Genomic DNA, 58235 nt, shown 5'->3' on the forward strand with positions numbered 1-58235 from the left:
GCACACAGCATAGCTCACTGCAGTTAATAGCTCAGAGTGATTCCTGAATGAAGAATAAGTGTGTTTTATAGTTGGTATGAACACATACTCAACCTAACTTATTCTCGCTTAACAAAATAGCCCGTCATTAAAGGATCCATTGATCTTGTTATGCATCATCAAGTAACCCATCAGGACCACCGCGTGCATATTGTGACACATATCATATCATGACATTAGGATATCATTACTCCCTGACATCCACACCTACCAAACACTCAATTGCCTCAAAATGTTTGACTAGAAACTGACAAAAACAAAACAAATTAGCAGGCAAGGGGTGATAGAGCTCCTTTAAGGGTGGTTGAAAAGGCAGTTTATGAGAAATGATTACTGTTACTTAATCTTATCTTGCAGTGCTCTCTAATCGCTAATCCCCCCCCCCCCCCCCCCCCCCCCCCCCCATCCTCCACCCAAACCAGAAACAAGGCTCACCATCTTATTTACCTCCAGTCTGGTGTTTAATTGTGCCTTCTACTGAGATCTGTGCCAAGAGGGAGCTGAGAGAGCAGTCAACAGACAATGGATTTTCTTTCTCCTTTCAATCAATGGTACTTAGTGGAGTGTGAGCTCGGTGAGAAGAGCTTAGCACAGGTGCAAGAGTGGGGAAGTGGGAAGAGGCGCTGGTGAATAGAGACAGTGACACACAGCAAGCAGAAGCCAGACTGGTTAAAAAAAAATGCATGCAAAAAAGAAAAACACAGAAAGAACACAATACACAAACATTTGCTTTTTGGGAAAATCTCAATTCATGCAATAAACAGAACGCACATGAAGCAATATTGTCGTGTACATCCTCTTCAGTCACTGTGTGCATAATTGCACCATGTTAAGTTTCCTATGCAAAGTGTTGGCAAGGAAAGGCAAATTGTAGGAGGCTGTACAGTTCTTTATTCTTTATTCTTCTTTATTTTTCAGTTTTGAAACACTAGCTAGTTTGACTTCTGTGGAGCTGTTCTGGTGATATGAAGTAATGTTACTGCTATAGTATGAAACAGCTTAGGGGGTGGTCTGCACAATTCTAGCATTCTATTACTCTGTGGTACACAAAAAAGGGTTGAAAAGAAGGATACATTTTTATTTTTCCTATCAGAAAGAAATGGTGCAGTTGGCCTAGTAGCAACAGTTTAGTAAACAGGGTCCTGTATGTTTTTTGATTTGCTTTCATTGTGTTTCAGGAATAGTTAGCCTGCCTGTTGCGTCTTTTGATAAAAGAATGAATCACATTTCCTACAATGTGTACAACATAATCAGGTTAGGTTCAAAGACATGATGTACGAAGTGAAAAACTCCAGAAACACTGAGTTTGCAATGAGCTCCAACAACAGCAAGTCTGCCAACTAAGGGTCTGCTTTCTATTTTAATAATCTTCCAGTACCGTAAATACAAGTTCATTCGTTGTTTAAAAATAAGACCGGTATACATTAATGAAAGCACATGTTCCTCACAGCCGCAGTTTAAAAGCATTCTGATGTGCAATGTCACATTATTTTGTAACTCAATAGAAAAAGGTTCCCTTGTTGGAAAACAAATACAGGGCCCCAGGACAATCATTTACAGAACACAGCAGTTCAGGGAAACCATGTGACTGCTCGAGCGGGTATTGTGAATAGGAGGATAAGAGGGAGAGAGAGGGGGAGAGGGAGAGATACAGATACTCTGCGCTTTCAAGGCACCAACTGGAGGCTGAAGCACCAGTTACTGTACATCTTTATCTATCATCCATCCATTCTCTGGCTTTGCTTTCATGAAATCATTTTGTTGATATAGTTGGGATCTTAGAATCTGCTGCCTGCCCACTCAGTCCACAATGCTCCCATCAAAGCTCTGTCATCGGCAGTGACAGCTCAGTGGTTGGAAAGTGCTGGAGAAGGAAGGTAGCAGGTTTGAGTGGCATAGCGGTTAGAGAGGGTGTATCTGGCTCAGTAGTTAGAAAGCACAGCCAAGGGTGTGTTTACTCAATGTACACCGCTTTCTTACTGAAGCTGCTATGCAACAGCAGTTTGAGATCCCAGTAATGACTGCAGACAGTGAACTGCACTGCTGCCATGCTGCTCCACTGCAGTGGAAGTTGTTGCTTCCCTGATCAAGCAGCCCTGCAGTGTGAGTGGGAGCGCGTGAAACCAGTTTAAGAGCCAGTGACGGATCCCCAGAGTCTCTCAATGCCTAATTAAATCTCCTTATAAAAGCCCTGAATTATTCATACAGGACTGAGAAAAGCAAATTAAACAGCTGCAGAAGAATCAAGTAAATCCTCCGCTTCTGCAGAATATGCCTTTCCTGGCTTTTCATTGCAAGGTAGCGCAGCAATTCCCCACACAGCTGGCCCACTGAAGGACAAAGGCCAGCACTGCGGGTGACCGTCTGAGCTCTCTAGGCACCTGGCTGGTGGGGTCCACTGTGGCGTGATGAGGAGAAACAGTCCCTATACCGGTTTTGCCTCCCTAACCTGGGGGAGTGCCAGAACCAATGCAACACCCCCTCCGGAATCCGCAGTGATGAAAGAAGAAAAGCATGTTTTCAAGTGAACGCTGAGAATTCTGTAACATTTTGAAATTGTACACTCTTTGGAGTAAACAGTTTTGAAAACAACATCTGTTGTAACCTGTCATATATGACATGTGTGTAATCATTAAACTTCCTCTTTACATTTACCAGTATGGTGCTGCAGATTACTGGAAGCAGCCTCTGTGATGAAACTGATAACTTCTCTATGCTGAGGATTGTGTCCGTTCTTTAATAAACTAACTGGAACAATTATAGAAATGAGATATGCTGTTCAAAAAAAACAACCCAGAGTGATGGGAATGAGGTCAACCATTGTGCCCTTTACAACGCACATAATAGGAGTTTGCCCTCAGGAAATATGGATTAATTATTGGTTTTACTGGAATATATGTTATGCAACCATTGTGCCCTTTACAACGCACATAATAGGAGTTTGCCCCAACAACCAGATGCACTGTCACATGGGTCTTATCCTCTCATTATTTGCAGAGCAATAAAAAACAAGAACCAGTTTTTTAGTAAGTGTGTTTATGTTCTGATTACATTTTAAACTGTATAAAACAGACTGGCAAGGCTGCCAAAAAACAACTACAACCCCTCCTAAGAACATAGAAGCATCAATTAGCTTAAAACAAAGAGGGTGAGATAACCAAGGTGTGTATATATATATATACGGTGCGTGAAAAGGTTAATACCGAAAGCAGCTGGCATGTCTTGAGGAACATTTAACATGCACAAAATCTTCTAAATGTACAGCAGTAACAAAGGGTTAGTTAAACTGAGAGAGAGAGTGTGAGTGTGTGTGAGTGTATGTATGTGTGTTTGTGTGAGTGTGATAAAGATCCTTTCTTTTTTGTCCTTAGAAAGCTGATCTACTTTTTTCTTTTTCTTTTCTTGGCTGCAGAAAAGCCGTCCTGTTGTGCATCCAGTTCCCTCATTCAGTTCCCTGAAACCCAATCATTCACTCTGTGAAGCGTGTCTGCATCCCCAGGCCACAGCTGAATGCGAGGGAGCCTCTTCGCTGAATTGAAATCAGATGAATAGAGCAGCGGTTCCCTGTAGTCAGGTGACTTCTCACTCACACTGCATGCAAGTGCACTCATTCACAAGGGCCTGACAGTAACAGCCTCTCTGTCTGTCCCTGTAAGGGCAGATGTGCCTGCAGCACACCTCAGCTCCAAGGCACAGATTATTTAGTATTGATTCATCGGCTATTTCACAGATTTAAACGTGCACATGAGTAATAATAAAAAACTAAACATCTATGATGTAAGTGCATGGCCACAAATGGGTACGCAGGGGTTAATATATATAGTTACCAGATCTTTTAACTTAGGAAGAAGGATGGCATTTTTGTTTATAGAACTAATGTGCTGACCTTGATTTATAGCTTCCTTACCGTATATGCTTCAATTTTCATTTCCTTGTGGTTTTCGTGCCTTATTGTTGGTGTGGGTAGCTGCATGCTGACCTTTGCCTCATTGTGTTTTAACATAATCTTCAGGTTTGAACAATACCAGCGGCAGGCTGACTAATCTGCCGGACAGGTGCAATGACTCTGTTGTTGTTAAGAGTGAATTTTTGCCATTTGAGGTATAAAAATAAACAACAAGTGGCTTAATATTGTGACTCCTACATGTCGCATCCTAAAATATGTATTTCCTGTTCATCCAATTCATGCAACAGGAAAGCGTTTTGTTTACTGTGTATGATATATGAAAAAAAATTAAAATAAAGGTTTTTCTGTTGCATAACTAAGTAACTAAACTTAACATACCAAGATTCTGAGATTAGCACAAAATCGAACGTGCCAACAGTATGACCTCAAAGTAATGCAAAACTGTAGATTACAAATTTAATTTAGAATTTTTAGTTTTATACAGTTAAAATTGTTCTCTTAAAAAAAAAAAAAAAAAAAAAAAATAATTCTGCCTTTGCTTTAATTTATTGAATAATTCTGTTGGCCTCTTCTTTCTCTTCACAGCTTGCCAGGTTTTTTAGAAGAAGCATGGCTTCTTAGTCTGAATACTAATAACTATTATTATTATTATTATTATTATTATTATTACTTTTTGCTTGCAAACCTAATGCAAATCTAGAGCTATATGGTATTGCAGGTACTGTACAGAATGGCTGTGTGCTCTTTGCTAGTTTAATACAGGGTCCTCTGAGTGGCTGTGTGTGCTATACAGTACAGCTGCACCTCTGGGATCAATTAAACAGGCTGAGAATAAGCTTCAGAAGACACAAGGTCACAGCGGCCCCTCCGCCACTCCTCACAGCCTACCACCACTTCACCGGCCTGTTTTAAAGGTTCACCTGCCTTATTGATCGGATTACAACAATATTGAAAAAAGAAATGTCAGGACAAATCATCTCCGGAAAGCCAAACATCCCTTGCATCGGATTTCCAAGTCCAGTATACAAATATTTTTATACCTACAGTATTTATATATGTGTGTGTGTGCGTGTGTGTGCGTGTGTTTGTGTGCGTGAGTGTGTGTGTGTGTGTCAGTGTGTGTGTGTGTGTGTCAGTGTGAGTGTGTGTGTGTGTCAGTGTGTGTGTCAGTGTGAGTGTGTGTGTCAGTGTGTGTGTGTGTGTGTGCGTGTGTGTGTGTGTGTGTGTGTGTGTGTGTGAGTGTGTGTGTGTGTGCATGTGCGTGTGCGTGTGCGTGCGTGTGCGTGTGTGTGTGTGTATATGGACTCTAATGGAAAATTGGTGGATTTCAGTAGAAATAGTTTCAATAATGAACTCTGTGTTAAGATTATGCATGACAGCCAATAACGAGACTTCTCGGAAAGCTCTCCTGGCCTCTCAGCCACCCCAATCTGCGTCTGTTAGGAGAACAATCCAATCCGTCTCGCCTTCTTTGAGAAATGCAAGACCCTTGCTGCTATCTCCCGGCACTGCTGAGGTAATGCTGGGAGTCCTTTAGCTAAAAGCGGAACAGTATATAGAGTTACAGACCGACTATAAGAGAACCACTTCACTGTCGACCCTCCCCCCAACCTTAAACACATATAGACACACATATTCACGCATACATACATACACCAGCATATAAACATACATAGGAACATATACACACACAAATGAACATAGACACACAGGCAAACACAACACTAGCTCACACACATTCAGTACATTCACTAAAACACACACACACACCAAATGGGACACATACACAAATGCAACGGACGCATATATGCACAAACAAATGCACAAACTGGTCCACATACACACAAAACTCACACACTTACACACACAAGCATGCCCACGCACACACACAATAAAGTCTATGATCTATTAACTGATACTGCAGCTGTTTGCTGCTGCTGCTTTACCAACAAGGGAACGCTGCAGGTGTCACTATAATGTGCCCGTACGTGGCTGCCTGTGTTCCTGGAATACAGGCTGCTCTTTATAACCCTGAGGAAGCCGGGTTTTATTTCTTTATTGCCGTTTCCGATCTCCTTACATTACACGGCGTCCACTTATTGCTCAGTAAGCTGCAAAACTAATATTTATTTTACTGTCCAACTCTTATTGCTTCTCTTACTGGAAGCGAAATGCTGAATTTAATAGAGCTTGATCAGTGCAAACAGCACCTCCAATTTGTCAGAACTGGAGCTGCGGAAAACCTAATATTACCAGCCATGATCTCATCTCCATAACTGGGAGAGAAGAACACAGACAGAGCTGCAAGGTCAGACAGTCCTCATCGACGTTCTGTTTAGAGAGAGTGTGGCGCTAGAAAAGGAGCATCATTTTATGTGTGAACAGTTACTGTATGAACTGGCCCCCAATCTATAAATTAAATTACAGGCAATTGAAGGCAACAAGACAGAGCTTTTTAACGAGTACAGGACGCCAATAAGCCAATTGGACGCTTATTGAAGGTGCTGCTGTGGACAGTACAGTATTCCACAGATCTGAGGGACAGTTCTCTCACCCGCAGGGTTCAATGTGGAGCTGTTGACTTCTGCCAGGAAGCCTGTTGTGAAGAAACAAGGGTATAGCTGCAAACTTAGCTTCATTCTTAATGACTCTAGAATACACTGCTCCTTACATTGAACCATGATGTGAATGGAATAAGGAAGGCTGGTCAGTCCTGGCACTTTGGGTTCTCCAGACAAGTTAAAAGACAATTAAAGAGAGATTTAGAGAAAAGTGATAACTAGAGCAGGAACAGAACCCAGAACCGCTCACAGAGACTGCAAACGCCTTAAAATAATAAATGAAACGGAAATTAAAAAGCAATTATTTCATGTATTACTCCTGTACAGGAGTCATTACCAGAATGTACTGCACAACTATAAAGTTCGATCAATATGCACAGCCTTTAAGATAAGCGTCACACCCTCATGGTGTATTCAACCACTTCCTTATACTGGTCTGGACAAGTGCCCACAGTTTTTAATAATTTTTTAATATGGGCTAATAGTCCCTGGTTTGCATCAATTAGATAGCTCATAGGTTAGTGAATGAATGCATTAATTGCATGCACAGCTGTTCTGAAATGGCAGTGGTAGTTTGTTTGAAGAAGAAGCATGTCAATTAAACAAACAAAGCAATGTTGGGGTGCGGGAGATTCACCAGGACACGACAGGAAGAGGGCTATATATTCCCAATACCTATCTATAGTTCTCTGGTTTGTAGAGACACACCCTGCTTGTGAAGATTCCCAGCGTGGAAAACCCAACTGGAGAGCTGATAAGAAAACATTTCCAAAGATGCATCTCTTACAAAAGTGCACCTCTTATAAAGCCCTGCTGTTTGAATGTATTGTTTGTTTATTTTTAGAACAGGGTCTCCCCGTGTTATTTTGTATTTGTGTATTATGATTTATTTATTGTATTTATGTATTTAAATATGACGGCGAAGCCGTGCATTTTGTTTTGTTTTTATTTAGATGTGTTCTGGCAGAGATGAGCATAGAAGCCCGTCCTCTGCTAGTTGCCAATTTGAAAACTCGTGCAGACTGTGGCCGAGGGGTAATGAGAGAATTGATAGTTAACCCCTCGGCCATAGTAAATAAAAGTCTGCAGCTCTCTGCACTCGGGGTGGATGTTCAGAGGAGGAACAAGAGCGAGCGAGGAGCGAGAGAGAAATTAAAAAAATATAAAGGAACCGTGAAGGCTACTGCCCAGCCCGACCTTTAGTGTTTTGTGTTCATGATTTGTTTTTGTTAATCTCTTTTATTTGTGCTCTGGGAGCGTTTATTTTTGTTGTATTTAAATAAATGGCGCACAACGTGTCTTTTCACTGCAGTTACCTGTGTGTTGTTCTTCCTGCAATCTGGCCTGACATCACCTCAACGCAAGCCTGTCACACGTGGTGTCAGTGGTGGGATCGCCCCCGCCTCCTGGACTCAGGCCAGATAAGGGTACTGCAGTTTTTTCTTTTTTTTTCTTTGTATTATTATGTGTGACAGGCTAGTGTTGCGGTGACGTCAGGCCAGAATGAAGGAAGAACAACACACCGTTTTCAGCACTGGAGGTAAAATAATAGAAATGGACGACAAAAAAAGCAAAGTATATTTTGGCTGATGATCGTTTCAAGATATTTCCCAAACAAACTGTACATGCAGACTGAGGTAACTGTTTTGCATATCTTAATGTGTCTTTGGAGAAAATACGATTGACAGCTATTTAGCTTCAGAATCACACATTAAACAAGGCTACTACAGAGGCTGCTGAACACAGCATAAAATAAACAGCTTTCAGAAACCAAACTGGAAAGCCAGCCCAGACAAAAAGTATTCCTGTCTGCAAGTTAAATCAGTACTAAAACGATCTAGTACAGCCACCTCGCTTCAACCTGCTGCTTACTTTTACGCAGTTGGGATTTTAGACCAAAATAGCCACGTTCTCTTAGTTTGACTCGGTACTAATAAAATGAATTATTGGATAGGACAAATAACACGACAACGAACGTGCTGCATACATTGCCTTTATTAAAGTATGCTAGATGCCCTTGGGCAGATGAGTTCTGGGGCTGTTTCTTATCGATTTCCACATCTGTATAACTTGGCAAAGCTTTGCCTTACACTTCCAACCAATTTAGTGGATGCAGAACATGCAGTCTCAATGTATGGGCAAGTCAACTACAGCGGGATGCTGCATGCTTGTCTTTAACATGCCTCTAACAAATGACAGCACTCTGTTTTAGTAAGGAAGCAAGCACCACTGTTTTAAGGCTTTATAGTGTTCTGAAATATTGTCTACTTAGGTTTATTTCATGTTTAAACAGGTCCACAAAATCCTAATTTTATTCCGCAACCTAACCGTGAAAAATCATAAATTTACTGCGATTTAAGTAGACCCCTACTCCTACTCTGTCACGGTAACCCTGTGTAATTACATATAAATGGTTCTGGCTATTTAGTAGTAAGTTGTGTTATTACCATGTAATTACATGGTTATGTGATCTAAGGCGCTACCGTGGTTTATGTTGCCGCGAAATGTTTTTTTTTTTTTTTGCTTTGAATAGCAGCAAACGATGCAGTTGATAGAAAGTGTAAAAGTCCAAGATCACTGGAACTGGGGCGGAGTCAGGTATTTGGCTGACTTACCACAACGCATGCAAAAAAACCCAAATAAATAAATAATTACCATAACAAAAAAAATAGTCATTGTTATAAGCGAGGAGTTGGCAATTTCTTAATCTTTTATTGCATACTGATAACGACATTGCAAAATGCTGAAAAAGCAGCAAGCTGGCTGGAACTGGCATGACATCATGTCTTCTGGCATATTATACCTTGGCCTTATTACAGCTCCATTGTGGCAGACTGGCTGTTGTGTGTAAGCCAAACAGAACGACCTGGACCAGGGAGGCGCTTCTGGAGCTAAGACATCATATCCTGTGCAGTTGCCAGCTGGACCAAACCAGGCACGGCTCTGCACTCAGGTGGGTTTATTTATTTGCAAACATTATAAATCCATTCCCTCTAGAGTGCAACCCCTGTACCTTCGCACCAGCAAGCTGCACGGATGAGATAACAGCTTTAGAGAGAGGGCTAACCAGTCGAGCTGTCTGTGGGGTATTAGGAATAGATAACAGTTAACAGACGAGCAAGTTTGGGCACCAGCAAATGAGATGCTGTTGTGTGCAAGAGCAGCTTTTACCACATGCCGGAACTGGAAAGCTATTAGGGGTCATTTTACTCTCCGTGGTATTCAGATTAAAGGGCATTTTGTCCCTAAAGACTTCCCAGAATGTCTGCCTTATTGAATGACTTCCATTGTGGTATATTCAAAACAGTGAAGGCTTCCCATAAATATTTAATATACACTGTAATGGGGCAGATGGGGGGGGTGGGGGTTAACATAGCAGTGTAATATGAATAAGACATAAACTAAGAATAAATTCCTACCGTTTTCTACCATCAAATTGCGTTCTCTAAAATATTAATACATAGGCATTTTATCTTACTGCAATCTAACACATGATACAATCGATCATGTATGTAGCCCATTTTAAAGGAAACGCAACAATCTTTGGAGATGAAAAACATTATGTGCACGTTGAAGAGCTTTTATAAAATTAAATACAGATAAGAAAACATTTGCAGCCAATTCAACTTTTCCCATCAACTTCCAGATTTTATTACTGAATACAATATTACCAATGTACATAAATCCAGAAGTAATCCCTAACCAATACATTTCTGCAGTATTGTGGATTATCACAATAATTGCTGATTATCAACATTTATACAATAATGCAAAATTACTGTAAATGCAGTCAGTACAGCCTATAGTGCCAGCAATATTGCAGTAGACTTCTGTATACGGTTCCTTGAAGCAAAAAAAAGGGTGAACCAAATACAGAGAGAGAGAGAGAGATTTATTATTAAGATTTTACACATTCATCTGCTCACCCAAATATTTTTTTGCAACTTTTAAAAGCCACAGCCTGTTTCTTTGAATACTTGGGGAGAGGAGCTTTACTGTGGAGGCCTTTATAAAATTAAGAACAATTAATTAACTATACTGGCGTAAGCGCCAGCATTTACCGGAAAGTCCAACAGCTGTGCTATCGAATGTCACTGCTTATAATAACCCTGCTGCTCTTTAAATAATACACGCCTTGAACGGAACAGTCAGGCTGCAGCCACATGATTCATTGAGCCTCTCACCTATGAAAATATCACAGCTCTCTTACCTGACGCATTGTTCTTATTCTACATTCCAATCACTTTGTATGTCATTTACTGTTTCAATTACCCCCATCCGATTGACAGGTGTAAGTTTAAAAGGAGCCCTGTCACTTAAAACAGCTCTCCGATACTCTCAACGTACAGCTCCTACACCAGAATGAAAATGTGTTCTTTGTGGTATTTCTTACCAAGGTCGGGATCAATTCAAATTCCCTTTTAATCGATTCCAACACATCTCTGATCACAACTGCAATCAGCAGTATTCTGTTAAAATGAATTGGAAATGAAAAACAGCTGGTAACCCTCACAATATTTCTTACTAATGTATGTGTTACATACACTAGGTGCAGAGTGTTGCATGGGAGGGCCCAGTTCAAGGTTTTTAAAATTATTTTATGTATTTATTTAACCTGGTATTTAAGCTGGAAAAACCTGTTGAGATTAAAATCTTTTTTCGCAACTACCTTTTATTCCTACAAAAAGACTTTACAATAGAGCCCATTATTTTGTTGGATTCCAGTGAAACACAATGCCCAATTCATGATCAGCTGTAGACAGTTTTCTTCATAGAAACTGACACTTGATCAACAACCATTAGAGCGTGGCACAGTCTATTTCAAAAGGAGATGTCACCTTCACTTTCTGCACAAAGCAACACAGTAGTAAAATCTGAACCTGTGAATAGGATTCGAATACAGTCACAGCTTTAAAATAAGACAGTGGCTTCAATACTGGTTTATTTATGGTTGCTGTTTGGCCTAGTCAGAACATTCTAGTTTCTGAGCCAACTACAGTAGCAGAACATGAAAGTCTGAACACAAGTCTATCCCTGGCAGCAGCAGCCACTATAAACAGCAGCTCTGCCAGGCTGGTTTTGGCAGTACAAAACAGAAAGAAAACATGTTCTACATCAAGTTCTTTTTAGAAGAGTGCTCTACATCAAGTTATTTTTTATATACAAAGGTATATTAGCACTAAGCTATACTAAAACATAACGCATACAATGAAAATGAAGTAAATAAAGCCGGCATTTAGGATTTAGGATTACGTTCGAAACTCTCCTGCTCGCCTACAATGCCCTTCATCACACAGGTCCCGAGTACCTCCTCACCCTGCTGACTCGCTAGGTCCCTGCCTGCAAGCTGAGGTCCTCCGACTCTGGCCTGCTTGTTATCCCCAAGCAAAAGTTCACCACACTTGGAGAACGTTTGTTTAGCTTCATGATTCCAACTCTTTGGAACTCTCTCCCAGCTTTGGTGCGTGATGCTCCACCTTTGCTCGCTTTAAATCAACTCTCAAGACCCACCTGTTCTCTCTTGCTCTCCATACTCTTTAAGCCTGATGTCTGCTATTAGCTGCTGTGTTGCTGCTACTATTTCTGCACTTTCCACTGTATTTAAGGTACTATTCATGTATTACGCTATTATGTAGTATGCACTTTCCACTGTATTTAATGAACTATTTCATGTATTATGCACTTTCCACTGTATTTAATGTATTAAGCTTTTAGTTTTTAAACTGTATCGTGTATTATGCATTTCTCTATATTTGAAGTATTATGGATTTTCTTCTTGTTACTGCATCTTGCAAAGCGCTTTGTGATGGTGGTCCACTTCGAAAGGCGCTATATAAAGTAAAGACGATTGATTGATTGATTGACTGATTGGTAGTAAATGGATATCATTTCCTGCACCCTCTTGCTTATCCGAATGTTTTAACATTGTTTGAAGTGGAGGCAGTTTTCCATTCAGGTATATGACAAGACACTGATACCTATTAGGAACCGTTCTGAGTGGGGTAAAACATGAAGCACTCCAAGCACCAGTGAATGTTACATTGAATGTCACGATTAGGACTAATATTAGCCAAGATTTAGCTTGAGTTAGGAAGACCTCTAGTGGATTGGAATTGCAGGTTCTCGCTTTTGCGCTTTCAACATTACAATACTCCGACTCTGCAGTTTTGTACGTAGTATAAACATTCCTTCCTCATGTCTTACCGCATGCTCTTTGACTTGAGCTGGAGCGACACTTGGTGGCCTGGATATGAACTGCAGGATCCTAGTAAACCCTGCATTAATCTGTCAAAAGAAAACATCTTCCATCATCAAAGCGAGTGTAATGTTTTTTTTTTTTTTTTTTTGTTACATGATATTCCAATTGTCTATTTTTATATCGTGTTTTAAATAAACGGAAACGTTATTTCAATTAACATCCTTCACGTTGGAGAATTGTCTCCGCTTAGTTTTTCAGCACCCTTAACTCATTCCTGGACGCAATGTACGCTTCAATGTATGACGTTGTAGATTTTGAAAAATAGTTTGTTTTTATAGCAAATTTTGACAAATTGGAAAATCCATAAATAAGCATTCAACATATACATTGTGGAATTTTGGAGCCATTAAAAAGTGGTATTTTAAAACGAAATAATGTATTTTATCAGGTGCACTTTCAAATTGAAAACAGTGCCTGAATTAAATTAACAAAAAGAATACCTTTCCAACCGAACTCCGTCTCTCTCGTCACATGCACAAGCCTTTCAGGCGCAATAACTGGTCGGCAGTGCCAGCTCGATTGAGTGTCCTTTCCAGCTGCTGCACAGTATCAATGATTACCGAGTGCAGTGATCCAAAGTTCATTGCACACCGTTAGCGAAATAGGAACATTATTTATTTTTTCTGCTGCTGAAATTCTGTGCATGAACAGCAAAAATGACCTTAAAACGACTGACATGTTCATTACGTGCATTACTGCAGCGCAGGTGTCAAATTACCAATATTAGTAGTACCGGACTGGAACAGCCACATTGCATCAGTTCTGTATATAAAGCGGGAGTTTTAATAGCCCGCTCTTATTATGGGGCTGCAAGGTCCACAGATCAAGCTGACGACGGCTCGGTTCCGGTGCGCACGGTCGACCTCCGCAGTGACACTGTCACCAAACCCGGACCAGCAATGCGACGTGCCATGGCCAAGGCTGAGGTCGGGGACGATGTGTACGGAGAGGATCCAACTGTCAACGGTAAGAAATCATCCACACTTAACTAATGCAGACAACAAGAAGACGGCAGTCATTGCATACATACATACATACTGTTGTGTTACTGTGCTTTCTTGTGTCCGCACAACCACGTACAAAATGTAGAATAAGTTACGTAAAACGACACGTCATTGTTATTTAAAATCACAATGATTAAAAGATAGTATGATCCTACAGTAAGTAACAGTAGCCTGTATGCATTGTGTATAATAATAATCTTTATTTTTATATAGGGCCTTTCATAGTGGACCACCATCACAAAGCGCTTTACAAGATACGAGACTAGGGTGTGTGAACTGGCCAAGGGTTAGGGTTAAGGTTATTCAGGATTTTTAGCTTAGTTTGAATCACTCAGTCAAAGGTGTTTGCTTTCTGCTCTCTAATGGAAGCAAGTGTGTTGCACGATGGCACAAGCACGGACCCTGAGAGTCTTCTATCTGAGACCATTCCTTCTTAAACATCACTCCCACATTAAGAAGAACATGTGCAGCTGTACATACAGGTGTTGCTATTGTTTGTCCTGCTCCTGTTTGCAAAGTACTTTGTGTATTGGCCTTCATAGTTCAGAAGGGAGCCAGCTCTTTGTCACCCACCCCTTCATTCATGTAATATTCTCTCCAGAGCTGCAGAGACAGGCGGCGCAGTTGTTTGGGATGGAGGATGCCCTCTTTGTGCCCTCTGGAACTATGAGCAACCTCATTGCTGGTAAGATCTCTGCAGGCTGAGAGTGGCCAGGGACACCAGTCAGGGCTTTTGCAAACAACGGCATCCCAGTCTGTGCTTGTGTCTCGTTGCAGTAATGAGTCACTGCCGAGAGAGAGGCGAGGAGATCATACTGGGGGAGAAGTCGCACCTGCACATTTACGAGCAAGGGGGCAGTGCACAGGTCCATGCTGGGGGCAGGGGGGGGGGGGGGGGGGGGGGGGGGACAGTCGGACCCTGACTTTATGCGATTATGCATTTGTGCATTCATTTAGTAATAAGGGAGGAGGGGGGGCGGAAGTTTGTCTAAATTGCATAGTCAAAGTGTTTATATTTATTTATTTATTTATACAGGAAATTAACCCATTCAGGCCAAGGGGTCAAGGGGTGCTGTCATACACAGACACAATCATACATAAAACAACACAGTTAATATCTGTGTGGTCCAGCCTTAGACAATAACAACAAATAAACAAGGGAGCAGTAATACAGCTTTTTTTTGCTTTTCAATGTGGACTAAAAGAAAAGCAATGGCAAGAAGTTTTAAGCAGATCCCAAATCTGCTCTTTATAACCAAAAAAACAAAGGTTATCAAATTCCATGCTTAAACCATGTGAAAAAGTGTGCCACGCTTTTGGGAGTCGATACGAAAAAGCCAGTTCTCCTGATTGTGTCTGTATCCTTGGGACTACCAAACTATCAGAATCATGAGCCAGTGTTGACCTTTCTGCCTAAAGTACCAGAATGATGACTCAGAATTGCATGCTGTTAACAGTTACCAGGCCCTTGCAATAATGAGGCTTGTGTATGTGAGTGGAATGCACTGACACGCACAGCACTGATTTTCTGTGTCGGCATGAACTCACCATTCACCAGGTAGAAGTGTTTTCACACTGCGCTCTCCTGCCTTCCCCTCGCAGTGTGCTGGGGTTCACTCCTGCACCGTGCGCAATAACCCTGATGGAACCTTTAACCTGGAGGAGGTGGAGTCAAAGATCCGCCACGGCTACCCAGACTCACACTATCCTCGAACCCGGCTCATCGGGGTGGAGAACACACACAACATCCAGGGGGGCCGCGTGCTGCCCCTCGCCTTTCTCAAGGAGGTGAGGAAGCACACTGTAACAGTGGCTTGTTACATCGCTGGCCTGGTGGAGAATGCACCACCCCTGTCAGCTATAGAAATCTGTTGCATGCATATAGTTTGAGATAACGCTGCGGGACAAAATCTTGCATGTGTTTCAGTCGCCCAGGTCCTTCTGCATTGGGAGTAAATGGATGCACTGGAGATGGCTTGCTGATTAAAATCTGTAGGATGTATAAGGAGGGAGTTGATTATGAGGGGCATAGATTGGGCAACAAATGCCCCAGTATTGAGACACATGCCACCTCTTACCTTTTTGCAGCAGCAAACTCTTTTTAGGTCCATTTAAAGTGTTATGATCAAATCTGAACCTGTTGTCATTTGATTTAGTACATGTTCTAAATATATTCCAGACACTTTTGACGTGCATGACTTTCCATGCCTTCAACTATTACACTGTTGATGATGCAATAACAAGGAAGCTCTGTATAAGAAACACAGGGATGTAACGCAGTTCACTTGTTCACAGTCCCTCTCCCAGCTCTCTGTTTTCTCGCCCTGCCCCCCCCGCAGCTCCGCGGCCTGGCTGACCGCTACGACCTGGCTGTGCACATGGACGGAGCACGGCTGATGAATGCTGCTGTGGCGCTGAGCGTCCATCCGTCTGAAATCCTGCAACACTGTGACTCGGTCAGCGTCTGTCTGTCCAAGGTAACAGGCTGAGGGGCTGCTGCTTCAACATCATAGCTGTTCACGTTTAACAAGGAGAGACCATCTTTTCAACATTACTGTCACCACCTTTCCTGTCATTTAAGTCTAATCCTGATCCAGCTACTGTTTCTGCTGACTTGAAGTTCTTACAGTTTATGTGAATAGGGAAAAACAGTAAATTTTTATTTTGAGTACCTACTTCTGTATTCCCATTGCATTTCAGCATAGAGTACATTTGTCTTTTTTTCTTATCTTAAATCAGATTAATGTAATTATGCTCATATACTTCATCCTTTTTAGTAGCAGAACTTTATTCAAAGAGATTTGCTCAGTCAACAAACTTTAAGGGAGACTTCTTGGTGTCAGTGTTAGTGACATAAAGCAGCAAGAGACTTGAATCTTGAAATTTACTTTAACTTGCTTTACTTTGAAGAAGCCTAATCGATCCAAACCAAACTGTAACCTAAAATCACATAAAAAAAAAAAAAAAATAAGACAAATCTTCATGCACAAAAACATGTGTTCAATTTTTAATAGAATTACAGTCAGCACTCACATATCTGACCCTATACGTTTTTTACTTCAGTGACGGTTAAATGAGTCCAATGCATAACTAATTATTTCATTTTGGCCGTTCCAACCCTTGTCCGTTTTTTCAGGGAACACAAAAAGATACAATTTCAAAAATACATAACTGAAAGGACTGTGTTTTAAAATAAGTAGGCTTTCATTTCGATGTACTGTAGTTGGTTGTTACAGTACTATATTTTCAATAGAAATATTTTAATTCAGAACGATATGAGTCTGAAGATATCGCTTGCCAAAAAAGACGACTGCAAACACATTAACTGTAATACAGTACTCACTTTTAGATCCGATACGTATTGTAGCAGTATTTAAAATTCCCCATTAACAACCCAGCAGGAAAATAAAATCAAACTGTTACCCATGCACAGAACTGCGTAAAACGTAAAAGCCAATGCAATTTAGCAAAAGATTAAAAAAAAAACAACAGTTTCCAGAATTAAAACAGTATCCAAAGTCAGTATTCAAAATTGCAGAATGTAGTGCTCGATAAGGCCCTAAAGTCACAGTTCACTTGCAAATGAAAATGCACAAAAGCAACTAAAAATCACAGTTAAAAAAAATGCATCAATGTATCTAAAACTGTTTAATGATTAACTTTTACATTATCGTAGCTTGTCTCGTTCGCTTAGTTTTTGCTGCATTTCATCGTGTGAATTTGGAGGGCGCTGTGTAACTGCGCAATAAAGACAGACTGATTTGGCATGGGCAAAAAATAAATTGCAACATTGAAGAAATGGACTTTGGATGAGAAAACTCGTGACGGAAATCGAGTGTGACGGGTAAGTGCATTAATTTGTTACATATATATAATGGGGATTGATTTTATTCTCAATACAAGGGCGGTAAAATGCAACTGACGTGTATCTGGGTAACGGCTATCCGAGTGCTGGCTGTAGTATCCTCTGCAGGTGTCATTACCTGTAGATAACTGACCTTGCTATGCAGTAGGAGTCTTCTTTCCATCCCTTTAGTGATGTTAGTTACATTGTGTGATAACTGCTGTAAGCATGCTTTCAGATGCTTTGACTGTGCTTCGTGTCTGACAGGGTCTCGGGGCCCCAGTGGGCTGTCTGCTAGGGGGACCCAGAGAGTTTGTGCAGAGGGCAGTGCGAGCCCGCAAGGTGCTGGGTGGGGGGATGCGGCAAGCTGGCATCCTGGCAGCAGCGGGCATCCTGGCGCTAAACAACATGGTGGGCAGGCTGAAGGACGACCATCGCAACGCCAAGACCTTCGCCCGAGGTAGACCCGGGTGGGATTAATTTAAAGAGATTGATTGATATGAAAGTCTCCCATTGGAAAAAGCATAGCAACATGTAACAAAGCACAGTGAGAGCATGGGGACGCATAGCCAGGTATGGCGTGGCATATTGATAAACATGGCAAACTAGGGTAAGCTATGGCAAATGCATACTGTGGCAATGCTTTAATATTCACGATCTCACCTCTTGTTAGCTTTATTAACATTATTACTGGTACTGTGCATTTTTATATTTCCAATACAACGCTATAGTTGACCAGGGAGTCACATTTAAACACAAAATCTTTTTCAGCATTTTGACTGTCTTTACAAACCCATTAAGAGCCTTGAATGGGATTCTGTGCTTAGCTATAGATCTTCTGCGCCTCGTAGCCTCTTTGCTGTAGGCCACACAGTCTGTGTACTTTCACACCTCTGTTTTTCCCCAGCATTGCTGCAGGCCGACTCCCCTCTCTGCTGCGTGGATCTCAGCACTGTGGAGACTAATATCCTGAGGTTCAGGGTGCAGCAGCCTGGGCTGACCCCCCAGGAGTTTTGCACCCGCATGGAGGCGGTGACCCCTGGGGAGGTGGAGTCTCTGGGGCAAGGGGTCCGGGTCCTCATGTTCCCTCACGTGGAGGGCTCAGTGCGGGCAGTGTGGCATCTTGACGTCTCCGAAGAGGACACTGAGCTTGCCATCCGCAAACTGAACTACATCACACACAAGTACAGGGAGGAGCGACAGAGTGCCTAGCAAAGGACCGGCCTCCAAAAGCTATAGCTAGGATATGTAATGAAGAAAAAAGTAATGGTCGATAAAATAAATCACTCCTTTAATAATTCGCTATGACGTTTCAGCTTCCACCTTCTTCAGATAGCATGCATTTTCAGTGGCTCTATTACTTCTTCAATAAGTATTTCTAGTGATTGATGAGTATGCTGTTGAATCCTGATTCTGTTTGGATAGAGGGCTGTTTGACTTTCCTTTTAACAATGGATGATGTTTCCGACAGCAGTTCCCCTGCGAACACTCCTGGCAATGTTTGTCAATTGACGTGTGAATTCTAAAGTAAGTATTCGTGAAAAGGGTTAACACAAGCCTCAAAAAGAACTCAATCTGTGTTTACGTACATTTTTTACTATAATCAAAGTAAATAACAATGACGACTGATGTGTCCATATTTTATATTGTACTTCATAATTTAAAAATAAAATCTATAATGAACCCTTTTGTGCATGAAATACTGAAAATAGCTGAAAAAAGGAGATTTGGGTGCATCGTAAACACATTTTTCAATTAAAAGTTTTTTCCATTTTTTTCATCACTTTTTACGAGGAAAAATGGCATCATCATTGGGCTTGTATCTAACATTAGATTAACACATTAGAGCAGGAACGTGATGCGAGCGTTTATTACTGGGTTATTAATTTCTTGTTTGGGAATCCTAAATGAAACACGTTTGCAGTATTTAGTGCACACGTTTATGGAAAGGCGTTCTCAGAGTCATTGAAGAATGCTCATGACTCTTGGTCACCCATAACAGCCCTGCACTCCATTGGCAGTGTTATGGTGTGTGTTTGTCATTTTTTGCCCATCTTTCATAACTAAGCACCCCATTTACAAATCACATTTTTATTTGAATTGTGCTGCTCGTTAAAACTTGTATCGTAGGCGCGCTCATCTTTATCAACATCTCTTATAAAGATATAGAAAACATAAATAAATAAGCCTAACTTCTATTATATGGAAACTATAATAAGATCCAAAATGGAAAATTACCTATATGGTAACAGTATCCTGGGAGACAGTCAACATGGTTTTAGGAAAGGGAGATTGTGTCTAACTAACCTGTTAGATTTTTTTGAGGATGCAACATCAATAATGGATAATTGCAAAGCATATGACATGGTTTATTTAGATTTCCAGTAAGCTTTTGACAAACTCCTGCATAAAAGATTAATTCTCAAACTGAACGCAGTTGGGATTCAAGGAAATGCATGTACATGGATTAGGGAGTGGTTAACTTGTAGAAAACAGAAAGTACTGATTAGAGGAAAAACCTCAGAATGGAGTGTGGTAACCAGTGGAGTACCACAGGGATCAGTATTAGGTCCTCTGCTATTCCTAATCTACATTAATGATTTAGTCTAGACAATGTGGGGAAGCTATAAAAAAGGCCAACAAGATGCTCGGATATATTGTGAAAAGTGTTGAATTTAAATCAAGGGAAGTAATGTTAAAACTGTACAATGCATTAGTAAAACCTCATCTAGAATATTGTGTTCAGTTCTGGTCACCTCGGTATAAAAAGGATATTGCTGCTCTAGAAAGATTGCAAAGAAGAGCGACCAGAGTTATTCCAGGTTTAAAAGGCATGTCATATGCAGACAGCCTAAGAATTTAATCTGTTCAGTCTTGAATAAAGAAGACTACGCAGCGGTCTAATTAAAGCATTTAAAATTCTAAAAGGTATTGACTTTTTCAACCTGAAAAAAGAAACAAGGACCAGGGGTCATAAATGGAGATTAGACAAAGGGGCATTCAGAACAGAAAATAGGAAGCACTTTTTTACACAGAGAATCGTGAGGGTCTGGAACCAACTCCCCAGTAATGTTGTTGAAGCTGACACCCTGGGATCTTTCACGAAGCTGCTTGATGAGATTCTGGGATCAATAAGCTACTGACAACCAAACGAGCAAGATGGGCCGAATGACCTCCTCTCGTTTGTAAACTTATGTTCTTATGTTCTTAAAGCCTTGTTGTAGACCCTTAGCAATGATGATGGTTCTGCAAAATGACTGGGCTCAGCCCTTCCATCTGATTATCATATTTTCAGCATTTGCATTACCACAGAAGCTGCTGAACCAAGTGAACAAGAGCCCTGATTTAAGTGGCTCTTTGGTTGCATTTCGTGCCGGGTTTGAGCCTGGTGTTATTTCTAGGTTTTAATTAGCTTGTGAGTATGGCTGCCTTTGATTGGAAGGACAGTTTGCAATCAAGTACTTTGATGTTCTCTCTGTTCTCCCTCTGAAAACACAATGCTCTTGAAATAACTGACAACACCTGCTATTTCTTTGAAACACAAACCTTTGAAACACAGAACAATGTGAAATGCCCAAGGAGGCACGGCAGTGAGAAGTAAGAATCTTCTGTAATTGTTTATATTGATTTTAGGTCAGACAGTTCCAATCTAATGAGACAGGGTAACATGACATCCAAGCAGCTTCTAGTACTGCCTGTCTCCATGGTATGGATAGGGGTTAACTATTAATTGGTTTTACACAATTGTGTCTATGTAGAGGATACTGAATGATGGCAAATAAAACATGGCCTGGTCTCATCCTTATTGCCTAATAAAGTAGTTAATCCAATGTTTACCTAAATTTTTAAACCTTACACATTTAACAGAAATCCAGAGGTGGGCACAATTTCAATGGAAGCTGGAACTCAGAAAATGACTGACAGCATGAGGCTGAATGCTTAATAGAACAAAGGTGATCGCTGTAATAAAGGCAATAACTGAGTTAGCAAACAGTTTTTATAACTTGCAGCATGTGCCTTGTGTGCTGATGCGTTAATAGGTAGTGCGTTCTGAGCGCTACTCTGTTGTTGCAAATCTAAACTAAATAAATGAAGGAACGAATGTGACAAAATGTTTCAAGAGGTCTGAGTTCTGGAAATATATAATCCATGGACTGTGGCTCAGAGCTTTGAATATTCTGTAAAACACAACTTTCTTTTGTTTATCTAATTCCCTTTGACAGGCAATCCTAGGGGAGCTCTGTGGATAGCTTATTATATTAATTGCCATGTAAAATTCATCCCTACTTTTGTATTAAAACTAAGGATTACGCTGCCCTCTCTCGTCAGGTCTGGGGCATATTAACCACCCAAGCTGTTTCACCTCCAAATCCGATGATACCATGCTAATTAAACCAAGGCTTTCTCTAATGTGCCAGCATGTTCCCCAGAGAAAAGTGATTGTAGAACCCCACTCTTGAAAGAAATGTGCAGGGGCAGGACAAGACAATAGAGACACACATGAATAAGATACAAGACAGCACACAATCTGGGTGGACAGGCCATTTGTTCTGTAGTGTTATGCAAAGAAAGCAGGTTCGCTTTTATGAAGCAGTTCCTTGTAAAACATCAATAAGAACTAGCGATTCCAGCATATCTTACTCGAGATGCATTGCCAGCACTTCACAGTTTTCTGTATGAAAGATTCACAAAGCTATGAAATTGTTGGAAAAGAAAGAAAAAGCAATTCAGACTTTCATTTTTTTCTGCTGTTCCTAATTAATATTGCTCAAGAAAGCATTTGTTGCCATTTAAAAAGAAAATATAAAAGACTGTCAGGAGAAAGAGCCAGTGGGTGACTGCAGGAAATCAATTTGCAAAAGAAAGTGAGGGCTTGCTATAAAATAAAATAAAAAAAAAAACAGCTGAAAAATCAGTGGAAATAATTAAGTTGCACTTTTCAGGGTAAACCTCAGGGGTAACGCTGGGGGACAGAAAAGCAGGATTCTGGTTTCTATTCACTGGGAATGCTACCAGCTGTCTGAGTGACCTTGCAGAGCTGTTGTTGTGTGTCAGTGTTGCTGTACAGTGCATTAAACAGATCTTAAATGCACCGTTTACAAAAATGTGTTTATTGAGTGTAAAGCCAGAAGCGTCTTGGTATTCAAAAACATATTTCTTCAAATCATTACTGGAGCTTCTGCGCAATATGTTAAAAAAGAACATAAAAGATCAATAACCCTTTTGTGAAACAGCTGAAAAGCGAAACATTTTCTGGGGCTGGAGTGTCAGTACTTGGGATTGCATTGCTTCAGCCCCGCTGCAAAATGATCAATAATTTGCACTTGTTTGTTACAAAGTAGAAATCTGTTAATGGCTTCTCAGTAGTAGCTGCTGTACAGGAGACGCTGTGATCTCTTTAATGCTGGAGGGCAGTGTATTCCACAGGAACATGTTAATGGGACAAGCCTCTGCCCTTTTTGAGATTGCAATTACCTTTGCATTCAAAAAGCCAAGCTGACATGTGCAGTCTAACATGGATACAGCAAGCAGGGAGATTCAACTCGACAAATGGAATGGACACATTAACAAGTAATAAACACATACAGGCCTCACACACAACGGTCAAACCTCTCCACTGGTCCTGTGGAGACTGAATCACGCCGTATATATAAAGGACCAGGTCAAACAGCCACCACTGAGGTGTGTAAGTTATCAGTCTACTTTGAAACAAAATAGGGTAACAGCAACATTTCTAAAAAGGATTTGTATTTTTTTTAAGGTTATACAAGCTAGCAAGATCCAGATGTAACAGGGCAGAGGGAGGCTGGGCACGTAAGTAGGCAAGTAAGCCTCTTAGCCACAATGCAAAAGAGCCGGGCATGTCTGCAATCATGGTTTTTCCATCCTACAATTACAATATACTGTAAAAATGTCCAATTGTTTGATGACCCAAACACATTGTGGACCAACTGCAAGTGTACTAACACTACAAAATATACTAGCATCTTTAAAACTGCAAAAGACTGAACATTGTTATATCAAGCTGAAACATTTAGAGATATGTGTCTTAGCAGCCTCTGGCTATTGTAGCATAAGAAAGAATTAATGATCCTCTGAAGCAATGGATGCTTACATAGCAACTAGGATGTCGTTGGAAGGGACAGAGGTTCTGTGCATCCTGTGCTGCAGCAGGGGAGCAGGTTGGGTTTGTGACACGTTTGCAAACAGAATTATAAACAATCGCCTTCTCAGATACACATGAGCAAACAAAGAGCTATAAACAGTCTACATTGCTGCCATGTATTGCCTTCAGAAAGCGCAAACCACTAGAAATGTTCCCTTTTGGCTCTCCTACCCAGTAACTAGGGAGAGTGAAAAAGTATCGGCAATCATATGAAAGTTAATGTGTTGGTAATGTTAGACCGGTTTGCTGGAGGTGACGCGCATAAGTGGAGTTGCTAAGCAACTTAAAATGAGCGACGTGATAAAATGTGTGCAAGAAAGTATGGGAAGGAAACAATATGATAAACAGTTAACTACAGCAACCTTGTAAAAGAGAGTAGTTTATGGTTGGTTGCACCTGAGTGCAGCAACAGCTGAATAACTAATAACAGAAACAAACTAGTCATGTATGCTCTACTAGATTATAAATACCAGGCATAGAGGCGACACAGACAGAGAAGCTCCCAATACCTCCAGGGGTTCAGGTAATCTGCTTTTGCTAATACTAGTGCCACGTGTTGTATCAAAACAATTATGTTCACTGTAGAATGTAACGTGGTTATCTGGAAGATTTGAAACATGGTCTGGTCTCATCCTGATAATGTGACAAAGTACTTCATTAAATGCTTACCTTCATTTTTAAACCTTACAGCTAATATAGCTCTTTCAATGGTTGTTACACATTCCTCATCAGTAGCTGTTAACAAAATGAAATGCGAGAATGTTAAAGAAAGACATGTCTGGGTAGTTTTAAAGGGGTTGTTCTGTTACCTCTGTGGGAAGAAGCATGGCACTTGTGCAATCTTGTCCTCAGGGTGAGCCTTTATGTACAGAATATATCAGGTGAAGTGGTCCTACAGCATTGCAGAAAGGAAGAATTGGTACATACTGTTGTCTAAAGTCTACATCTTCATGATTCAAAAAAATTGAATGACAGCAAATGTTCTGTTTGCGGCACTACCCACGTAGTACATTTAATGACATGGTCTGTGGTTCTACTTTGTATTAATAATGTGTTTTGCTCTATCCATATATTCTGCACTGCAATTACCAGTGCTTCAGTGTTAGTGCTAGAGAATCACAGCTACTAATGGAAGAACAAAGGCAGAAACATGCTGTTTATATAACACTTGAAAACCTAAAGCAGATTGTCTGAGAATTTTCATTAGCATGAGACTACAAAGCTCTTGTAAATAACTGTAAACAAAATACCTTAAATGAAGTGGTTTTGAGGCTTTAGAGACGCGAACGACATGGACCATTGGAACTGGAAAATGGTTAAGTGTATTCAGCAAGTCAGTGTAATAGAAAACAAATTAACTCAGGAGAAGGAGCTTAAGTGACTTGCTCAGGGTCACACGGTGCGTCAATCATTAGCAGAGGTGGGATTTGAACCGGTGACCTTCTGGTAAAGCCCTGGACTTTAACAAATGGACCACACTGCCTCCTTGTAATGTAACATTCTAGAACTTGTGGCCATTCCCCAATCTCTCCTGATCACCAAACAAAAGATCTGCCCTTAGTATTTAATTATGAGAATGGCCACATTAAAAACATTTTTTTATTTACACTACCACACGCTATTTACATGCAAGGCTTCCACCCTGCCACAATGCAACAGCTACAGAAACGGTTGCAACCAAAGTTAAGCCATTGGCACACTACATTGAAGCAACAAAGAGACCAAATTCTGTAGAAACTCAGGTTTAGCAAGCATGTCTCCCTCACTCCCAGACTGTAAACTAGCTTTGGCAAATGTAAACAGTTGTAACAAATGTTTTTCAATTCACCCAACAATGGTTTGCAAAGCCTAATTAACTCTAACCAACGATTAGCAAAGCATCTACATTGAATAGTCCCAAATGAGTGCTAATCAGGGACTGGAAAACCAGGCCATAGACTTCAGTAAGAAAGTTAGGAAATGCACAGCAGGAGTCTGATTGCAAAAAAAAAAGTTACTCATCCAGAAAACTTACTCATCAAGACAATCAAGAAATCTGTAGTGTATGTGCTACATGCATTCCAGTTGCAGAGACTCCCTGTTGGTCTGGCATCACTGAGGACTTGGCTGCTCTTGGCAGGAAGTACAGTCCGTATACCTGCTACTGTGCTGTTTGCTTCAAACTTTCTGCAATGTCCTGCATTGACAGAATCATAGAATACAGTTGTGTACCGACTATAAAGACACTGTCAAGAAGCGAGTGATGTGTACCATGTGGCACTTAATCTGTGATTTTCATACTTAAGCAATCAAAGAATACGGCAACGTGTGACACATTAACACAATACCTCAGTGTACTGCCTCTCTCTCTGCCAGCTGAAACGGTTTAGGTAACTGTTTAGTAACTGTGTGTAGAAGTGTTGGCAGGGAAGCTGCAATATCAATGCTGCAATACAATTTGTAATACAGCAGATTATTAAGCGTGCAATGTAGATTGATAGACTGTGTGAGAGTGTAGAAGTTTTTTTCCAAAATGATTAAAATGCTCAGGGTCTTTCTTCCATGGGGAGGGAGTACTCTGCGGTAGCCTCCAAGTTCTGCTGGGCACCAGTGATCTTGGCAGCCAGGAGCAGCAGGGACCCTGTGATGATCTCCATAGTAAAGGACAGCCAAGCTATTGCCATTGACCAGCCGAACGTGATGTGCACGTGGGAGAACCACTGTACGCCGTACTCCTGCATTATGATCTCGAACGCCAGCTTGCAGTAAATGATGTAGACGCTGACCCCAGAGAGCGTGAAGAGGCCTGGGGAGAGAGAGAGAGAGAGAGTGTACATATCTGAAACAATGAAGAAGCAACACAAGCAGCTGTATGACAGTAGACAAAAAAAGTTGGTAATGACACATATTATATGTATTAAGGCTGCTCCGATTAACAGATTAATTGGACTGATTAATCAACTAAATAGTTGGTCGCAGATTAATTTTTTTTACAATTTAATAGGGCAGGTTTTGGGTTTTTTTTGTTTGGCATTTTGAACTCCATTTCCCAACATCCCCTGCTGAGAAATAATGCACGCGAGAAGGCTTCCCGCATCAGTTCGAGGATGTGTTCACGGTGCTTTTTCGCCGACTGCAAAGCAGACAGGGTCTGCGCCCCACATCACCGGTCTACGTAAACAAAGCGTGGACAGTTTTGGGAGATTTCCCAGGCAGCAGCAAAAATGTGACTTCAGCTTGATTGACTTTTCTGAATTCTGATAGCAGAAGAGTTATTAAGCTATTGAAGTTCCCTTCATGATCCTTGTGTGTTATAATGACAGGTGTGTATGAATAGGTGTGCGTGTGTGTGCTCAGGGAAGCAAAACAAAATGATCAACCAAGCAGTGATAAAGGCGTTCGCTGAAAGAATAGCCTACTTGGTGTAGTTTCTTACTGTTCAACCTCCACACAGTCTGCTGAGACTCTGAGCCTCGGAGTCTAAGGGTACTCTTGGTCTCTCAGCAGAGAAATAATAATAAACCTTGCCAAAGAGGCTATAAAGCTTCAACAGTTAACATGTTAACATGTTTTACTGGAGGATTTTTTATATGTTTTATTTTTACAGTCCTGTTTCTCATTATCGTCATCTAGGCCATTTGAGATGCATCCAATTTCTCAAAGAGAAAGGCAGTTCTAATAAAATAGGGGGAAGGACCGTGGTGCTAATATTCAGTTTGGTAGTTCGGGCCAAAACACCAATCACAACATGTTTTAGTACAAATATTTATTGGGAATAATGCGGAGTATGAAAAATTACACAGAAGCATGTTATATACGCTCATTCATTTGGCATCAAGCCTAACTTGGTTTGAGGGCTCGCTGCCTGGCCGAGGTGGAGACCCCCGAAAAGAACAAGCCAGGCTCACTGCCGCGAGTGGTACTGGATATAGCCCACTTGAAGGTTTAGCCAACCTTTAACGGATGATCGAGGAAAACAAAACCCCAGCTGAGAAGTGCTGAGAATCTATGGCTGATCCGAGTGCCCTTCCTCCGGGCAGGCTACTAACCCATAGAGCACATTTTAGTAAAAGCATTTTTAAGATCTCTAATATTTGCTCTAATGGAAACTTGATATTAAGGGACATAGTAAAGGATGGTTCTACAGGCATTAAAAATGAAGGGAAGGGAATGTTGAATGCAATGCGAACATTTTTTTAAAGCAATTCCAGGATGACCTGGGGGAGCGAAGCTGAAAAATATTGAGAATCCAGGATGACGCCTAGAAACTTGATGATAGAGGTGAGAGGACCCAAGGTCTTTTCTGGTGCTAGGGGGATGCCAAGCTTTGAAAATAATGATTTGAGGGGAGAGCTGGGAGTGGTGGAGTTATGAGGAGTGGAAAGGTCGAAATGCCCGAGCATTTCCTTATTACAACCCCAGTGGGGTTCATCCGAAAGGTGGGAAAGGTTGGGGGTGATTTAGGTGCATTAATTCAATTTGGTGACGCAAAGATTGGTGTCTGACAATCCTCCCAAACTTTAGTTTAGTTAAACTGCAAAAACACAGAGCAGAGTGGAAATCAATGTGGCGAAGTCTTCTCATGAAAAACAAGGTTCAAGGTGCTACGTATGTGGAGATAAATGTTGTTAATTTGGCTGGAGAATATAAACAAATACACTGTATAAAGAGGGGGTCATTCAGATGGTATTTATCTGCCCCCCCTAGTTTACTCTATATTCTAAATAACCCTGCAATAATTACAGGTACAAATACAAAAGCATAATACGAGAATAATGATCGATCAATGTAAAACAAAGCATGGAACTGAGAATGATTGAGCTGGGAAAGGTTGTGTAATTCAACTGTAAACAGTCAATCATATGGTATCATTCAAATTATAAATTACATGGGTCCCCTCATCCCATTAAAGCTCTGCTGCTGGGAGAGCGCAGGATGAGTCACACAGCTTGGAGTGCCAGGTTGCGTCGAGGCTGTGCAAAGTGTCCGAACTTTGCTGGGGACCCCGAGGGGGGCGTCACATTAGCTCTGACGGACCCGGGGTGGGAGATGGGAAACCTGCAAGGATTGCTTCTCCTCATCGCGCAATAGCGAACCCTACTGGCCAGACACTGAGCACATTCAGAGTGGATAAGAGGCAGGGCTGGGCTTCCCGTGTAAAGACTACAAGCAAGTTTATTATCCGTCCCGACATGAGGTCTCCATGCGTAAAAGGGTTCAAACTGTTTGTATGTGTTAATAATGGCCAAGATTCTTATAGAGGTTTTTTAAATGGGTCCTTCAGATAATAAAGCTGAACAGCATAAAATGAAAAAATAAGCAAAGCAGCAGAGTGAAAGCAAAATGTACAAAATATCGATGTGATTTAAAAACCTGTGGTCGCCATTGCATTCAATAAATCCAAGAAGGCCATCAAATGCAATTCCTTAGAATATAAAACACAAAGAAAATGAAACTGTATTGGAAATGTCTCTCTTCGAGTCATTGCATTTCAATGGCCACACTGTGCCACTTACATTGACTCTAGCAATTAACACCCTGTTGATCAAAACTAACGAAGCCATCTCTGCTAGACATAACGCAGGAGCATTCATGCTGTTCATGTTCCAGTGAGTAAGGGTTGCAAAAGCTGTGATTGAAATGGAGTCATTCAATATTTTAAGTGATATCCACTTATCAATGCAGCTGTGCCCTATCGATGTGGACTGGCACACAGTAATAAAGTCCAACTTTAATTTACCAGCTTTATTATTATTATTATTATTATTATTATTGGATTAGGTAAAAAATATGAACATGGCATGACAGCAATTTATAACGTGGTCATATTCTTTTGCTGGGCTCACGTTTAACTGAATTTACTGTGTGGTTGAACATGTACAATAAAAACGCATGGTATGTCATATCTTCTTATTCTCTGTCTCTTAATCCCTCACCACTTATCCGTTTCATTTCCTTTCCCCCTTCCCCTTCGTTCAGGCAGCACTGTGCATCTATCTTGCCCTTTGTTTAGGCAGCACTGTGCACCTGTCTTCCCCTTCGTTCAGGCAGCACTGTGCATCTATCTTCCCCTTCGTTCAGGCAGCACTGTGCATCTATCTTCCCCTTCGTTCAGGTAGCACTGTGCATCTATCTTCCCCTTCGTTCAGGCAGCACTGTGCGCCTGTCTTCCCCTTCGTTCAGGCAGCACTGTGCGCCTGTCTTCCCCTTCGTTCAGGCAGCACTGTGCGCCTGTCTTCTCCTGAGCTGTCTGTGAAGGATGCTGTATTTGAAATGTTTTCCAAGTCTCTCTGGCCCTGCATCCCCCACACTGCTCTGCCACCCCACCTCCCCACACGGAATAAAGCCAGCTCGGAGCTCTGATCTAGTCACACAGTAATTGCAGGCTGCTAGCACGCAGCCCTGTTTCCATGCTGGTCCCAGGCCTGTCATGTTACTCCCAAATTTGTGGGGCTATTTCTTCATTACTCATTACCACTGCCTGGCAGTTCTGTTCCTGTTGCCATGCCAACATATGCTTCCCAGGGTAACTTGTCAACTCCTGGCTGGTGCTATCTCTCTTTGTAAGGAACATTTTATCTGAGACTGTATATATAAAAGATTGAGTGGCGTTTCCTATCCACTGTACTTGTTTTTCATGGAGCCAGACAAGGTGTGCCTGACTGATACAGGATGATGGATCTCCTATATATTGTGTCTGTGTCAAAACCATCCCTTTAGCACAATCCCTTACTAGCTTTACACGCACTGTTAATGACCTGCATTGCCTGTCCGGATTTGACTTGACATTGCCCTGAATGAAGAAACACAGTGAAACTCGTAGCCACCCTGATCTGTATTCAAAACCCTCCCGTGTATTACTAGCAAAACCAACCAAATGAAATAAAGCAGAATTTTAACCATTACTTTGATTTCTGCACCCTGCTGCATGTCCTACAAATTGTTTCTGAAAGGGAAACACTGCTTTCCAGTGCACGAGAAACTGTGGATTATATGAATGCTGATTGAGCACTTTGAGTGGTTTAATCCCATTTCACAAACATTTCTACATTTCTAATTTTACTCATGTTCATTGCAGAATACAACTGACTTAAAAAATTAGTCCACAGCTTTCAACTGAATTGCAAAAATGAATCCATTAAAAGATCCAAGATTGACATCACAGAAATGTTATAATTATAATACAGTGTGTACATTTACTGTGCGTTAGAGTGAGTTTAACTATGATTTACCATGCTGCTTTGTGCATTGTATCAAAAGCACTCTCCAATTCAGGGTTTTCCATACGTCACATTAATTAGCTGTATATTATTTTTTGGCAATCAACTCTTAAAAGCTGTTTTGCATTCTGAAACAAATCTAAAAGCGTTCCGAATGTTTGCTAATTTCAGTAGCTGCTGAAGCATGCTTCATAGTCCTTTTACAGTAGGCGTTTATCGTTGTCGTTTGTGTTTCCTTGGTTGAGAGGGTCCTGGGTGACAGAAGTGGCAGTGTGACACAATAGAAGAAGTAGCAGCTGCAATTGAAGCATTATGGCATAACAAGCTTGGCACAAGACCTGAAGAAGTGTGGTGGTTATTTAAAACCTGTTTAGTTAAACTAATTGAGGAGGCACTAGCAAAGCATTTATGTACAGAAAACAAGGCATATTGATCAATGTTTAACCATTTAATACCTTATATAGGGAAGATGCAAATGCATGACAGCCTTATACAAGGAGGCAATTATAGCAATGTAAAAGAGATATATATGTATGTATGGATTCAAAGATACAATATAAGCAATTCAGAGAAACTAAATTGCATTTGAATAAGCAACAGATGCTACAGGTCAGGAATGCTTAGTGAAATCGGAAGTGAAGGACGATAATCTCCGGAATACAGACAAGCACTCAGGAACAAAAGTAATGAAGAACAGATGTTTAATTTCAGTGAGTTAATAAAGGTTAGATGCTGTGGAGTTATTTTCAATGTCAAAGCTCTCATGAGTTCTATAAAGATACAAGGGCTATGCAACCAGTGCACAGTGACACTCTCAATATGGTACAGGGCCACTGTGGGCTGACAGCCACTCATTCGACACGGCAGCTGGTCAAGGTGTTCTGGGACCATACCTGATCATTCTTCAGTGATTACGGACTCTAATTCCTTCAGGAGAGTTAAGGGTGGAAATCTTTTGAGAAATTGGTTCTCAAAAATGGCATGTTGGGGAGCGTCCTGGCTGTGCGAAGTAGCCAGTCTTGACTGGGGATTCCAGAGGGAGCATCGCATTAGCTCTGCCGCCCCCAGGAGGAAAAACCAACAGCGACTGTTTCTCCTTATCACTCAACCAAGCCCTGTCAGCCAGGCAGCCAGTGAGCTTGGGTGGACACCTGCAAGGCTGGCCTTTGTCCTCCAGAAGCAGGTAGCTGGTAGACATCTGCTCTCGAGTTCTTGGGTGAAAAAGAGGAAGCTGGCTTGGTCGTGGGATCAGAGGACACTCACACTGAACCTTCAGTTTTCCTGAGGTGTGTGGGGAATTGCAGTGGTGAGGGGAAAAAAGGAATTGGATGTTCTAAATTGGGGAGAAAATCTGGGAAAATAATTGGGTACTCTAACTTAAATGAATAAATAGCATGCATCCCGTTTTAGACAGCTCCTTGAGAAACAATCCGAGTTCAAAAGTTGAGCCGCTCTTTACTTCAATTACCTCCATTCTCGGAATTGGGTTCATGCTGCAACATTCTCCGCAGTACTTTGTGGCAAATGAACAGCAATTACCAAAGCTCACAATCTGCACTGAAGTATAATGCAGTAAAGAACTATCAGATTCTGTTACAGTCTGCCACTTTCTCTCTGGCTCCTGTTCTGAGAATACTACACCATATTTTATAACAGTACTGCAGGGTTCAAGATTCTCTAGCTATAATCCAAACACTTCACAGTGCCGTACAGGCTCCCCCTGCTTATCCACATTGCAGATGGATACAGTGTACATACGAAATGGGGAAAATATAACGACAGGTGAACTGGTCTGCTTCTTTCAATCGCTGTGTCAGAAATAAGTATGTTTTCAGATTCCCCAGCAATGCATTACGAGTGATGATACCTATTTGTGTTAAGAGGGAGAGCGAGAAAGGCGGCTTCCTGAATACAATTGCTTCAATACAAAAAAACATAACATAAAATGATTACTGTGGTTGGAAGTCTTGGCTCTTATTGAGTTTTCTTGAGACAAACATTCTTTGAGACAAACATTTCCACTTTCCAAGTGCTGCTTGAAACCCACATCAAACATTTCCAATTTATATGGGAAATCCACTACAATTGTGTTTCTTTTTTTAAAGTACGCTAGACTGAGACTGCTGAAAATATTCTTGTTGAATAAGGCTTTTTTTGTTAAACAGCATTACTAAAGAGATGCATGTGATTTGTGGCGTTTATTTGATATAATGTAACTTTTGAACAAATTCTTCTTTTAAAATGTCACTAGTTACTGAGAAGATTTGTGTTTCTGAAGCCCTACCCATTGTTAGCTCAGGGTAATTCTTTGTGATCGCTGCTGTGACTGCCACGCAGACGACAGCACCAGTATGGGACAGATTCCCAAACTCTTCACTCCAAATCACAATGTTTCACAAAGGAAAAAGGTACCAAACCAGAAACAAAGAACCGCGACATTTGATGTAAAGGATACATAAGAAGTGCGTTAGGAAGAGGTTAGTGAGCAGCGGTAGGAGAGCCATGGCTTCCAGTGCCCTCCACGTGCCTCCACTCTCCCAGAGGAAAAGGTCATTGATCACTAGCTTCGGTACTGGATTGCTGATGCATTTACAGTCTATATAACTGCATAAAATAAACCCCTTGCTCTGTATACTGGAGTTCAGTAACTGGGTTGGGATTGAATAAAAGTGTTTACATTTTAATGATGGGCTATTTTATTCCTGGGAATTAGACACATTCTACACTAAGGTAATTGAACTAACAAAACCCAGCAGACTTGCAAACGTGTCAAGGATTGGTTTCTTCGTCCTTTTTAGAATAGTGCTTGCTCTATGACAGTGTGGAGTAAATAGCTTTGAGAACACAAAGACCCTAAATGCAGTGGTTGACAGATTGATGGCATATCGTTTTCTGTTTACCATCCGGATACCCAGTATTGTTATGGCCCCTTAGCTGACCTACAGCTAATAAAATGACAATGAATAGATTCAAATGAGGCTGTTAAATGGCTGCATGCAAACACATACTTATTACTTCATTAGCTTGTGGAGGTTTGTGAGCAGTTAAATATGAAAGCTTTCATTAAAACAATATTCATGGTATTCACTGACAACAAAATAATATATCATGCCAATGTCTTGTTATATATAATAATAAGGATGGGCTGTATGATGTATATTAATCATATTACTTAATGTCATTATTTAATCTGTGATACAGAGGTGTGAGGATACACATATACCTACGGGGGCTGGACAAAATCACAGTTCTAAAAGCTGCCGGCACCTTTGTGTCTGACAGGTAAGAATTACACATATCTCAAATGATGAGCCATATAAAAAAAAAATAATAATAATTACAAAAAATAATATACATAAAATGCACAATAAAAAAACACTTTCCTCTTCCATGAATTGAATGGCAAAAGTGTTCTGCAACGTTATATTTTAGGATGCAACGTCTATGAGTGAGAATAGTACGCTCCAAAGGGGAAAATGCTAATAAACTAATGTTCTTAACATCGGATTAGTCAGCCTGTCATTGTTCAAGCCTGAAGACTGCTAAAACATGGCTAGGCGAAGTTCGGCATGCAGCTAGCAACACCAAAAATAAGGCAAGAAAACCACAAGCAGATGACAACCTGAAGCATATATGGGAGCTGCTGTCAATCAAGGTAAGTAATTAGGTCTGTGAACAGAAATGCTGTCCCTCTACCTTAATTATAAGACCCAGTACCTTTTCGCTTACAAATGAACCCCTGCTTATCATGTAGATAACTTACTGCAGAGGAGGAAGTAGGATCCGGTGAGCACAAGCAGGGAGATGCTCTTTGACAGGGAGCTGACAAGCCCACAGATCCCTCCAAACACCAGCAGAACCAGGCTGAGGGGCAGCAGGATCACAACGGCCTTGAACATGTCTGCAGAGAACCACAACCACGTCAAAGAGCAAAGCAGCACAGCGGCCACCTTCAAAGGGGCTCAAGCTACAAGCTTACCTGTGATGCACTGCCATTGGCTACACAGCTCTCAAGTGTGTAGCTTTGAAAGAAACACATGCTTCAGCCCAAATTCATTTTCTTTTTAAAACACTACAAGAGAGTGTTCCCATTTCACCTCAGCGGTGTCTTCAGGGTCAAAGCATGTTACTTGTCAGTAAATAAAGGGGAACTGGAACTGCAGCATTACCTGACCCAAAAAAGGGGAAACAAAAGTGCTGCAAATAAAGACATATAGTACTACTCTGTGTCATGGTTACCATAATGTGTTTCACAACGACATGTTTCCTACATCAGCAGGATTCATATAAAAGTAAAGAGTGGTATTGTGTTAGGTAAACCGCTATTGACCATCAAAACAGACACAATATTGCAGCATTTAATACGGCCTGGATGGAATTATAGTGCAGGATATACATACACTGCTGTCAAAAGAAAAAATCCATTCACAATTATACTGGGTCCAATGATTATTCAAATGCCCAAATGATACAGGTCATAGAGGCTGATGATGCACTTCACATTTAGCTGAGCCTCCTGATTGCTGGAATGATTGTGTTTCTATTAAGAAATGTGAAATGCATTTTATTAGGTTAGTGAGCAGCGGTAGGAGATCCATGGCTTCCAGTGCCCTCCACGTGCCTCCACTCTCCCAGAGGAAAAGGTCATTGATCACTAGCTTTCTTCGGTACTGGATTGCTGATGCATTTACAGTCTATATAACTGCATAAAATAAACCCCTTGCTCTGTATACTGGAGTTCATTAACTTGGTTGGGATTAAATAAATGTGTTTACATTTTGCTGATTGGTTGCACTTTTATTGATTGGTTACACAAAATTGAATTGTGATCTGAAGTTCTGAGCCAAGCCTGCTTCAAGTCTATCCTTGTGCAAGCTGACTTTACACCTCATCTTGGGACACAGCATCCAAGGAGAAATCAATGAAGTTAGTAAAACAGGGCTGGAGACGAAGAACTTATACTTACTGATTAATCGTCTCACAGGTTCTGGCTGCTTGGAGGTGTCTGTGGAGAAGGGGTACACAAGAGGGTAACACGCATTGCCTGTGGAAGGAGAGCAGGAGAAGACAGTGAGGAAGGAAAGCGTCTCTACATTTATGGTTAGAGACAAGCCCTTGTCATGCAGTGCAAGCATAAGACTAGAGCAAAACAACCACAACACCAAAACTACCATCCCCACTGCTGATCAACTGTATTGATTTCTAACCTGAGCAGTCACTGGACAAACCCGTTAATGACCAATTCAGTAGTTCAGGACAAAACCACCCACACAATGATTAGATCAATGACTTTATTGATGAGCTATGCAAAGCGAATGAACATAGAACAATTTGGCATAACACCTACTCGAGTTGAAGTAGGTGTTATGCCAATCCTTAGAAATTTAAATTAGAAGATGGGGGTGGGTGGTGGGTTGACAAAGGAAGGACAAGTAAACAGGTTATTTATACTAGTGGTAATTATTCAATTTGGATTCATTAGATGATATAATTCAAAGTGATAACTGTGTGGGGGTTTGTCCATCCTCACGAACCCAAGTTGTAAACTTTAATTACATCTGGCAATGGAATGAGTTTCTCTTGTTAATTAAAACACACCAGTTACACTGAAACTTGAGAAAAAATTTACTTTTGGCAAGTCATCAAAACTGGTAAAAAGGTGTCATGGACTAAAACCCAGTCTCCATAAACAGAAAAAAAACCACTCACAATTACTAAATGAAAAGTTTCAACCATAAGTCTTCCTCAGTGTCTTGACAATAAGCTTTTACAAGTCCAATAACTGGGCCCTGAAAAATATTCCTTAATTTCTCATTTAGACACTTTCTCATAAAATACCAACCAAAGTCATTAGCACTAATGGATTAATTAAGGGGAAAAAAATTAAGATGCACCTTTGTCTCTCATTAAGCAAACCCATTGCTGCTAATCTCTGTATTGCTAAGGGCTGCTTTTGCAGGCAGCACAATCAGTAGGCAGATTTTGCATTGACGACACACCCTGCAGGATATTGAAAAGTACCCCAAGTAGCATTAAAAACCCTCAAGCAATCAAACACAGATTGAGTGTCTGACTGTAGATTTACCAGCAGTGGCTGTCAGTGGACTAGCTAGGCTGGAAATAAAGATTGTCCTTCGCTGATGGCAGTCTTGTCTGGAGGGCTTTGGGTTGCTATTTGCTACTCTGTGACCCATGGTGCCATTGTTGACCACGTTTTATTGGAACTCATGGCAACTGTATTGTCATGTCCAACAATGTTCAGAAATTCCATGGTCTTCCAATTAAAATGTGCTTGAATGAACATGGTCTGGCAAAGGCGCTGCACACCCAGCATGGTCTGACAATGGTTAACAGGCTGGTAAATCAGGATTGACCATTGTTGCTTTCACAGATGGCTGGTCTCCAGTATGGCCCATTGAGTCAAACATCAGGAGATGGAAGACCTATATCAACACTGGCCTGGTCAGCAGTCTTCCCATCGTGACTGACCGATACAGCTTTTGTATACAATGCAGGACATTTGCATGCAACAAACCTGTGCTACATATTGCTTCTACTGTTTGGTCCAACACCTGCCTATTTAGGTAAAGTGCTGTGCAGTATATCATTGTGGCTGCTGTTCTCCCCTGCATGACTGACACGGATTGTAGGCAGAGTGCTTTATTCATCCTCTCACACACACACACACACACACACACACACACACACACACTCGAGAATGCTCCCTCAATAATTGCCATTTAGGTTCAGAAAGATTAATGTGAGCAATACTAAAGGGGATCATTGCATCGACAGCACAGCTTGAACAAGCCTTGGGTGTATTTTTTAATCATAGTCTCATAATTACATGTCATGTATCATAACCAGTCTGAACTCACAGCAGCCGCCGCCCCAGAGCAAAAATGTAATGGCTTTTGTTGGGTTTAGAAGTGAGAGCAACTTGTGGAAGCCTAATGAACCACCAAAGAAAGGTGACAGCAGGCTAATCCAATAGGCTTCCAAACCTTAGCCTCTGGAGGTCCTTACACCTGATCAGTCTCACTAAAGATATAGCCTTGACCAGCCAGTTAGTTGCCAAAACTCCTGCAGATCACCATAATTAAACAAGATAATACTAGAAGCCACTATATGGTTCAAAACTGTTCTCACTTTGTGCAGCATCTCGTCTTGATCAAAGGTATTTTTACCTGCTGTTTTATAAAGCCTCATCACGAATGAACTGCTCTGTTTTCATGAATTCTGCTGTCTTTAACTAACATGTATCTTTTCCCAGTCTCCCTTTATTTTATTGATGTTTATCTATAACACAGATGTCAATGAATCAGCCCTGAGACTAAGCACAGGCTGGAGAGCTGCAGAAACAGCAGCTGCAGTTAAATGGATGCAGTATTTCGATCATCCAGGCTACTGATTAGATTATTAAAAGTAAAAAAACTTCAAATGCATTACATATGCTGTTATATGCTATAAAACATTAAATATCTGCGGCAACTTCATTTTGCGGATGCCTCACTATAGACATATTTACAGAAACAAATATCTGCACATGTAAACTATACATATACTGTATATTAACTGAATCGAGTAATTATGCACATGTTGTGGCATGTATATTTTGCTGATTTTTAATAAAAGTGAAATTAGTGACTATTTATTGCCCACAAACATTAAGTTGTTTTACTGTACCTCATTTTCTTTATGGTGCTTGCAATCATTTCAAGTGGTTCTGGGTTCCGTGGCTCCAATACTGAGTTATCGTTATTTTTCTCTAATTTTATCTCTCTTTAACAGGTTTTGAGCTCGACTGGAGAATCCTAAGTGCCGGGACCGAACAGCTGTCTCCTCATTCCATTCAAATCAGGGCACAACTCTACCAGCCCCGCCCTCTTTACATATTTATGAGACAGACAGCCAGTGGGGCTGACAGAACTGAAAGTTCGTTATCTGACTTCAGTGCAACGAGGAGGACTTTTAATCTGAAGCAACAGAACCCTCTCGAAACAAGTGAAAAACACAATAAAAAGTACTCGCTGCTCGCTGTTTAAAACAGACTGACTAGCAGGGGTGATGAGGTCAGGATTGAGATGCGACTCTCATGGGACCAGGCAGCATGCCAGAATCGTGTCCAGCTATAACCAATGCTGTTATATCTCATCCATGGCTTTAAAAACACTCGTAGATTCCAAGGTTTACTTGGAACTCGAGTGTTTCAACCAGCCCTCTCTGATTACACCAGGTAACAATTTTTTTTTGGTTCCTGTGTAGTAAGTGTTATTTCCTAATTGCTTATGCCTCAAAAGTATTGAAAATGGCTATTATTCCCCACAGACTTTGCTTTTGTGACCAGGACAGTGATATTTTGAAATGTACCTATTTGCCAGAACATTCCAGATAGATTCAGTGCTGAGTAAACTTGGAGTAATTTCTAGAACTTTCCAGTAATATAAATAGCAATATTAATACAGGGGCCTTAAGCCCACCAGTTCAGTTTAGTTCCAGCTGCCTAAGTGGATACATATCTGCATTTTCTGAGATGGCATCAAGAGGCTGCAAGCATCCGGCAGACGCATTTTGCTATGTCTGCGGCCAACTTATCAAGACAAGAGCGAAAAAGTACTCCGTGGAAGCATCTGCTAAGATGTGTGAGGCCTACAAGGCATATTTCGGCATGCCTGTCGGGGATCAAGACAAACCCTGGGCACCTCATTTCACCTGCGAGCACTGCAAAAAAACTGTAAGATGGACAATTGTTGCTCGGAATTTTATGTTATAAAATTTGTTAATTTTAAAATTGTAAAAGTTTTTCATTTTAAAATGTTTTACAATTTTCAATGTTATTGAAAAAATATATCATATATGAAAAATGTTGCAAAAATCTCTTACACATTAGTCATGGGTGAAATAAATGTATTTTTGTAGGATGGTACAGAGGGGAAAAGAGAGCCATGAAGTTCGCTATCCCAAGAATTTGACGGGAACCCACTGACCACTCAAGCAGCTGCTACTTCTGCATGGTGGACCCTTCCAAACGTCGGACTGGCAAGAATGCACCTGCTATCATGTATCCGGACCTTCCTTCATCCATCGCCCCGGTGCCACACTGCCATGAGCTCCCTGTACCCACTCCTCCAGAGAGAGAGCAGCCATCTTTAGAAGAGAGCAGCAAGTCAGAGAGCGAGGAAGACGTTGTAGATCCAGATGACAATTTCAGAGGTGAAGCTGAGGAGAGAAACCCGTACTACCCCAACCAAAAAGACCTCAATGACTTGATTAGAGATCTTGGTCTCACCAAGTCCAATGCCGAGTTTTTGACGTCTAGGCTCAAGCAGTGGAACTTGTTGGATGAAAGTGTGCAAGTCGCAGATCAGAGGAAGCGTCACCAACCTTTTTCCAGCTTCTTCACCCGTCAAGATGGGCTCTGCTTCTGCCACAATGTGACCAGTCTGTTCGAGGCAGTCGGAATCGCCTGTAACCAGAATGAGTGGCGCCTCTTCATTGACAGCTCATCCAGGAGCCTCAAAGCCGTGCTGCTCCATAATGGTAACAAGTACCCGTCTCTTCCCCTGGCTCACTCGGTGCACCTCAAAGAGGATTACAACAGCATCAAGACCTTGCTGGACGCCTTGAAGTATGATGAGTACGGCTGGGAGGTCATAGGAGACTTCAAAATGGTGGCATTCTTGATGGGTCTCCAAGGCGGTTTTACCAAGTTTCCCTGCTATCTTTGCCTTTGGGACAGCAGGGACACCAAGGCACACTACCACAGGCGGGACTGGCCGCAGCGGACCGAGTTCTCTGTGGGGAGGAACAATGTCAAGTGGGAGCCACTGGTGGACCCCCGGAAGGTGCTGATGCCACCACTGCACATCACCTTCCTGGGCAATCACAAGGCCGAAAACTATGTGGAGCTGGTTGAGACTCTGGTGAAGAACTATGGCACAATGGGCTGTAGGATGTCCCTCAAAGTCCATATCCTTGATGCTCATCTTGATAAATTCAAGGTGAACATGGGAGGGTACTCGGAGGAGCAAGGGGAGCGCTTCCACCAGGATATACTGGACTTTGAATGCCGCTACCAAGAATAACGAGAACATGATGGGAGACTACATTTGGGGGCTGATTCGTGAAAGTGATTTACAGTATAATCGTAAATCTCAAAAAACTACTCACTTCTACTTTTGTAGTCATTTTTGTATTACTTTAGTATAAATACATGTTAATTTGGATTCATATGTTGTTTTTCTGACTTTATGTGAACGAAAAGACACAAGTTTGCCCGTTTTCTCATTGGAAATAGGTAAATTTCAAAATATCACTGTCCTGGTCACAAAAGCAAAGTTTGTGGGGAATAATAGCCATTTTCTATACTTTTGAGGCATAAGCAATTAGGAAATAACACTTACTACCCAGGAACAAAAATTGTGTTACATAGTGCTAGTTTCAACTTGTGGGTAGCACTGCCTTACACCGTAGGGAGGTACACCCTTGAATTACTGCAATCAGATAAAAACATGCAGGTGGCACATCCAGTTTCTCAGCATGGCTTCCAACATAAATGTCTTTTCATTGTCATGTTCAAAGTCACAAGTGGCCAGTTGCAGCAATCTCCAGAACTAAGTCCTGAGTCTGCACCTCACTGACTCGTTATCTTAGCACCAATTGCTAAGGGGAAAAAAAACGGTTTGGTAAAGCTGATTTCCAACGTTAGTACAGACCACAGGGTTAAACTGATAATTTCTACTGAGTGTATAGGACAGGCCATGACAAGAGAGGTGGGGATGCATTATTGTACGTCATATTCAATCATTTGAAAGCTGTATTATTGTACGAGTTTTATTTCACTTTTTTTCATTCTATGTATGTATAATAGTTATCATAATTGAAACTATCCGGCAGACTTTAGTACTGTCCTCCGTACTAACCCGTTAGTACACTACTTTAAGTTTGTTGCAATTCACCATACATCTTTCTTAGAGTCGTGCCGCCCCTCTCTATCTCTCTCTTGCAATGAATACATGTAATAAATCTAGCCTTTTTAAAAATCAAATAATCGTCCTCTTCAAACGACCTCAATTGGCAATCAGCAGCAAGCAATAGCTCTCCTCGTTAATGTTATTTTCATCTCAATTTCGTTCTAATAACCTCAGTCCTTTCCCTGAAAAGGAACACCTCTGAACAGCTGACGTTTACTTGATCTGCTCAGCTTTAAAGCTGTGTATTATTTAGTCCAATTATGAACCCAAGATATTATGATTATTATTAGGAACCTCACAGGATTTGTAAGAGTATTTTAGTGTCGGTACGGTACCTTCGCAAATCCTCCACAGTCCGGAGTGCGAATTCAGCTCGCCCAGGTCTACAGTGCTGTTCGGGTCGTTCACCTCCAGGATGTACCAGTGGTCCGTCGCAATTGCAGAAACCAGTAAACTGAAACTCACAATCCCACTTAAACCAGCAAGCACAACTACTCTGCCCAAGTTCATCCTCATTCTGGAGTGTAGCCTACAGTGTGTGGTCTATAAAGTTAGATGCTACAATTGCGATAAAAAGGGATTGCAGTTGAATTCATGTTCAGCTTCTCTCTCCCAGCGTAGTGCTGTAGTAACCCTACTGCCCTCGCTGTGTGCAAGCAAGGCTCCTCTGCAAGACTGTATTCTTTTCCCATCAGATTAATTGCAACGAGTTCTTCGAAGAGCGCAAAGGTGGTGGTGGTCTTTTTTTTTCTGTGTCAAGCGTCTGGAACATCCTGGCAGACAGCGAGCAGGCATGTCTCGGGAGCACCTTTGCTAACTTTACAATACGAGCGAGCACCGCATGCCGAGTTCCACGTAGGCAACAACAAACTAGTTATATAAGCATATTCTGTCTTGTTAAATAATTTAGCACCCACATGAAACACATGAGTACTGCGTGAAGACCAATAGAATGAAACACACAGCCAACTCGAGAGGCAACAGTAAACAAGAAAACAATAGAAATTCAGCTCCGGTTTAGGTAAACCCTGAATCCTGTATTTTAAGTGAATGCAAAAACGGATCGTACTGATGATAACTGGGATAATTGCCTGACATGTGGTACTAGCACATAGAAGACACTGCCAAAACAAAACAGTTGTTGACCAGAAATGTTTTTAGTCAAAAGATGACTTGTAACAAAAGACTCACTTGTTATTCATCATATATTTTGTTTCCATATTTTCTGGGAAGGTGGCTTTGAAAATTGTTTATATGTGGGGAGATGGGCAAAATACAACTCAACCAATTCATGGTGTATTGCTAAACTGCACTTGCAGAACGAAAATAAAGAACACATTAATGCATTTATTGAAAGTGATATTTTGAGTTTATATTAATGAATTGAAGCTGATTACCAGCCTCCTACTAATATTTAGCATTTCAGAGCAGCGTACCCCCTAGCTTAGTAGACTGAGGTTACAATACTATTTAAACAACATATTGGCAATGCTATTTAGCATGTCCATGTGAAGTTTACACATTACAGATTGAAGTTCCATTAGTAATGATTTTCAGTGGTTAAACGGCACGTCCAGATAGGATCTAATCCAAACTGTAAATTAAAATATTTAGAAACGGTTTCCTAAATTCTGCTAATGATACTTCTCTGTGCATGAAAAACACGATGGATAGCAGCAGCAGGTCGCACCTTCAGTGTACAACTATACAAACTGCAATCAGTTATGTGTGTATCACGTTCCAACTCAAGCAGGGTCTATTGATTGTTCAGTAGTGCTGTACGTATCGCAGTCATTGTCATTGAGAAGCAATCCAAAATTCAGAGTCCAGCTCAGAGTAAAAAAAAAAGACATTTCTAATATTTTTAAATAAATTCTTGTGTGAAGAGAGAGGAGCTTTAGTGGGTTTAGAGCTGTTCTGCTTGTGTCTTGTTTAAGCTACAAATTTATTTGAATATAAAATTTATTTATCTATTGGAAATAGATAAATTTCAAAATATCACTGTCCTGGTCACAAAAGCAAAGTTTGTGGGGAATAATAGCCATTTTCTATACTTTTGAGGCATAAGCAATTAGGAAATAACACTTACTACCCAGGAACAAAAATTGTGTTACATAGTGCCTAGTTTCAACTTGTGGGTAGCACTGCCTTACACCGTAGGGAGGTACACCCTTGAATTACTGCAATCAGATAAAAACATGCAGGTGGCACATCCAGTTTCTCAGCATGGCTTCCAACATAAATGTCTTTTCATTGTCATGTTCAAAGTCACAAGTGGCCAGTTGCAGCAATCTCCAGAACTAAGTCCTGAGTCTTGTTTAAGCTACAAATTTATAGGAGGCCATGTGATCCAGTGGTTAAAGAAACAAGCTTGTCCCCGGTTCAAATCCCAGTTCAGCCACTGACCCTGAGCAAGTCACTTAACCTCCTTGCGTCTTTCGGGTGAGATGTTGTTGTAAGTGACTCTGCAGCTGATGCATGGTTCACACACCCTAGTCTCATATCTTGTATAGTGCTTTGTGATGGTGGTCCACTATGAAAGGTGTTATATAAAAATAAAGATTATTATTACAGCTTAAATTGAATGGAAAAGCAATCAATTGTTCATCATACCAGTATTCAAATTAAGTTAGCAGCTGTAAGATCAATTGCAATGTATTTAGTATGAATCTGAGGACTACACCACATACTAGCTAGCATGGTCTGAGGATCACCTCTAGTTAACCCCAAGATCAAGGTGCCTTGTGAAGGCTACTTTAACAGGTTAAACTACAGAAAGTTTAGCTTACAGATGCCTTGATCTTTAACATGTGGTTTAGTCTTTTTAAAGAAAGGCACTCGGGTCTGGTTGTTCTGCAGTCACCCACAACTAGTATAAAGCCAGTATTATATAGAAACGTCTTGGGCAAAATCTAACCTCTGCATTCACCTCAGGTGGCTAGAGCATAGGGGTGATGTGATGCTTTTTGGTTTCCGGTGATCTATTGTTCTCTCAATAAAGTGCCATTACAGGAGGAAATTAACCATTTCATCACCATTGTTTTAACCTTTAGAGATGATTACGATACAGATCGTTTTTTAAAGACATAAAATTCCAAAAACCTTTTGATAGAACAGTCGCCTCACATTATGTCCCCCAGGGATGCTTGTTTTCTGGTCGTTTATTTCTTATTTAAACTACTCATGCTTAAAAAAAACACCTAAAGCAAAAGATAAACTGAGATGAATCCATTCTTGGCATTCTAACAGGTACAATGTATTAAAATAGTGGCTTTTTAAACAGCCTGCGACATCTTTACGGTCAGTACGAAAACACTGTTAGTCATAATTAGCAAGCTGTACCTCAGTGGAATAGACCAATAACAATTTCTCTCAAATGCAGACTGAATAAATGGCCTTCAGGTATATTAAATCAAAACCCTGGCGTTTCAGTTATCCATTGTTTGAATACTAACATGTATTTCCCAAAATGTCAATACATAAAATTAATGAACGTTAATTACAAAACCACACAGCAGTCGGGTCTGTAGGCACATCTCTTCTTACGTTAATTTTTAATGGCGTCTGGACGTTATTTGCATTCAACTGGATACTGATAATCCCAACCATCACAGTAAGAGTTCCTCCTTAAGATTTGAGATGTATGGACAAGGTAAATACTTGCAGATACTGACACAAACAGATTACTGCAATGACCCACGTGCTGGTTTACTGTGCAGGCTGTTCCAGCTTGCTGGCTCAATCTGATGCGTGGAAGGTCTTTCAGTAAATCAGCCCCTTAAGAAAACCCATACAGGTTGATTTGGCATCTGGATTCTGTGAAGTGGCAATGCCTCCTAGTGGACACTAAAATAAATAAGTTTCCAAAGCACTTGGTGAGAAATGAAGTATATCAGGTGTCTACAATACTCATTGACCAGAGAAGTGTTACACTAATTGCAATCCTTTATAACAGACTTCACAAGTTTAAAGAGATTGAGCTTTTATTATGAAATATTCATTTTTGTATTAATCCTCCCCTTTTCCTTAAAAATAGAAAGAAATTATACAAAAACTTTCTTGGTTCGGCTATTTACAAAGAAAAAAAAAGCCACACACGCACGAAAATCTGGAGCTGAAATGGAAATCACAGGTGAAGACATTAAAAAGAGAATTTATTCAAAGCTGTAAAAATCAGCTTGTTTCAGTTGCCAGTTTCTCCAACTCTTGTCTTCGTGATTTTGCAGCAGGCTCAAATTTATCTAGAGTTTGATTGGTTGTCTTTTTCTGAAAAAATAAAAAATAAAAATCATGTTAGGATTACCACCTTAGGTTTTATGCTCACCATTTATTTAGTGTTCACGAAATGCAGCCTGAAAAGGGACTCCCATTGTACAATATTTCAATAAGTGTCAACACCTTTCACACTTACAATCTGAAGCGTCTGCCTCTCTTTCTGCAGCTTCATGAGCTCCTTTAGGGTCAGTTCTTCAACCAGCTTCTTCAGAGCAATGAAATGAAGCTGGAGAATGACGCTGATGCTCCTGTCTGGAAACGCAATTCCTTTCCTGAGTTCAGATGACAAAAGCATTCTTCAAATGGGATTTTGAATGGCTGGAACTCCCATTACAGTCACAGATCTTCAATGCAATTCTCAATTTCAAAAGCAGCGCAACACTACTGAAGCACATTGTGTGATAAGAAGTTATTCCACAAACGGACACTGGACTGGGGGTAACACACTGCATATCTTCGGAAGCTGTTGTAACCATCCACTTCGGCTCATCACACTGGTTGTGTGTTTTTTTAAAAAGCCAATCTGGATCTTGTACTGGAAACCAGTGATGCATGTCATTACTTACACAGGGACCTCATCAGGCTCCCAGCTCCTTGTAGCAGAAGAAGCACTGAGCCACATCGGGGCTGTTTTCATTGGGGCAGTGGGTGAATCCGGCTCTGGCCATCTAAAGCGGTTTCGACAGGAACCGAGTCAGTTTAACTTCAGGCACAGTTAAGAATGAAACGCATTAGAAACTCACTTTACATTATGACGGGAACGTGTTCTCTCAAAATGTATCAATGTCTACATCTATGAAAAACACTCCACCTAACGCTTTGGGCTGGTTTCACGGACCCAGATCAGCTCTAATCTTTGACTAGCTAATGTTAATTTGGGTGAAATCCAAGACTAGTGGTAATCGAGGTCTGTCTGTGTCACTCGGACAGTACTGAACACGAAATAATATTTTTTTGTATTGACTACATTTTCTGACTGACACCACACAACTAAGCAGCTATTTAAGGTATGCATTTTTTAATTGCACATACAGCTCCAGTTGCATATCGAGCGGTGTACAATATGTCATGTCTCTATGAATTGTACTCACATTTTCGGGAGTGCAAAGGCAGCCCTCCGTGAACGGACAGTCCGAATACGTCTTCAGACGATTCTGTAAATTACACGTTTTACACTCTTCTTCTCGAATCAACGTCCAAATTCAAAATCGCTGCTGTGTTTATATCAGAACTATACAGTTGCACCCACCTCTCTGCCTCTCGTCTACCGATGCGCCGAAAGTTTAAATTTCTGGCGGTTATCGTTGGCAGAAACGTCATTTCCGGAATGGTGCCCCGTAGGACTCTGGGTTTTGTAGTGCTGTACAGTGTTGCAAAAAAAAAAAAAAAAAAAAATCACCCAAAATTTCTCGGCTAGTTTCACACTCACAGACCCCTCTTAGCACTAGTCTTGGACTTCCTAATGGTATTAAATAAAAAATAATTTAAATTCAACAGTGCAATGCATTATTAGTTTAATCTTAAGTACAGTTCATTATTTTACAGTAATGTATTTGTATTATAATATTACATTTGCAACAATTCAATACAGACAGCTGTCTGCCCTGATAGATATATAAACCGCAATCCTGATTTAGTGATGCAATTTTTGTACAGCAACTACAGCGCAGTAGCAACGTTTGAATGCAACTATCGGTGTGTGTCTACTGCCAACTATGGGTCACTTTTCTCCATTGCACTCACTCCAACCTGGTTACAGTCCAAGGATAAGAAAACGATCGGTGTGTGATGGCAAGGTTATCTTTCAATTATACCATTTAAACCTGTAATAGCACAGCACTCCAGGACGAGAGTTGCATCCATCTGATTTACACAACCCTGTCTGTTCAAGAGGAATGAAATACCTGCTACACAATTAGCTCTGTGTTTGAGTTATTCATGACAAGTGCAAACGTTTAACACTCATCATTTTAGCTATAAATGGTACAAAGCAATTAGTTAGAGGGAAACTAGACACTGATGTAATAAATAAACTACAGACTCTGTCTCTACTGAAGTCCAGCGTGTGTGTGTGTGTGTGTGTGTGTGTGTGTGTGTGTGTGTGTGTGTGTGTGTGTGTGTGTGTGTGTGTGTGTGCGCGTGTGTGTGTCGGTTGCTGTGGAGCTGGTAGCTGTGACTCAGAAAGGGAAGCTGCTGCATGTCACCCTGCCCAAGAGGTCAGACGGGGGTCAGGGGGCCAGACTGACCTCATCACTGGCTGGTCAGCGAGTCAGGGACCTGCTTGCTGGGATAGGAAATGTGTCAGACAAGTGAGGGACTGCAAAATTAATTTAACCGCAAGAAAAAGATTTTAACCAAATCTGTTGTGGCTTAAATGTTTTTTATTCCTGAAACAGCAACCTCTTTTAACAATGTTGCAAGGGTCTTAATGTGGAATTGTTTTTTGGTTTGTGATTGAGTGGATGGTATGGCACCCAAACCGTAATGATCACCTTTTTCAAAAACACAGGTCTGTAACTTTTTATTTTGGTCAGTATCTTATAAAGATCAATTACTCACCAACTACTTGAATTTCTGTGCTGTACAGTGTTGTGATTCTCCATCTGGCTCAAAGGAGCAGATTGTATATCTACTGGATCTGTCTCGAAGGTAACATGGTGGGAAAGCATCCAAAGGTAATAAAAATGATCTTATGTCCTTTGACCTAATTTTTTTCACCAAAATAATGTTAATGCAATCCCCTTTGATTCACTTGGGCTGGAATGACCCTTTATCCAAACACATCTAAATAGCCATTAACGTTTTACTCAGCTGTTTGGACTGAACTGAAACTTTTAAATTCCTGATGTTATGGATGCCTCACCCTCCTGTCTGCAGGACCCTCTCTAGCAAGCTCCACCCTGCACTGGCTGCTGTCCTCCAATCCTGAAGCAGACTCTCTCAGATCTCAGATCCTGCCCATCCTTACTGCTGCTGCCCCTGGAGGTAGCAAGGTCCGGCTTCTAGCCAAGAAGATTATCATTAAGCTGGTTAAAACAGTTTAATAGAAGGCATCTGTGCATCCAAGTACTGGATGAGTTTCTTATGTGCTGTGGTTCTCATGGGAGTTCACAGGTACCATAGATACTGTTACTCGCAGAGAGTGCTTACCTTCAGTTCTGTGCATACTGTTTAAAGCTGCATGCCTTCAAGGTATTTGAAGGGCACATGTGCTTGCTCTGAAGGCTTCAAATCAAGTTTCTAAATACAGTATAGCAAGAAAGACAGACCAGCTTTAGGGTCACCCTACACTGCCAGCATTGACATTTTCTCATGCCACTAGGTTTGCCTGAGGGATCTGTCTGCTGACCATACAATCACAGCTGTGGAGATTCAGATTGAGAGCTCCTCATTGGCTGAGCTCTGTGGTCTGTATCATTCCATCTTGTGCAGGTAAAAAGAGTCAAACCAGTGCCTGCCAACAAGAATTAAAACAAAACAAAACAAAAAAAAACCCCTCAGCTACCTACAATTAACATTGCAAACCAAAGACAATTAACCCCGATTATCTGAACGAATTAGAACGGGTAAAACTGTAGAATAAATTACAATGCAATCCCTTTTCTCTGATCTGATGTTTCCCGATGCAGTCTTTTTTTTTTTGTTTGGAGGATGCAGACTGTTTATCGCCAACACCATCAAGAGAGTTTGACCCTTGCAGTTCAGTATCGTAGTGCCGTATGTTAAGGTATGCTGTTGGAAATCACGTTGGAACCTCACGGGACTCCCAGGTCCCAATCCTGTTCTCATGTATACCCAGTGAACGAGTTTATTGAGTTTATTCTTCAGATTGACAAAAATAATTCAGGCCTGAAAAAAGACTGACTTGGTATGGGTATAAAACACCACAGTTATTTATCTTTACTAAGTATTCTTCTAGTGGTTACAAGAGCTGTACTTGAAAATTAGATACATCAGAGCTGTACAGAGGCCACATGGCTGCAAACCAGGGCTGCAGAATGAGACTCGAAGATTTTCTGCTAGCTTTAATTGTGTCAGCATCAGCATCAGCATTTCTTAGCTATTTTTTGTACAGCTAATCGAATCTCTATCAGATTGGAAGTAAAATTGCAATATTAAGCCTAGCCTATAACTTTAATTGTTGTGTAAATGTGTCATTTTTTGGTTGTGGAAGGTTTGGAGTCTGTGCTTTAAACTTCACCAAGATCGGATGACCGAAACTAAAAACGATGGACAAAGTGAATGTAAAGGAGAATACGCTAGTTAAGATGCCTGTATTATTTAGCACCCACAGCTCTTTAAGAATCCCCCTAGAACAGTGTTGAATGCATTGTCATTAATCTGTGCTCTCGCTGAGGCTGGGTCGCCTCTGCTGGTTCAAGGAGGAGGGAGAGTTCAGCGCAAGGCTAGCGCTGTGTAATTCCACTGGAGAGCGCACCCCCTCCATACCAAGGATTCCTGGACTGACAAACAACAGCTGTGCTCCGAGCAGCTGCAGACAAGGGCAGCCCAGGACACAATACAGACAGACAGGCAAACAGATAGGCAGACAGCCAACGCTGCAAAATGTGACGAGTTGTAATACACCCTATGCCCACCAGTGGGCAGAGGAGACTACAATGGGCCCAGAAGCAACTTCGCTTTGTTTATGGCTCTGTGAATCTCAGGATGTTTTTCCTTCGGGGTATAAGACAATTTACATCCAGCCCTTGGCCCGTTCTAAAATACCCAGATACGAGACTGGCACGAAACGATTGAAACAGGAAAATGTGCTGCGTTAGCAGAGGGTGGCAGTGCGGTCTGTAAGCGGGCTTTATTGATATGTTTCTGATCAGAAAAACGCCTGGTCATCACAAGTTGGTATTATAACATAGTTATAACTTAAAAGATTGTAATATTGAATTCTGCAGGCATATTTGTTCTCCACTACAGTTTTATAAATGTACAACAGTGATTTATGCATTTTGGGGAATGTACCCACTTTATAATCTTCAGTAATTTGAGGTTTAAATGCTGTGTAAAGGGTGCATGGAACAGGATGCAGCTCATTTAAGAAGTTGCCTGCTGTGGTCCCACTGCCCTCGGATATTCCATTTTCAAGTAGCTCTAACCACACTCCTATTATAGACTTACCAGAAACTGTCCTTTTGATCTTTCTCTCTCTACCCCTCCCTCACTAACTCTCCTTCCTCCTATCCCTCTCTCTCCCTCATTCCCTCTCCTATGCAGTCCTTTCTCACTCCTTCATTACTGTCCCTCACTATTGTTTCTCTTTCTCTCAGTCCAGTTACCATAATCTCTCCCTCCTTCTCTTTTCCCCTCTCCAATCCAATCCAATCTTCGCTCACACGTTATCTGCACCCTCCTCTTCGTCTTTTTGCTCTCTTTCTTGAGCCATTTCTCTCCATTTCCTTCTCCGTATCTCTCACTTTTTCTTATTCCCTCTGCCTGTCTATTTTCAGTTTCCTCCCATTTTAACTCCAAACTCTCCTTTTATGGTTGTCTAGTTACTCTCTCACTCAGCTGTCTGGCCGGCTTCACATTCACTGCTGTCTCACTGGAGTCAGTGAAATTCTGAGTAAAAAAAAAAGCCTTCTAGCAAGACACGACAGGCTGCGAGGTTTGCTTCCTGGGGCATGATGCTGGTATATATGAACTCTTTAATGCCTCCAAAATCATGGGTTTGCTGTACAGCACACTGGACCCTTAAAGGTACCTATGGTGTTTCTGAAGTTGTTTATAGTTTTGAAGCATTTCCAATTTTTAAAAGGGTGCTTTCAGTCCTTTCCACATTGCATGTAGCGGCACCAGGGGCAATGGTAGTAAAAGGGCAGCTACAATACTGCACTTGTTCCAAATCCATTGAGTTGCTGGTAATGCTGTGGTCTGCTTATGGTTCTTTATGGGTCTCTGTGGCAGTGTGCCCCGCCCTTGTGTGTATTTTGTGTTATATGTTGTGTGTGGTGTGTTAATGCTGGTGTATAGGTATTGGTGCACCGGATATAAATGGGTATGTGTAGCACAAGTTATTTAAAATATATAATTGTATTTATACACGAGGATGGCACAATCACTTCACATGCAGATTAAAAGGGGTATTTGTATCCGAGCACAGGGAAGTGCACAAATTAGTTCACGTGCAGAGATTCCAAATTGAATGATTGATTAGCAGTCGAGTCTCGGTACAGCTGCGTAAAAGAGCCAGTGTTTCACTCACTCAGGGTTGGCTGTTCAGGGCGAGAGAGAAGGAGAGGAACATAAAATAAAAGAATGACTAATAGCAATTGCTATTTTGTTTTGACTCACTGTATTTGTTTATCTGTTAGTCCACTGATTGTTTAAGTGTTAGTCTGTTTTGTTTGTCTGTTTATTTTTGCCGTGTGCTGCTTTTGTTTAAATGTTTTATTTGTTTAATTCAATAAGCACTGAGCACAGCCACTGCGTCTGTTTCACCAGCCTGTACTGCCTGTCTGTGCGTTCCTGGCCTGACGTCACCCCATACAGCCAGCCTGTTCACAGTCTCTTGATGAGAACGCACTAGGATTATAAAGGGATCCCGATAGTATTTTTCAGTAACTTTTCAAATTGGATAATACTAATCTAGTGACCAGGCAGTTTGTGTGTGTGTGTATTGTAATAAATTGCTCCTGATTCACAAAACTTGTTAAGTTTTTAAACTTGTTTATGTATTATTTTTAAAGAAGAAGAAAAGAAGAATTGTTAGCTAAACCCAAGACTCTACTAAGATTTCCCAGTCTGATCCTGGACGTTGAGATTCTTTTGCTGCTGTGCAGTGAAAGGACTCTCTCTGTGTCTGGTCTGAGCTGGGCCAGTAAAGGGTTAACTCCACAATGAACCTGGCCCCACGCGCTGCCTTAAAAGGCAAACTCCACTGTAGGCCCAAAAATGACAAAAATGAGAGGAAGTACAAGCAGCTTCTTTTTTTCAGTGGGACGGAGTTAACTGCTTCCTGCCTGGAGTGGCTAGCACTGTTTAGAACTCAGAGTGGAGTCGATACCCTTACCACAGTGGAAAACAAGCACAGGATTCTAGATCAAGTCTGGGATCAACACTCAAAATGAAGACTGGGATCAACACTCAAAATGAATTAGCTCACAAAACTGAAACCACAATCTCAGTCCTTCCAAAAACCCTTTTTGTACAGAACCATTGTACCACTTCCTGCCTTGCTATTAAAGTTCATTCATTCTCAGTGTATTCATAAGAGCAACTAGGTGTCTTTCGCTGAGTCAACACCCCCCCCCCCCCCCTACACTCTTCCACTCTTTCTCCCTCTGCACTCTTGCAGTGTCAGTGTGTGAGTGAATGAAACCAGCACAAGCTCTCTCCCTGTTGCGCAGCGCATCACTTCCTGCGGCCTCCTTCATTATTTATCCCATGCCTTTTATTTTGGTCACTCTCCTGCCCAGATTTGATAAGGTCCGTCTGAGCCCAAGGCGCGCAGCCGCACGGCCTGTGACAGCCGATCTGTCATCAGCGTTTGAAACGCTGCGCTGATGTTAAGGTCTGAGTTAAAGGAATATCTCTTCCAGCCAAGCCAATAGCAGCTCCGTATCTCACCCATACAGATATTAAAATGCATTCAAAACTGTACGTTCAGTAGAGAAGTGTGTCTGGTAGTGCCTTCAGCAGTGTTATACCATGTAGGGGGTATTTAAATTTGAATAGCATGTGAAATTGCAAAATCACCACCTTGCAGACCTGTGTTTCCAGCACAATTGAAATATTATATATGTATATATGTATGTGCATTTGGACGTTCTTGTAAAGGCATAGCTGGGTGTAGTGGACCTTAAAACTCAGCTGGTTTTTTTTCAGCTAGCTTTTTTTCAGATTTCTAAATCATGACACAATCCACATTGCTGGCACTGCAAGCATTGTGCAAATCATTTAAAAATGTACAAAAGTAACTAAAAACCCCACCCTGCTGAGATTGCCTTAGAAGGGACCCTGAGACTGAAGAATGTCCAGAGCACGTTCCAGCCTGTTTGCAACATAACTCAACCCTCAACATTGCATTTGTAATGATCCTGCTTGTATATAGCGCTGTTCAATGCCTCTGACATGTGCTATTGACCGCTGGGAGCACTGCTGTCTGCTGTACAGTGTGTGACAGTGATATAGTCAGTGGAGTGTATAAAAGGGGTTGTGTGGTTAATAATTCTACACTGGTCGAGGGTCACGTCTGCTGTTAGCTGATGTTTCTTCCAATGTTGTTGGAAGCCAAGCGGAGAACAGCTCACTGCTCTCAAGGGGTATTGGTTACTGTAAGTCTCCCTGCCTGCCTTCTCTGGAGCAGACAGCAGCACCACTGTCTGCTGACAAAACTGATTGTGATACAGTGCATTTCAAACCCCAATGACAATTCCATATCCCTGTTTCTGTAAAAAAAAAAAAAAAAAAAAACAAGATTGCAAAGAAAACCAAACTGATGCAATTCCTATTGTGTCCAGTAAGGGAAGTTTAACATTGGACATTCTTGGATTTTTGAGAAAGCTGCAAACAAATGTAAAACCTTAGTGAAAGGGTAAAGGGTAACCACGAGAAAGGGGTCCTGCATCTTTTTATTTTTAAAGCCTAAAACAGACACGAGTAACAGATTTCACTTCCTCCCAATCAAGGGCACGGTTGAAAAAAGTCAAGAGACCATGTTTTCTCACTTCCTGCTTGTACTTCCTCTTCCTGTGGCAGTCTGCAAAGTTGTTGTTTGACTTTATGTGGTATGTCTACACAGCAAAGAATACATTCAAATATACAGCCAAATATTATAGAGGCAAATGAGTTAGTTAAAAAAATAAAAATAAAAAGCAGGTCTTCTATTAGCTGTAGCCTTGCCAGGAGTTGGTTCTGGTCAGTAGCTGGCTGGGAAGCCTGCATCTAATGAGTATCGGGTAATAAGAGCTGTTTGCAATAACATGGGCTGTGTGTCTTTGGCATGTGTTGTTTATGCCATTCTGTATTTGCATCTAGTTTTCTATTGCATTTATCTAAAGGTCCAGCAGAAAATGAGTTGCCCTCTCCCCCAATGCCCTGTCCTGTTCAACGGAATAATGAATCATTCACAGTTTCAGTGAGGCAGGGCGGCACAGGATTCGTGGACGGTAGTTCTAACTGAAAAGGGCACTCACTCTGCCCCGTCTAGATCATACACAGGAGGGGTTTAATAGATACAGACCAACATGGGGGATAGGGTTTCTCTTTAGTTTTGTAGCTTCCGAGACATTTTATTAAAGGGTCTGGAAAGAAATTGGTATTTTAGCTTCAAGGGAGAGAGAAAAGGGAGAGTGTAAGCCTCTTTAAAAACGCAAATCTATAATCAAGTCAGGTGCCTGAAAGCCAAAGGAATTTAACTAATCCGGTGCACAAATGTGCAAACCGCTGATGCACAGGGCTTCACTGGTGAGGCTACACTGAGTGGCAAAAGTGTCAGTATTTAAATGAGAAACCTCTATGTTAATGACGCAAAGGACAGTTTTGACATCATTTCAGGATTTCAATCAATGGACAGGTGGGATTGAAAGGTAGTGAAGCTGGAGAAAAGAAAAGAGGTGTGTATGTGTTTCAGGAGATATGGAGAAAGAAGAGATGACTCATTTAATAGAACATCATAATAAAGCAAGTACATCGGGACAAAGAGAAAAAAAAGTAAAGTTAGAGAGCTAATTTTAATGTAGATTGATTTTATTATTATACGTGCGGTATTCAATTAAATAAATATAGAAATAAATAAATACATGTCAAAATAAATATATAGACAGTTATTACTTTATTCATTTATGCATTTATGCATTTATTCATTTATTTTTCATTTTGGCATAAAATAGCCTCCATTCCCGGTTGCACTTTATGAAAATGAATAACATGCGAGTGTATTTCAGGATATCGTACAAACGACCAGTGGCAAAGAATGACAGGACTGTGAGCGAGACTGGCAGCTCATGAGCCCTCAAGGTGCATGACTCTAAATCCTCTTTAACTTCGTCACACCAGTACAATATCGAAGCCTTATCCAGTCAATATCTTCACAGCACCTGCTCTTCTGTAAGGTCCAAACCGGTGGTGTCCTTTGACGAAACCCCCGTGGGGCAGACCTTCGGCTTCATCAGCGAGTCCTTACTGGGGGGCAGCTACATTATCCTCTTCATCGCAGCAATCTCTAGCAGCACACTGGGCTCCATCACCATGGTGGTAGAGTCACTGCACCCACACCAGACCCAAGGGGCCTGTTTGAAATAGGTTCCCATCTCCATTAGGACTCTTTCAGAATCAGTTTATATGGAAAATGCTCAATCAACCCTTTTGTTTTTTTCTCGGGAGGTATGTTAATTAGGTACCCACTTAATCTGCATAGCATTCCTCATACTGTCGTCATTGGGGTTAGGGTTAGGGTTAGGGTTAGGGTTAACCCTTCCTTGCCATTTTTGATGTTTGCTTGCAAAAGGAAAAACAGTCGGAAAGTTAAAAAACCCACCACAAAAGTCATAAAATTCAGGGACAGTGAGTCAGACTATCAGTCCTGGAGCAGCCTGGTGAAACCATGTGGAAAACCAATGCATCAAAATGCTTACATGTCATAAAGAGGCCTTGGCTGCTTTATTACGTGATTGCCAGCGGGATCTGAATTAGGCAAGCTAAGAGGTGCAGCGGGCAGTGCTGTGTGATACACTGTTATGGATTCTGTCCCCTGTCACTTAGATGACATTAGCTCTGAAACCACAAATGTAGAGGAGCCCGGCTCTTTTGCACGGTGGTTAAGACGCTCGCTTGAAGCACAAATAAGTGTGACAAAGAAATATCCATTGCAAAACAAAACAGGGTACAGCATGCTTACTATGAAAATCCCAGGGCGTATTTAGGGGTTAACGTCCTGTGAAAGTCTCCGGCTTGCAGGGATTACGTGTTGTAGAGGAGTGCCAGCTGACCTGGGCTGTGTGTGAGTTGAGGAGAGCAGTTTGCTGGAACTGTCAGGAGGAGGCTGACCAGAGGCAGAGGAATTCCACTCCCTGCACATTCCACTGCCTCCTCCCCACTCACAGAACCAACCTCCTTAAAAGGGAAAACTGCCGGGCCGCTCAACGCATAGGCGAGCTTAGCAAATAAACTTGGCAAAATGCTAAATTACCGGTACTGTGTTACCATGATAAGCTTTTATAAAGGAAATTAGCCATATATTTAAAAATAAAAAATATATGACCTATGTATGTATAACCCACCATACATACAAAAAAATAAATTGATTGAAAATATGTTTCTTTCTGTAGGAAGCTGGCTTTTAACAGTTGCACAGAGAGCCTGTAGGAGATGCCAGGGGGCTGTACTGAGCATGTGCAGAAGGTCTCATTCTGAGCCTGGTACAGGCAGCCCTGCATGGCTCGCATTCCTCCCTGTTAAGCCCTTCCTGGTCTTCTAAAGAGCTTGCACCAAGCAGTGAAATACCTGCAGCCTGGGAAGCACTTTTACAGAGCAGTTTACCTTTCTAGTATTGCGTCTTCATTAGAGGAAGGATGGAAAACTCTTTGTAAGCTATTCACTCATGTAAGAGGCTGTATTCAACTTGGAAAGAGAACTGAGGAAACCTGTATTTTCCCTGTATCTGTATATGTTTTCTGGGAGAGGGTTAATTGGAGCAGGGGTGTATTTGTTGATGGTCAAACCTGTGATTATGGTTGATGACGATGGGGGGGCTTTTTCATTTAAAGGACATTTACTAGATAATTAATTCACTAGAATTCACTAGAGAGTCTGTGGCAGGAACCCAATTCTGGGGATAAAAAGGAGGAACAAATGATGCCCCGTCAAGGGGGTCTGCCTTGGTGATACTGCATTAATAATATTTGGGATGCCCTACGAATTGCTTATTAAAAAAATGCCCACATATTTAGGGAGCATGCAAGAGACCAGAACGGGGTAAGATAAGACAACACGTGCCCCATCAGCTGCCATTTTGCTAGGCTTCTTCATCTGCCTCAGCGCTGTCCTGAGGGGGT

General features: G+C 41.2%; 2 protein-coding genes and 1 long non-coding RNA gene across 5 annotated transcripts; 1 reads left to right on the top strand and 2 right to left on the bottom strand.

The window, feature by feature from the left end:
- The first annotated feature begins 13322 nt into the window (after positions 1–13322).
- tha1 (threonine aldolase 1) lies at positions 13323–19243 on the top strand. Of its 3 annotated transcripts, XM_041221231.1 has the most exons (7): positions 13325–13732; positions 14372–14455; positions 14548–14636; positions 15373–15558; positions 16110–16247; positions 17882–18074; positions 18522–19243. In XM_041221231.1, exons 1-7 carry the CDS (start codon positions 13423–13425, stop codon positions 18824–18826), a joined length of 1305 nt encoding a protein of 434 aa, XP_041077165.1. In that variant the 5' UTR covers positions 13325–13422; the 3' UTR covers positions 18827–19243. The 3 variants fall into 3 exon arrangements, with proteins under 3 accessions (XP_041077167.1, XP_041077166.1, XP_041077165.1); XM_041221233.1 differs by lacking the exon at positions 15373–15558 and having other exon boundaries at positions 13323–13732; XM_041221232.1 differs by lacking the exon at positions 14372–14455 and having other exon boundaries at positions 13323–13732.
- A 3556-nt stretch (positions 19244–22799) lies between these two features.
- On the bottom strand, positions 22800–42903 carry LOC121296183 (transmembrane protein 235-like). Its single transcript, XM_041221455.1, has 4 exons — positions 42288–42903; positions 35946–36023; positions 34743–34880; positions 22800–26565 (listed from the first exon to the last, which is right to left on the bottom strand). The coding sequence occupies exons 1-4, from the start codon at positions 42466–42468 to the stop codon at positions 26306–26308; spliced, it is 657 nt and encodes a 218-aa protein (XP_041077389.1). The 5' UTR covers positions 42469–42903; the 3' UTR covers positions 22800–26305.
- A 2343-nt stretch (positions 42904–45246) lies between these two features.
- Positions 45247–47505, bottom strand: LOC121296602. The gene is made up of 3 exons (XR_005947075.1): positions 47319–47505; positions 46364–46895; positions 45247–46218 (listed from the first exon to the last, which is right to left on the bottom strand). It is a non-coding gene; the product is annotated as an uncharacterized LOC121296602 (long non-coding RNA).
- Between the last annotated feature and the right edge of the window lie 10730 nt (positions 47506–58235).

Source organism: Polyodon spathula, chromosome 21 (assembly GCF_017654505.1).
Source record: "Polyodon spathula isolate WHYD16114869_AA chromosome 21, ASM1765450v1, whole genome shotgun sequence".
In the NCBI taxonomy this organism is placed as follows: Eukaryota; Metazoa; Chordata; class Actinopteri; order Acipenseriformes; family Polyodontidae; genus Polyodon; species Polyodon spathula.

Coding starts and splice junctions, on each gene's coding strand:
- LOC121296183 (XM_041221455.1), bottom strand. CDS start 42,468: ATGAGGATGAACTTGGGCAGAGTAGTTGTGCTTGCTGGTTTAAGTGGG. Junction 36,024..42,287: donor ACTGTGGAGGATTTGCGAAG/GTACCGTACCGA, acceptor CTCCTTCCACAG/GCAATGCGTGTTACCCTCTT. Junction 34,881..35,945: donor ACCTGTGAGACGATTAATCA/GTAAGTATAAGT, acceptor GGTTCTCTGCAG/ACATGTTCAAGGCCGTTGTG.
- tha1 (XM_041221231.1), top strand. CDS start 13,423: ATGACCTTAAAACGACTGACATGTTCATTACGTGCATTACTGCAGCGC. Junction 13,733..14,371: donor AGAGGATCCAACTGTCAACG/GTAAGAAATCAT, acceptor TATTCTCTCCAG/AGCTGCAGAGACAGGCGGCG. Junction 18,075..18,521: donor CGCCAAGACCTTCGCCCGAG/GTAGACCCGGGT, acceptor GTTTTTCCCCAG/CATTGCTGCAGGCCGACTCC.